Source organism: Pleurodeles waltl, chromosome 5, assembly GCF_031143425.1.
Source record: "Pleurodeles waltl isolate 20211129_DDA chromosome 5, aPleWal1.hap1.20221129, whole genome shotgun sequence".
Classification (NCBI taxonomy): Eukaryota; Metazoa; Chordata; class Amphibia; order Caudata; family Salamandridae; genus Pleurodeles; species Pleurodeles waltl.
Window position 1 is genome coordinate 1,874,370,398 of NC_090444.1, and position 72,089 is coordinate 1,874,442,486.

Sequence of the window (72,089 nt, forward strand, 5' to 3'; positions counted from 1 at the left end):
TCCCCTTTCCTTTGTCCAGTTTCGCGCCAGAGCAGGGGCTAAGGGGTCCCTGAACCGGTGTAGACTGGCTTATGCAGAATTGGGCACATCTGTGCCCAACAAAGCATTTCCAGAGGCTGGGGGAGGCTACTCCTCCCCTGCCTTCACACCATTTTCCAAAGGGAGAGGGTGTCACACCCTCTCTCAGAGGAAGTTCTTTGTTCTGCCATCCTGGGCCAGGCCTGGCTGGACCCCAGGAGGGCAGCTGCCTGTCTGAGGGGTTGGCAGCAGCAGCAGCTGCAGAGAAACCCCAGGAAGGGCAGTATGGCAGTACCAGGGTCTGTGCTACAGACCACTGGGATCATGGAATTGTACCAACAATGCCAGGATGGCATAGAGGGGGCAATTCCATGATCATAGACATGTTACATGGCCATATTCGGAGTTACCATGGTGAAGCTACATATAGGTAGTGACCTATATGTAGTGCACGCGTGTAATGGTGTCCCCGCACTCACAAAGTTCAGTGAATTGGCTCTGAACAATGTGGGGGCACCTTGGCTAGTGCCAGGGTGCCCTCACACTAAGTAACTTTGCACCCAACCTTTACCAGGTAAGGGTTAGACATATAGGTGACTTATAAGTTACTTAAGTGCAGTGTAAAATGGCTGTGAAATAACGTGGACGTTATTTCACTCAGGCTGCAGTGGCAGGCCTGTGTAAGAATTGTCAGAGCTCCCTATGGGTGGCAAAAGAAATGCTGCAGCCCATAGGGATCTCCTGGAACCCCAATACCCTGGGTACCTCAGTACCATATACTAGGGAATTATAAGGGTGTTCCAGTAAGCCAATGTAAATTGGTAAAAATGGTCACTAGCCTGTTAGTGACAATTTAAAAGTAATGAGAGAGCATAACCACTGAGGTTCTGGTTAGCAGAGCCTCAGTGAGACAGTTAGGCACCACACAGGGAACATATACATGCACACCTATGAGCACTGGGGCCCTGTGTGACAGGGTCCCAGTGACACATACATATAGGCCACAACCCTATGAGCACTGGGGTCCTGACTAGCAGGATCCCAGTGACACATAACAACCATACTGAAAACATGGTGTTTTCACTATGAGCACTGAGGCCTGGCTATCAGGATCCCAGTGAGACAGTGAAAACAGTGACAAACACCCTGACATACACTCACAAACAGGCCAAAAGTGGGGGTAACAAGGCTAGAAAGAGGCTACCTTCTCACAGTCGCCATCCGACCTTTCGCTTGCGGGGCCCTCCTGTGCTGGAGTCCTGGGCCCGTGGGTGTCCTCCTTCACACCCGAAATGGGGCTGGTGGGGCCCTCCTGGGCAGCTCGCCTGCTGCCGGAAATGTCCGCCCTGCTGCCCTTGCCCTCCTTCGCCAATTCTCTGGGGCCCTTGCCTCCCTTTGTGGATGTGCCAGGTGACGGTGCCAGGGTATTGCCTTTGGGGGCTGCCGTCTCTGGCCTCTCGCGCCGGCCCTTCCCTTTTTTAGTTTTTTTCCCAGGGGGTGGGCTGGCTGTCCCCTTGCTGCTAGCCGATGTTGCTGCCGTAGAAGCTGGTGGACTCCAATAGCCCTGCACTATGGTCCTTGTAGGTGCAGGGCTTGTGGTGGCTGAGGTGCTGTTTGGACTCTTACGAGATGGAGGGGGTGGGTCAGGTGATGGAAAGAGGTTAATTTTGGAGAGGAAAAACTTTTTAGGAGCAGTGGGAAGGGTAGGTGCAGTGGGTATGGGAGTGGAGGAAGAGGATGTGGTTGTAGGAGAGTCAAGTGTGCTGTCTTTGGGTGCAGGTGCTTGTGCTGGAGGCTGTCGTGAGGTGGATGGCTGTTGGTTGGGTGGCTGCCTGCGTTTGTGTGGTTTGGAAGAGGGGGTGACAGACACACTGGGAGAGGACACAGGGGACGTGTAAATGGCAGTGGGGGTGGTGACTGCACGTGTGCGGAGTGTTCTGGTGGGTGTGCTGGTGATGGACGTAGTGGCTGATGAAGTGGTGCATGCAAGTGTGAGTGGAGACGTCACAGGGAGGGAGGAGGGAGACGAGGAGGAGGGGGACACAGAGGAGGCAGTGGCTGTTGGCATGTCTGCATGTGGATGTTGCTTGTGTGAATGCTTCTGTGATGTGTGGTGCTTATGTTTGGATGAGCTGACCTTGGGTGTTGAGGTGTGTGCAAGCTGGTCTGTAGGTGTGTCTGGGATAGGCAGAGGAACAGGGGAGTGGGACTGGGTGGAGGGAGTTGGAGGAGGGAGGCTGGAGACAGGGACAATGGCTGCCGTCAGTGCTGAGGCCAGAGCGTTGAACGATCGCTGATGGGCAGCCTGACCCGAATGAATGCCCTCCAGGTATGCATTGCTCCGATGCACCTCCCTTTCTACACCCCGGATGGCATTCAAAAGGGTAGACTGCCCAACAATGAGCATCTGGAGGAGGTCAATGATCTCTGCACTGAGGGCAGCAGGGGTAACTGGGGCAGGGCCTGAGGTGCCTGGGGCGAAGGAGATGCCCGGCTTCCTGGCCGAGCGGGCATGGGGCGAACGCTGAGGGGCTGCTTGGAGGGCAGAGCTGGTGCGCGGGGTGGCGGCTGTACCTGTTGTAGCGGTGGGCACGGATGTTGCCGCCACCACAAGGGAGCTCCCTTCCGAGGACGTGTCTGTGTCGCTGACGTCTCCACGGGTCCCCGTTGTGGAGCTCCCCTCGCCCTCCGTCTCACTGGTGAACTCGGAGTCGGTTGCATGGCCCTCCGGGGCCATATGAGATGCAGCTCCCTCGTGCTCCGATGCCACTTCTCCTCCACCTGATGATGCTAATGCACACATGAACAGGAAGACCACAAAAAAGGGGGGAGGGGAGAAAAAATGACATGTTGAGTGCATGCATTGGCGACACCGTTGGCGGAGAGGACAGACACAGAAGCCCCCTGCACTACGCCGCGCACTCGGTGTACACTACTCAATTATTGTGACTTGGCCTACAAGCCTATGGACAACAACTGCACACATAGGTGACCCAGGGCCATGGATAGCTGTACTTAGCACCCTACAGAGGTGGGGGGCGGGGGCACAGGGCCATGCCTTACGGAGGGGACCAGCCTACAGAAGTCGCCCTGGCCTAGAGATACCCACAGCCCTCCTCCCCCACCCAGACACCTCCACTGTGTGCTAACATAGCAGAATGTGCTGGTACTCACCCCCTTGTGTCTGCTGTGATGTCCTCACGCGCCCATCCAAATCGTGGTGGGCCACCGCCAGGATCCGGGACATCAGGGGGGTCAATTGACGGGAGCCACCCCTCCTACGTTGGGAGGCCATCCCCAGCAGAGCCTCCGCGGTCTTCCTGCTTCCGCGGCGGATGTCCTCCCACCTCTTGCGGCAGTGGGTGCCCCGTCTGTTGTGGACCCCCAGGGTCCGGACGTCCTTGGCGATGGCACGCCAAATGTCGATCTTCTGATGGGCGCTGACCTATGTGACATGGACAGGGTGGGAAAAAAAAAATCATAATTTTCTGCATGGTCGATGTGAGTCGCCCCCCCTCCCCAACCTTGCCATATGGCACATGCTCTCATCTGTCGTGCGATGCATGCCTCATTCGCTCCCCTCCCCACCATCTTTCATCCACCCCACTTAACACAGGCATTGCCCACAAAGCATGGTCCCAGTGTACTTACCTGTTGGTCTGGAGGACCGTAGAGTAGCGCATACTGGGGGAGGACCCCATCCACAAGTTTCTCCAATTCCTCAGATGTGAAGGCAGGGGCCCTTTCCCCAGTCGCAGCAGCCATTGTATCTTCCAGACCGAGGTCACAGCAGCACTTGCAGTATAGGTCCTCTCCTGTGGATGATCAGGTCTCGAGTGATTAAGCAGATAGAAGATGGCAGTCACGCCCGCGGCGGTGCGTAACGCGGCGGTGCGTACCGCGACCGCCGGCGCACATCGTCATTGGCTCCTGAGACCCATAGGGTTCAATGTTAACCAATGCTGCTTTGCGCCGCGGTCTTCGACCGCCTACCGCCACGGTGTGCCACGCCAGCGCATTGACCTCACATCCCATTGCCACACCTCACAGGTCAGGCAGCCGCCATTTCAAGGGCCCACATGGCTTAATTTGTACTGCGTCACACAGGCCTAGGCCTTGCATTGCCACTCATACAAGCCATTCAATGCATAGCGATTCGTGTTCTGTGCAAGCTGTGGTTACGTACCTGTGGGTTGCTTGACTCTGTGCTCCATGTTGTCCTTCCTAGGCACCGTCCGCTGGGACTTGCGAGGAGATGGAGGAATGTTCCCGTGTACAGACCGCTGGTGGACCTGTCGACAATGGAAGAAAGACATGTCATACTGACATACAGACTTGACCGAGCCACTATACAGGAACTGTGTGCCCAGCTGGAGCCAGACCTGATGTCCCCCATCCGCCAACCCACAGGGATTCCCCCTCTGGTGCAGGTGCTGTCAGTACTCCATTTTTTGGCAAGTGGATCATTCCAAACAACAGTGGCCATTTCATCAGGGATGTCTCAGCCTATGTTTTCTAAGGTTTTGTCCAGAGTGTTGTCTGCCCTGATGAAATACATGCGGAGCTACATTATTTTCCCTGAGGTGGGAGATTTGGCTACAGTGAAGGGTGATTTCTATGCCCTTGGACATATTCCCAACATCATTGGTGCCATTGATGGGACCCATGTGGCTTTGGTTCCCCCCAGTGGAAGTGAGCAGGTGTACAGGAACAGAAAAAGTTATCATTCGATGAATGTCCAGGTGGTCTGTTTGGCTGACCAGTACATCTCCCATGTAAATGCCAAGTTCCCTGGGTCTGTGCATGACGCGTACATCATGCGAAATAGCAGCATCCCTTATGTGATGGAACAGCTACAGAGACACCGTGTGTGGCTAATAGGTGACTCTGGTTACCCCAACCTCTCGTGGCTACTGACCCCAGTGAGGAATCCCCGGACCAGGGCTGAGGAACGGTACAATGAGGCCCATGGGTGAACTAGGAGGGTTATAGAAAGAACCTTCGGCCTCCTGAAGGCCAGGTTTAGGTGCCTGCATATGACAGGTGGATCCCTAATGTACTCACCAAAGAAGGTGTGCCAGATCATCGTGGCCTGCTGTATGCTTCACAACCTGGCTTTGGGACACCAGGTGCCTTTCCTGCAGGAGGATGGTCCAGATGGTGGTGTTGTAGCAGCTATGGAGCCTGTGGAGAGTGAAGAGGAGGAAGACAACGGGGACGACACAGACAACAGGGACACAGTGATACAACAGTATTTTCAGTAGCACACAGGTACGAATCAACCCCGCCATTTTACATTTACTTAAAGTCTCCTGCCTCTCTACTGTCTGTGTTTCCCCCCAGTTCCTGTTAACTGAGTTGTGACTTTCCCTTCCGTTTTCAGAGCTGTGGGCCCCACTGCGTGACCTCTGCGTTGTTTGCCCATGGACTACAGCTGTGTGACAGTGGTATGTTGTCATCACAATGTAACTGAACATTTTGGCACCGTTATGTCTAATACATTTGTTCAAAATACAAGCAGACTCCAGATTTTTTAAGTGCAATACGTGATTTTATTTAAGTGCTAAATTTAGGGACATGATTGTAAAACGGTGATGGGTGATGGTGGAGTAATGTCCATGGCAGAGTCCAGTTTTCAGTCTCACAGGTGCATTGTCCATATGCCTGTGGAAGGATGGAGCAGGGGCAGTTTGAGTTTGGACAGGGTGACAATGTGGGACAGTGGGATGACATCAGGGGGTATCGTTTGCTGGCGGGGGTCTTGGCATCCTACTCTGTCTTCTTGTGAGATCTCAGGTACCGCTTGCGGGGTGGTACTTCTTCTGCAGGAGGTGGGGTTCTGGTGGCCTGTCGTTGTGTGGGGGCCTCCTGTCCACTAGCGCCGGCGGAGGTGGTAGGCTGTTCCTGGTCCAGGCTAGTGACAGGGGCCCTTTGTGGTGCCACATGGTCCCGCAATGTGGTGACTATCTGGTTAAGGGCCACGACGATGGTCCCCATTGCGGAACTAATGTTTCTCAGTTCCTCTCTGAACCCCATGTACTGTTCCTCCTGCAGTACCTGGATCTCCTGGAACCTGGCCAGTACCGTAGCCATCGTCTCCTGGGAGCGGTGATATGCTCCCATGATGGAGGAGAGGGCCTCTTGGAGAGTCGGTTCCCTGGGCCTGTCCCCCCCCTGTCGCACAGCAGCCCTCCCAGTTCCCCTGTTTCCCTGGGCCTCTGTCCCCTGGACCGTGTGCCCACTACCACTGCCCCCAGGTCCCTGTTGTTGTTGGGGTGGTGGGTCAACCTGGGTGCCCTGTAGTGGTGGACACAGCGCTGATTGATGTGTCCTGGAGACAGAGGCATGGGCCCGCTGGGTGGGAGTGTAGGAGGCTGGACTGGCTTGTAGTGAGTACCAAGGGGTACTTGCACCTTGCACCAGGCCCAGTTATCCCTTCTTAGTGTATAGGGTGTCTAGCAGCTTAGGCTGATAGATAATGGTAGCTTAGCAGAGCAGCTTAGGCTGAACTAGGAGACGTGTGAAGCTACTACAGTACCACTTAGTGTCATATGCACAATATCATAAGAAAACACAATACACAGTTATACTAAAAATAAAGGTACTTTATTTTTATGACAATATGCCAAAGTATCTTAGAGTGTACCCTCAGTGAGAGGATAGGAAATATACACAAGATATATATACACAATAGCAAAAATATGCAGTATAGTCTTAGAAAACAGTGCAAACAATGTATAGTTACAATAGGATGCAATGGGGAAACATAGGGACAGGGGCAACACAAACCATATACTCCAGAAGTGGAATGCGAACCACGAATGGACCCCAAACCTATGTGACCTTGTAGAGGGTCGCTGGGACTATTAGAAAATAGTGAGAGTTAGAAAAATAACCCTCCCCAAGACCCTTAAAAGTGAGTGCAAAGTGCACCAAAGTTCCCCTAAGGACAAAATAGTCGTGTTAGAGGGAAAATGCAAGGAAAACACAAATCAGCAATGCAACAACGATGGATTCCTGACTGAGGGTACCTGTGGAACAAGGGGACCAAGTCCAAAAGTCACAAGCAACTCGGAGATGGGCAGATGCCCAAGAAATGCCAGCGGTTGGTGCAAAGAAGCTCTTACTAGGCTGAAGAACTGTGAATACTGCAGGAACGACAAGGGCTAGAGACTTCCCCTTTGGAGGATGGATCCCCCACGCCTTGGAGAGTCGTGCAGAAGTGTTTTCCCGCCGGATGGACGCCAACAAGTCTTGCTACACGCAAATCGTGCGTTTGGCGTTTTTGGACGCTGCTGGGGCCCAGGAGGGACCAGGAGGTCGCAAATTGGACCTGCAGAGAGAGGGGACGTCGAGCAAGACAAAGAGCCCTCACTGAAGCAGGTAGCACCCGGAGAAGTGCCAGAAACAGGCACTACGAGGATGCGTGAAACGGTGCTCGCCGAAGTTGCACAAAGGAGTCCCACGTCGCCGGAGACCAACTTAGAAAGTCGTGCAATGCAGGTTAGAGTGCCGCGGACCCAGGCTTGGCTGTGCACAAAGGATTTATGCCGGAAGTGCACAGGGGCCGGAGTAGCTTGCAAAATCGCGGTTCCCAGCAATGCAGCCCAGCGAGGTGAGGCAAGGACTTACCTCCACCAAACTTGGGCTGAAGAGTCACTGGACTGTGGGGGTCACTTGGACGGTGTCGCTGGATTCGAGGGACCTCGCTCGTCGTGCTGAGAGGAGACCCAAGGGACCGGTAATGCAGCTTTTTGGTGCCTGCGGTTGCAGGGGGAAGATTCCGTCGACCCACGGGAGATTTCTTCGGAGCTTCTGGTGCAGAGAGGAGGCAGACTACCCCCACAGCATGCACAAGCAGGAAAACAGTCGAGAAGGCGGCAGGATCAGCGTTACAGAGTTGCAGTAGTCGTCTTTGCTACTATGTTGCAGGTTTGCAGGCTTCCAGCGCGGTCAGCGGTCGATTCCTTATCAGAAGGTGAAGAGGGAGATGCAGAGGAACTCGGCTGAGCTCATGCATTCGTTATCTAAAGTTTCCCCAGAGACCCTAAATAGCCAGAAAAGAGGGTTTGGCTACCTAGGAGAGAGGAAAGGCTACTAACACCTGAAGGAGCCTATCAGCAGGAGTCTCTGACGTCACCTGGTGGCACTGGCCACTCAGAGCAGTCCAGTGTGCCAGCAGCACCTCTGTTTCCAAGATGGCAGAGGTCTGGAGCACACTGGAGGAGCTCTGGACACCTCCCAGGGGAGGTGCAGGTCAGGGGAGTGGTCACTCCCCTTTCCTTTGTCCAGTTTCGCGCCAGAGCAGGGGCTAAGGGGTCCCTGAACCGGTGTAGACTGGCTTATGCAGAATTGGGCAACTCTGTGCCCAACAAAGCATTTCCAGAGGCTCGGGGAGGCTACTCCTCCCCTGCCTTCACACCATTTTCCAAAGGGAGAGGGTGTCACACCCTCTCTCAGAGGAAGTTCTTTGTTCTGCCATCCTGGGCCAGGCCTGGCTGGACCCCAGGAGGGCAGATGCCTGTCTGAGGGGTTGGCAGCAGCAGCAGCTGCAATGAAACCCCAGGAAGGGCAGTTTGGCAGTACCAGGGTCTGTGCTACAGACCACTGGGATCATGGGATTGTGCCAACTATGCCAGGATGGCATAGAGGGGGCAATTCCATGATCATAGACATGTTACATGGCCATATTCGGAGTTACCATTGTGAAGCTACATATAGGTAGTGACCTATATGTAGTGCACGCGTGTAATGGTGTCCCCGCACTCACAAAGTTCAGGGAATTGGCTCTGAACAATGTGGGGGCACCTTGGCTAGTGCCAGGGTGCCCTCACACTAAGTAACTTTGCACCTAACCTTTACCAGGTAAAGGTTAGGCATATAGGTGACTTATAAGTTACTTAAGTGCAGTGTAAAATGGCTGTGAAATAACGTGGACGTTATTTCACTCAGGCTGCAGTGGCAGGCCTGTGTAAGAATTGTCAGAGCTCCCTATGGGTGGCAAAAGAAATGCTGCAGCCCATAGGGATCTCCTGGAACCCCAATACCCTGGGTACCTCAGTACCATATACTAGGGAATTATAAGGGTGTTCCAGTAAGCCAATGTAAATTGGTAAAAATGGTCACTAGCCTGTTAGTGACAATTTGAAAGTAATGAGAGAGCATAACCACTGAGGTTCTGGTTAGCAGAGCCTCAGTGAGACAGTTAGGCACCACACAGGGAACATATACATGCACACCTATGAGCACTGGGGCCCTGTGTGACAGGGTCCCAGTGACACGTACATATAGGCCACAAACCTATGAGCACTGGGGTCCTGACCAGCAGGATCCCAGTGACCCATAACAAACATACTGAAAACATAGTGTTTTCACTATGAGCACTGAGGCCTGGCTATCAGGATCCCAGTGAGACAGTGAAAACAGTGACAAACACCCTGACATACACTCACAAACAGGCCAAAAGTGGGGGTAACAAGGCTAGAAAGAGGCTACCTTCTCACACAACCCCCCCCCCCAAACGAAGGACAATAAGGCTAACCTTGGCCAGTTGAGACTTTATTGTCTAAGTGGTGATAAGTAGAGAGTAGCTCTGCAATAGACTGGTTACTCCCTTTATCATCCACTATATGGTTACTTCCCTGTGGGGATGTAAACCACCCTGTTTGAAGTTTTTTAGCTAAGCAACAATGTGAAGATGTATTTTCAGAGTTTCTATCAGTAAGTTTTAGTTTAGAGCAGTGGGAATTGTCCACTGAACCTATTTGTAGTGATGGAAATGCCAGACAGGGATGCTGTCTCAGAAAAGCCATAGCTGGGCAAAAATCTGGCTGGAAGAGAGAACAGGGATGCTGTTTCTCTTGAGTTGGAGCAGGGCAGGGATGCTGTCCTATGAGCTCCACACTAGGGCAGGGATGCTGTCCTAAGTGTTGTGAGGTAGTGCAGGGTTTCTGCACTAAAGTTTCTCTGGGAGGGTTGGAGGGATGCTCCATGTTAACTAAAATGGTGCTCTTTTTCTCACCAATGTTAGTTATCCCACAGAGAGGTACTTCCACCTCAGGGAGTCCAGCTTTGCCAGCTGATGATTCCCTTGGAACAGGTGCCACCCCAGGAGAGGTTTCTCCCACCACAGGAATAGTATCCTGAATGGTAGGGTGGTTAGGGGATACTGTGATACCCTTTTTGTAGGAAAGTACCATCTTGCCTGGCATGTTACCCCCATTTTTCACTGTATATATGTTGTTTTAGTTGTATGTGTCACTGGGACCCTGGTAACCCAGGGCCCCAGTGCTCATAAGTGTGCCTGAATGTGTTACCTGTGTAGTGACTAACTGTCTCACTGAGGCTCTGCTAATCAGAACCTCAGTGGTTATGCTCTCTCATTTCTTTCTAAATTGTCACTAACAGGCTAGTGACCATTTTTACCAATTTCATTGGCTTACTGGAACACCCTTATAATTCCCTAGTATATGGTACTGAGGTACCCAGGGTATTGGGGTTCCAGGAGATCCCTATGGGCTGCAGCATTTCTTTTGCCACCCATAGGGAGCTCTGACAATTCTTACACAGGCCTGCCACTGCAGCCTGAGTGAAATAACGTCCACGTTATTTCACAGCCATTTTACACTGCACTTAAGTAACTTATAAGTCACCTATATGTCTAACCTTTACCTGGTAAAGGTTAGGTGCAAAGTTACTTAGTGTGAGGGCACCCTGGCACTAGCCAAGGTGCCCCCACATTGTTCAGAGCCAATTCACTGAACTTTGTGAGTGCGGGGACACCATTACAAGCGTGCACTACATATAGGTCACTACCTATATGTAGCTACACCATGGTAACTCCGAATATGGCCATGTAACATGTCTATGATCATGGAATTGCCCCCTCTATGCCATCCTGGCATTGTTGGTACAATTCCATGATCCCAGTGGTCTGTAGCACAGACCCTGGTACTGCCAGACTGCCCTTCCTGGGGTTTCTCTGCAGCTGCTGCTGCTGCCAACCCCTCAGACAGGCAGCTGCCCTCCTGGGGTCCAGCCAGGCCTGGCCCAGGATGGCAGAACAAAGAACTTCCTCTGAGAGAGGGTGTGACACCCTCTCCCTTTGGAAAATGGTGTGAAGGCAGGGGAGGAGTAGCCTCCCCCAGCCTCTGGAAATGCTTTGTTGGGCACAGATGTGCCCAATTCTGCATAAGCCAGTCTACACCGGTTCAGGGACCCCTTAGCCCCTGCTCTGGCGCGAAACTGGACAAAGGAAAGGGGAGTGACCACTCCCCTGACCTGCACCTCCCCTGGGAGGTGTCCAGAGCTCCTCCAGTGTGCTCCAGACCTCTGCCATCTTGGAAACAGAGGTGCTGCTGGCACACTGGACTGCTCTGAGTGGCCAGTGCCACCAGGTGACGTCAGAGACTCCTTGTGATAGGCTCCTTCAGGTGTTAGTAGCCTTTCCTCTCTCCTAGGTAGCCAAACCCTCTTTTCTGGCTATTTAGGGTCTCTGTCTCTGGGGAAACTTTAGATAACGAATGCATGAGCTCAGCCGAGTTCCTCTGCATCTCCCTCTTCACCTTCTGATAAGGAATCGACCGCTGACCGCGCTGGAAGCCTGCAAACCTGCAACATAGTAGCAAAGACGACTACTGCAACTCTGTAACGCTGATCCTGCCGCCTTCTCGACTGTTTTCCTGCTTGTGCATGCTGTGGGGGTAGCCTGCCTCCTCTCTGCACCAGAAGCTCCGAAGAAATCTCCCGTGGGTCGACGGAATCTTCCCCCTGCAACCGCAGGCACCAAAAAGCTGCATTACCGGTCCCTTGGGTCTTCTCTCAGCACGACGAGCGAGGTCCCTCGAATCCAGCGACACCGTCCAAGTGACCCCCACAGTCCAGTGACTCTTCAGCCCAAGTTTGGTGGAGGTAAGTCCTTGCCTCACCTCGCTGGGCTGCATTGCTGGGAACCGCGACTTTGCAAGCTTCTCCGGCCCCTGTGCACTTCCGGCGGAAATCCTTCGTGCACAGCCAAGCCTGGGTCCACGGCACTCTAACCTGCATTGCACGACTTTCTAAGTTGGTCTCCGGCGACGTGGGACTCCTTTGTGCAACTTCGGCGAGCACCGTTTCACGCATCCTCGTAGGGCCTGTTTCTGGCACTTCTCCGGGCGCTACCTGCTTCAGTGAGGGCTCTTTGTCTTGCTCGACGTCCCCTCTCTCTGCAGGTCCAATTTGCGACCTTCTGGTCCCTCCTGGGCCCCAGCAGCGTCCAAAAACGCCAAACGCACGATTTGCGTGTAGCAAAGCTTGTTGGCGTCCATCCGGCGGGAAAACACTTCTGCACGACTCTCCAAGGCGTGTGGGATCCATCCTCCAAAGGGGAAGTCTCTAGCCCTTGTTGTTCCTGCAGTATTCACAGTTCTTCAGCCTAGTAAGAGCTTCTTTGCACCAACCGCTGGCATTTCTTGGGCATCTGCCCATCTCCGAGCTGCTTGTGACTTTTGGACTTGGTCCCCTTGTTCCACAGGTACCTTCAGACAGGAATCCATCGTTGTTGCATTGCTGATTTGTGTTTTCCTTGCATTCTCTCTCTAACACGACTATTTCGTCCTTAGGGGAACTTTGGTGCACTTTGCACTCACTTTTCAGGGTCTTGGGGAGGGTTATTTTTCTAACTCTCACTATTTTCTAATAGTCCCAGCGACCCTCTACAAGGTCACATAGGTTTGGGGTCCATTCGTGGTTCGCATTCCACTTTTGGAGTATATGGTTTGTGTTGCCCCTATCCCTATGTTTCCCCATTGCATCCTATTGTAACTATACATTGTTTGCACTGTTTTCTAAGACTATACTGCATATTTTTGCTATTGTGTATATATATCTTGTGTATATTTCCTATCCTCTCACTGAGGGTACACTCTAAGATACTTTGGCATATTGTCATAAAAATAAAGTACCTTTATTTTTAGTATAACTGTGTATTGTGTTTTCTTATGATATTGTGCATATGACACTAAGTGGTACTGTAGTAGCTTCACACGTCTCCTAGTTCAGCCTAAGCTGCTCTGCTAAGCTACCATTATCTATCAGCCTAAGCTGCTAGACACCCTATACACTAATAAGGGATAACTGGGCCTGGTGCAAGGTGCAAGTACCCCTTGGTACTCACTACAAGCCAGTCCAGCCTCCTACATTGGTTGTGCAGCGGTGGGATAAGTGCTTTGAGACTACTTACCACTCTTGTCATTGTACTTTTCATAAGAGAAAAATATACAAAACAAGGTCAGTGTATATACACATAGCCAAAAAGTTTTGCATTTCCTCTTTTCACTCTTTTCTAAGTGCTGAAAAGTACTTCTAAACTTTCAAAAAGTTCTTAAAAGTTTAAAACGTTTTTTTTCTGTCTTTCCAAAAAGTTCTGAAAACTTTTTTCTCTTTTGCTATCACTTTAACTCTCTCTAAAAAATGTCTGGCACAGGCCAAAAAGTTGAACTGTCCAAACTTGCATATGATCACCTTAGCTGGAAAGGAGCAAGGAGTCTCTGCATAGAGAGAGGTTTGAGTGTAGGGAAGAATCCTTCCTTAGAACTGTTAATTAATATGCTTAGAGTACAGGATAAGGCCATAAGTGCCCAATCTGTAGAAAAAGTAGCTAATGGTTCTCAATCTGATCCAGGGACTCCCCCAGGAAAAGGTTCAGGAAAGAAACTTCTCAGCCTGCCCATTAATAGACAGTCTAGCATAGTTGGTACAGAAATTGAATCACATCATACTGATGATGTGCTCTCACATTATGCTGGTAGACAAGCTGTTAGGGTGCCCTTGGTAAGGGACAGGTCTCCTTCTGTTCATTCCCATCATACCTCTGTATCTAGAAATGTCCCTCCCACCCACCCTGATGACAGATTGTTAGAAAGGGAGCTCAATAGATTGAGAGTGGAGCAAACCAGACTGAAGCTCAAGAAGCAACAGCTGGATTTGGATAGACAGTCTTTAGAAATAGAGAGGGAAAGACAGAAAATGGGTTTAGATACCCATGGTGGCAGCAGCAGTATTCCCCATAGTCATCCTGCAAAAGAGCATGATTCCAGGAATCTGCACAAGATAGTTCCCCCTTATAAGGAGGGGGATGACATTAACAAGTGGTTTGCTGCACTTGAGAGGGCCTGTGCTGTACAGGATGTCCCTCAAAAGCAGTGGGCTGCTATCCTATGGCTATCATTTACTGGAAAAGGTAGGGATAGGCTCCTTACTGTAAAAAAAAGATGATGCTAACAATTTCCAAGTTCTTAAGAATGCACTCCTGGATGGTTATGGCTTAACCACTGAACAGTACAGGATAAAGTTCAGAGATACCAAAAAGGAGTCTTCACAAGACTGGGTTGATTTCATTGACCAGGCAGTGAAGGCCTTGGAGGGATGGTTACATGGCAGTAAAGTTACTGATTATGACAGCCTGTATAACTTGATCCTGAGAGAGCATATTCTTAATAATTGTGTGTCTGATTTGTTGCACCAGTACTTGGTGGACTCTGATCTGACCTCTCCCCAAGAGTTGGGAAAGAAGGCAGACAAATGGGTCAGAACAAGAGTGAACAGAAAAGTTCATACAGGGGGTGACAAAGATGGCAACAAAAAGAAGGATGGTAAGTCTTCTGACAAGGGTGGGGACAAATCTAAAAATGAGTCTTCATCAGGCCCACAAAAACACTCTGGTGGGGGTGGTGGGCCCAAATCCTCCTTTAATCAGAACAAGGAAAAGAAACCATGGTGCTATTTATGTAAAATAAAAGGCCATTGGACAACAGATCCCAGTTGTCCAAAGAAAGGCACCACAGCTCCTACCACTACAACCCCTACTGCTACACCTAGTGTCCCTACTAATAGCAGTGGTGGTGGGAGCAAACCTACTAATAGCCAATCCAAGGGAGTAGCTGGGCTCACTTTTGGTAATTTAGTTGGGGTTGGTCTGATTAGGGAGACCACAGAGGCTACTTTAGTCTCTGAAGGGGCTATTGACTTAGCCACTTTGGTTGCTTGCCCCCATAACTTGGAGAAGTACAAGCAACTAACCCTAATAAATGGTGTTGAGGTCCAGGCCTACAGGGACACAGGTGCCAGTGTCACAATGGTGATTGAGAAACTGGTGCACCCTGAACAACACATACTTGGACACCAGTACCAAGTAACCGATGCTCACAACATAACACAAAGCCACCCCATGGCTGTTGTAAATCTCAACTGGGGGGGGTATCTGGTCCAAAGAAAGTTGTGGTAGCTTCAGATTTACCTGTAGACTGTCTATTAGGGAACGATTTGGAGACATCAGCTTGGTCAGATGTGGAGTTGGAGGCCCATGCAGCAATGCTGGGCATCCCAGGGCATATTTTTGCTTTGACAAGGGCTCAGGCCAAAAAGCAAAAAGGACAGGGAAGCTTGGATCCTGGAACAATGGACCAAGTGCTCCCTAAAGCTAGGGCTAGTAGAAGCAAACCACTTCCTACTATCCCTCCCTCTACAGTGGATTCTACTTCTGAGGAAGAAGAATTCCCTCCCTGTGCAGAACCTACACCAGAGGAGCTGGAAGCAGACACTGCTGAGCTTTTGGGTGAAGGGGGGCCTGCCAGAGAGGAGCTGAGTGTGGCACAGCAAACCTGTCCCACATTAGAGGGTCTCAGACAGCAAGCTGTCAAACAGGCTAATGGGGATGTCAGTGACTCACACAGAGTTTACTGGGAGGACAACCTCTTGTACACTGAGCATAGGGATCCTAAACCTGGAGCTGCCAGGAGATTAGTGATCCCTCAGGAGTACAGAAAGTTCCTCCTAACACTGGCACATGACATTCCCTTAGCTGGGCACCTGGGTCAAATGAAAACTTGGGACAGATTGGTACCACTGTTTCATTGGCCTAGGATGTCTGAGGACACAAAAGAATTTTGTAAGTCCTGTGAAACCTGTCAAGCCAGTGGCAAGACAGGTGGCACTCCAAAGGCACCCCTTATCCCACTGCCTGTGGTTGGGGTTCCCTTTGAAAGGGTAGGGGTTGACATAGTTGGCCCCCTTGACCCTCCTACTGCTTCAGGCAATAGGTTTATCTTGGTGGTAGTGGACCATGCCACAAGATATCCTGAAGCTATTCCTTTAAGGACCACTACAGCTCCTGCAGTGGCAAAGGCCCTCCTGGGAATATTTTCCAGGGTGGGCTTCCCAAAGGAAGTAGTATCAGACAGGGGAAGCAATTTCATGTCTGCATACTTAAAGGCCATGTGGAAGGAGTGTGGTGTAACTTACAAGTTCACAACACCCTATCATCCACAAACAAATGGACTGGTGGAGAGATTTAATAAAACTCTCAAAGGCATGATTATGGGACTCCCTGAAAAACTCCGCAGGAGATGGGATATCCTTCTACCATGCCTCCTTTTTGCCTACAGGGAGGTACCCCAGAAAGGAGTGGGCTTCAGCCCCTTTGAACTTCTTTTTGGACACCCTGTTAGGGGTCCACTCACACTTGTAAAGGAGGGTTGGGAACAACCTTTAAAAGCTCCTAAGCAGGATATTGTGGATTATGTACTTGGCCTCAGATCAAGGATGGCTGAGTACATGAAAAAGGCCAGTAAAAACCTTCAGGCCAGCCAAGAGCTCCAGAAGCAATGGCATGATCAGAAGGCTGTTTTGGTTCAGTACCAACCAGGGCAGAAAGTGTGGGTCTTGGAGCCTGTGGCCCCAAGAGCACTCCAAGATAAATGGAGTGGACCCCACACAATTGTTGAAAAGAAGGGTGAAGTCACCTACTTGGTTGACTTAGGCACTGCCAGGAGTCCCCTTAGGGTGCTCCATGTCAACCGCCTGAAACCCTACTATGACAGGGCTGATCTCACCCTGCTCATGGCAACAGATGAGGGACAGGAAGAAGACAGTGATCCTCTACCTGATCTCTTCTCTTCCACAGAACAAGATGCTCTTGTGGAAGGTGTAGTTTTGGCTGATTGTCTTACTGCTGAGCAGAAAGATAATTGCATAAATCTCCTAGGACAATTTTCAGAACTCTTCTCCATTGTGCCAGGCACCACTTCTTGGTGTGAGCACACTATAGATACTGGAGACAGTTTACCTGTCAAAAGTAAGATCTATAGGCAGCCTGACCATGTCAGGGACTGCATAAAGCAAGAAGTTCAGAAGATGTTGGAACTAGGAGTGGTTGAGCACTCTGACAGTCCATGGGCTTCTCCTGTGGTACTGGTACCAAAACCCAATTCTAAAGATGGAAAGAAGGAAATGAGGTTTTGTGTAGACTATAGAGGTCTCAACTTGGTAACCAAAACTGATGCTCACCCTATACCCAGGGCAGATGAGCTAATAGATACACTGGCATCTGCCAAGTATCTAAGCACTTTTGATTTGACTGCAGGGTATTGGCAGATCAAAATGTCAGAAGATGCTAAACCTAAGACTGCATTTTCTACCATTGGAGGACATTACCAGTTTACTGTAATGCCTTTTGGTTTGAAAAATGCACCTGCCACTTTTCAGAGGTTGGTGAACACAGTCCTGCAAGGGCTGGAAGCTTTCAGTGCAGCATATTTGGATGATATAGCTGTCTTTAGCTCCAGCTGGGATGATCACCTGGTCCACCTTTGGAAAGTTTTGGAGGCCCTGCAAAAGGCAGGCCTCACTATCAAGGCTTCAAAGTGCCAGATAGGGCAGGGTAAGGTGGTTTATCTGGGACACCTTGTTGGTGGGGAACAGATTGCACCACTTCAGGGGAAAATCCAAACTATTATTGATTGGGTTCCCCCTACCACTCAGACTCAGGTGAGAGCCTTCCTAGGCCTCACTGGGTATTACAGGAGGTTCATTAAGAACTATGGCTCCATTGCAGCCCCTCTTAATGACCTCACATCCAAGAAAATGCCTAAAAAGGTATTATGGACAGCAAACTGTCAGAAAGCTTTTGAGGAGCTGAAGCAGGCCATGTGCTCTGCACCTGTCCTGAAAAGCCCTTGTTACTCTAAAAAATTCTATGTCCAAACTGATGCATCTGAATTAGGAGTAGGGGCAGTCCTATCACAACTTAATTCTGAGGGCCAGGATCAACCTGTTGCTTTTATTAGTAGAAGGTTGACCCCTAGAGAAAAGCGTTGGTCTGCCATTGAGAGGGAGGCCTTTGCTGTGGTCTGGGCTCTGAAGAAGTTGAGGCCATACCTGTTTGGCACTCACTTCATTGTTCAGACAGACCACAAACCTCTACTTTGGCTAAAACAAATGAAAGGTGAAAATCCTAAATTGTTGAGGTGGTCCATATCCCTACAGGGAATGGACTATACAGTGGAACATAGACCTGGGAGTAGCCACTCCAATGCAGATGGACTCTCCAGATATTTCCACTTAGACAATGAAGACTCATCAGGTAATGGCTAGTCTTATTGTCCTTCGTTTGGGGGGGGGTTGTGTAGGAAAGTACCATCTTGCCTGGCATGTTACCCCCATTTTTCACTGTATATATGTTGTTTTAGTTGTATGTGTCACTGGGACCCTGGTAACCCAGGGCCCCAGTGCTCATAAGTGTGCCTGAATGTGTTACCTGTGTAGTGACTAACTGTCTCACTGAGGCTCTGCTAATCAGAACCTCAGTGGTTATGCTCTCTCATTTCTTTCTAAATTGTCACTAACAGGCTAGTGACCATTTTTACCAATTTCATTGGCTTACTGGAACACCCTTATAATTCCCTAGTATATGGTACTGAGGTACCCAGGGTATTGGGGTTCCAGGAGATCCCTATGGGCTGCAGCATTTCTTTTGCCACCCATAGGGAGCTCTGACAATTCTTACACAGGCCTGCCACTGCAGCCTGAGTGAAATAACGTCCACGTTATTTCACAGCCATTTTACACTGCACTTAAGTAACTTATAAGTCACCTATATGTCTAACCTTTACCTGGTAAAGGTTAGGTGCAAAGTTACTTAGTGTGAGGGCACCCTGGCACTAGCCAAGGTGCCCCCACATTGTTCAGAGCCAATTCACTGAACTTTGTGAGTGCGGGGACACCATTACAAGCGTGCACTACATATAGGTCACTACCTATATGTAGCTTCACCATGGTAACTCCGAATATGGCCATGTAACATGTCTATGATCATGGAATTGCCCCCTCTATGCCATCCTGGCATTGTTGGTACAATTCCATGATCCCAGTGGTCTGTAGCACAGACCCTGGTACTGCCAGACTGCCCTTCCTGGGGTTTCTCTGCAGCTGCTGCTGCTGCCAACCCCTCAGACAGGCAGCTGCCCTCCTGGGGTCCAGCCAGGCCTGGCCCAGGATGGCAGAACAAAGAACTTCCTCTGAGAGAGGGTGTGACACCCTCTCCCTTTGGAAAATGGTGTGAAGGCAGGGGAGGAGTAGCCTCCCCCAGCCTCTGGAAATGCTTTGTTGGGCACAGATGTGCCCAATTCTGCATAAGCCAGTCTACACCGGTTCAGGGACCCCTTAGCCCCTGCTCTGGCGCGAAACTGGACAAAGGAAAGGGGAGTGACCACTCCCCTGACCTGCACCTCCCCTGGGAGGTGTCCAGAGCTCCTCCAGTGTGCTCCAGACCTCTGCCATCTTGGAAACAGAGGTGCTGCTGGCACACTGGACTGCTCTGAGTGGCCAGTGCCACCAGGTGACGTCAGAGACTCCTTGTGATAGGCTCCTTCAGGTGTTAGTAGCCTTTCCTCTCTCCTAGGTAGCCAAACCCTCTTTTCTGGCTATTTAGGGTCTCTGTCTCTGGGGAAACTTTAGATAACGAATGCAAGAGCTCAGCCAAGTTCCTCTGCATCTCCCTCTTCACCTTCTGATAAGGAATCGACCGCTGACCGCGCTGGAAGCCTGCAAACCTGCAACATAGTAGCAAGGACGACTACTGCAACTCTGTAACGCTGATCCTGCCGCCTTCTCGACTGTTTTCCTGCTTGTGCATGCTGTGGGGGTAGCCTGCCTCCTCTCTGCACCAGAAGCTCCGAAGAAATCTCCCGTGGGTCGACGGAATCTTCCCCCTGCAACCGCAGGCACCAAAAAGCTGCATTACTGGTCCCTTGGGTCTCCTCTCAGCACGACGAGCGAGGTCCCTCGAATCCAGCGACACCGTCCAAGTGACCCCCACAGTCCAGTGACTCTTCAGCCCAAGTTTGGTGGAGGTAAGTCCTTGCCTCACCTCGCTGGGCTGCATTGCTGGGAACCGCGACTTTGCAAGCTTCTCCGGCCCCTGTGCACTTCCGGCGGAAATCCTTCGTGCACAGCCAAGCCTGGGTCCACGGCACTCTAACCTGCATTGCACGACTTTCTAAGTTGGTCTCCGGCGACGTGGGACTCCTTTGTGCAACTTCGGCGAGCACCGTTTCACGCATCCTCGTAGGGCCTGTTTCTGGCACTTCTCCGGGTGCTACCTGCTTCAGTGAGGGCTCTTTGTCTTGCTCGACGTCCCCTCTCTCTGCAGGTCCAATTTGCGACCTTCTGGTCCCTCCTGGGCCCCAGCAGCGTCCAAAAACGCCAAACGCACGATTTGCGTGTATCAAGGCTTGTTGGCGTCCATCCGGCGGGAAAATACTTCTGCACGACTCTCCAAGGCGTGGGGGATCCATCCTCCAAAGGGGAAGTCTCTAGCCCTTGTCGTTCCTGCAGTATTCACAGTTCTTCAGCCTAGTAAGAGCTTCTTTGCACCAACCGCTGGCATTTCTTGGGCATCTGCCCATCTCCGAGCTGCTTGTGACTTTTGGACTTGGTCCCCTTGTTCCACAGGTACCTTCAGACAGGAATCCATCGTTGTTGCATTGCTGATTTGTGTTTTCCTTGCATTCTCCCTCTAACACGACTATTTCGTCCTTATGGGAACTTTGGTGCATTTTGCACTCACTTTTCAGGGTCTTGGGGAGGGTTATTTTTCTAACTCTCACTATTTTCTAATAGTCCCAGCGACCCTCTACAAGGTCACATAGGTTTGGGGTCCATTCGTGGTTCGCATTCCACTTCTGGAGTATATGGTTTGTGTTGCCCCTATCCCTATGTTTCCCCATTGCATCCTATTGTAACTATACATTGTTTGCACTGTTTTCTAAGACTATACTGCATATTTTTGCTATTGTGTATATATATCTTGTGTATATTTCCTATCCTCTCACTGAGGGTACACTCTAAGATACTTTGGCATATTGTCATAAAAATAAAGTACCTTTATTTTTAGTATAACTGTGTATTGTGTTTTCTTATGATATTGTGCATATGACACTAAGTGGTACTGTAGTAGCTTCACACGTCTCCTAGTTCAGCCTAAGCTGCTCTGCTAAGCTACCATTATCTATCAGCCTAAGCTGCTAGACACCCTATACACTAATAAGGGATAACTGGGCCTGGTGCAAGGTGCAAGTACCCCTTGGTACTCACTACAAGCCAGTCCAGCCTCCTACATTGGTTGTGCAGCGGTGGGATAAGTGCTTTGAGACTACTTACCACTCTTGTCATTGTACTTTTCATAAGAGAAAAATATACAAAACAAGGTCAGTGTATATACACATAGCCAAAAAGTTTTGCATTTCCTCTTTTCACTCTTTTCTAAGTGCTGAAAAGTACTTCTAAACTTTCAAAAAGTTCTTAAAAGTTTAAAAAGTTTTTTTTCTGTCTTTCCAAAAAGTTCTGAAAACTTTTTTCTCTTTGTCTATCACTTTAACTCTCTCTAAAAATGTCTGGCACAGGCCAAAAAGTTGAACTGTCCAAACTTGCATATGATCACCTTAGCTGGAAAGGAGCAAGGAGTCTCTGCATAGAGAGAGGTTTGAGTGTAGGGAAGAATCCTTCCTTAGAACTGTTAATTAACATGCTTAGAGTACAGGATAAGGCCATAAGTGCCCAATCTGTAGAAAAAGTAGCTAATGGTTCTCAATCTGATCCAGGGACTCCCCCAGGAAAAGGTTCAGGAAAGAAACTTCTCAGCCTGCCCATTACTAGACAGTCTAGCATAGTTGGTACAGAAATTGAATCACATCATACTGATGATGTGCTCTCACATTATGCTGGTAGACAAGCTGTTAGGGTGCCCTTGGTAAGGGACAGGTCTCCTTCTGTTCATTCCCATCATACCTCTGTATCTAGAAATGTCCCTCCCACCCACCCTGATGACAGATTGTTAGAAAGGGAGCTCAATAGATTGAGAGTGGAGCAAACCAGACTGAAGCTCAAGAAGCAACAGCTGGATTTGGATAGACAGTCTTTAGAAATAGAGAGGGAAAGACAGAAAATGGGTTTAGATACCCATGGTGGCAGCAGCAGTATTCCCCATAGTCATCCTGCAAAAGAGCATGATTCCAGGAATCTGCACAAGATAGTTCCCCCTTATAAGGAGGGGGATGACATTAACAAGTGGTTTGCTGCACTTGAGAGGGCCTGTGCTGTACAGGATGTCCCTCAAAAGCAGTGGGCTGCTATCCTATGGCTATCATTTACTGGAAAAGGTAGGGATAGGCTCCTTACTGTAAAAAAAAGATGATGCTAATAATTTCCAAGTTCTTAAGAATGCACTCCTGGATGGTTATGGCTTAACCACTGAACAGTACAGGATAAAGTTCAGAGATACCAAAAAGGAGTCTTCACAAGACTGGGTTGATTTCATTGACCAGGCAGTGAAGGCCTTGGAGGGATGGTTACATGGCAGTAAAGTTACTGATTATGACAGCCTGTATAACTTGATCCTGAGAGAGCATATTCTTAATAATTGTGTGTCTGATTTGTTGCACCAGTACTTGGTGGACTCTGATCTGACCTCTCCCCAAGAATTGGGAAAGAAGGCAGACAAATGGGTCAGAACAAGAGTGAACAGAAAAGTTCATACAGGGGGTGACAAAGATGGCAACAAAAAGAAGGATGGTAAGTCTTCTGACAAGGGTGGGGACAAATCTAAAAATGAGTCTTCATCAGGCCCACAAAAACACTCTGGTGGGGGTGGTGGGCTCAAATCCTCCTTTAATCAGAACAAGGAAAAGAAACCATGGTGCTATTTATGTAAAATAAAAGGCCATTGGACAACAGATCCCAGTTGTCCAAAGAAAGGCACCACAGCTCCTACCACTACAACCCCTACTGCTACACCTAGTGTCCCTACTAATAGCAGTGGTGGTGGGAGCAAACCTACTAATAGCCAATCCAAGGGAGTAGCTGGGCTCACTTTTGGTAATTTAGTTGGGGTTGGTCTGATTAGGGAGACCACAGAGGCTACTTTAGTCTCTGAAGGGGCTATTGACTTAGCCACTTTGGTTGCTTGCCCCCATAACTTGGAGAAGTACAAGCAACTAACCCTAATAAATGGTGTTGAGGTCCAGGCCTACAGGGACACAGGTGCCAGTGTCACAATGGTGATTGAGAAACTGGTGCACCCTGAACAACACATACTTGGACACCAGTACCAAGTAACCGATGCTCACAACATAACACAAAGCCACCCCATGGCTGTTGTAAATCTCAACTGGGGGGGGTATCTGGTCCAAAGAAAGTTGTGGTAGCTTCAGATTTACCTGTAGACTGTCTATTAGGGAACGATTTGGAGACATCAGCTTGGTCAGATGTGGAGTTGGAGGCCCATGCAGCAATGCTGGGCATCCCAGGGCATATTTTTGCTTTGACAAGGGCTCAGGCCAAAAAGCAAAAAGGACAGGGAAGCTTGGATCCTGGAACAATGGACCAAGTGCTCCCTAAAGCTAGGGCTAGTAGAAGCAAACCACTTCCTACTATCCCTCCCTCTACAGTGGATTCTACTTCTGAGGAAGAAGAATTCCCTCCCTGTGCAGAACCTACACCAGAGGAGCTGGAAGCAGACACTGCTGAGCTTTTGGGTGAAGGGGGGCCTGCCAGAGAGGAGCTGAGTGTGGCACAGCAAACCTGTCCCACATTAGAGGGTCTCAGACAGCAAGCTGTCAAACAGGCTAATGGGGATGTCAGTGACTCACACAGAGTTTACTGGGAGGACAACCTCTTGTACACTGAGCATAGGGATCCTAAACCTGGAGCTGCCAGGAGATTAGTGATCCCTCAGGAGTACAGAAAGTTCCTACTAACACTGGCACATGACATTCCCTTAGCTGGGCACCTGGGTCAAATGAAAACTTGGGACAGATTGGTACCACTGTTTCATTGGCCTAGGATGTCTGAGGACACAAAAGAATTTTGTAAGTCCTGTGAAACCTGTCAAGCCAGTGGCAAGACAGGTGGCACTCCAAAGGCACCCCTTATCCCACTGCCTGTGGTTGGGGTTCCCTTTGAAAGGGTAGGGGTTGACATAGTTGGCCCCCTTGACCCTCCTACTGCTTCAGGCAATAGGTTTATCTTGGTGGTAGTGGACCATGCCACAAGATATCCTGAAGCTATTCCTTTAAGGACCACTACAGCTCCTGCAGTGGCAAAGGCCCTCCTGGGAATATTTTCCAGGGTGGGCTTCCCAAAGGAAGTAGTATCAGACAGGGGAAGCAATTTCATGTCTGCATACTTAAAGGCCATGTGGAAGGAGTGTGGTGTAACTTACAAGTTCACAACACCCTATCATCCACAAACAAATGGACTGGTGGAGAGATTTAATAAAACTCTCAAAGGCATGATTATGGGACTCCCTGAAAAACTCCGCAGGAGATGGGATATCCTTCTACCATGCCTCCTTTTTGCCTACAGGGAGGTACCCCAGAAAGGAGTGGGCTTCAGCCCCTTTGAACTTCTTTTTGGACACCCTGTTAGGGGTCCACTCACACTTGTAAAGGAGGGTTGGGAACAACCTTTAAAAGCTCCTAAGCAGGATATTGTGGATTATGTACTTGGCCTCAGATCAAGGATGGCTGAGTACATGAAAAAGGCCAGTAAAAACCTTCAGGCCAGCCAAGAGCTCCAGAAGCAATGACATGATCAGAAGGCTGTTTTGGTTCAGTACCAACCAGGGCAGAAAGTGTGGGTCTTGGAGCCTGTGGCCCCAAGAGCACTCCAAGATAAATGGAGTGGACCCCACACAATTGTTGAAAAGAAGGGTGAAGTCACCTACTTGGTTGACTTAGGCACTGCCAGGAGTCCCCTTAGGGTGCTCCATGTCAACCGCCTGAAACCCTACTATGACAGGGCTGATCTCACCCTGCTCATGGCAACAGATGAGGGACAGGAAGAAGACAGTGATCCTCTACCTGATCTCTTCTCTTCCACAGAACAAGATGCTCTTGTGGAAGGTGTAGTTTTGGCTGATTGTCTTACTGCTGAGCAGAAAGATAATTGCATAAATCTCCTAGGACAATTTTCAGAACTCTTCTCCATTGTGCCAGGCACCACTTCTTGGTGTGAGCACACTATAGATACTGGAGACAGTTTACCTGTCAAAAGTAAGATCTATAGGCAGCCTGACCATGTCAGGGACTGCATAAAGCAAGAAGTTCAGAAGATGTTGGAACTAGGAGTGGTTGAGCACTCTGACAGTCCATGGGCTTCTCCTGTGGTACTGGTACCAAAACCCAATTCTAAAGATGGAAAGAAGGAAATGAGGTTTTGTGTAGACTATAGAGGTCTCAACTTGGTAACCAAAACTGATGCTCACCCTATACCCAGGGCAGATGAGCTAATAGATACACTGGCATCTGCCAAGTATCTAAGCACTTTTGATTTGACTGCAGGGTATTGGCAGATCAAAATGTCAGAAGATGCTAAACCTAAGACTGCATTTTCTACCATTGGAGGACATTACCAGTTTACTGTAATGCCTTTTGGTTTGAAAAATGCACCTGCCACTTGTAGGAGGCTGGACTGGCTTGTAGTGAGTACCAAGGGGTACTTGCACCTTGCACCAGGCCCAGTTATCCCTTATTAGTGTATAGGGTGTCTAGCAGCTTAGGCTGATAGATAATGGTAGCTTAGCAGAGCAGCTTAGGCTGAACTAGGAGACGTGTGAAGCTACTACAGTACCACTTAGTGTCATATGCACAATATCATAAGAAAACACAATACACAGTTATACTAAAAATAAAGGTACTTTATTTTTATGACAATATGCCAAAGTATCTTAGAGTGTACCCTCAGTGAGAGGATAGGAAATATACACAAGATATATATACACAATAGCAAAAATATGCAGTATAGTCTTAGAAAACAGTGCAAACAATGTATAGTTACAATAGGATGCAATGGGGAAACATAGGGATAGGGGCAACACAAACCATATACTCCAGAAGTGGAATGCGAACCACGAATGGACCCCAAACCTATGTGACCTTGTAGAGGGTCGCTGGGACTATTAGAAAATAGTGAGAGTTAGCAAAATAACCCACCCCAAGACCCTGAAAAGTGAGTGCAAAGTGCACCAAAGTTCCCCTAAGGACAAAATAGTCGTGTTAGAGGGAGAATGCAAGGAAAACACAAATCAGCAATGCAACAACGATGGATTCCTGTCTGAAGGCACCTGTGGAACAAGGGGACCAAGTCCAAAAGTCACAAGCAGCTCGGAGATGGGCAGATGCCCAAGAAATGCCAGCGGTTGGTGCAAAGAAGCTCTTACTAGGCTTAAGAACTGTGAATACTGTAGGAACGACAAGGGCTAGAGACTTCCCCTTTGGAGGATGGATCCCACACGCCTTGGAGAGTCGTGCAGAAGTGTTTTCCCGCCGGATGGACGCCAACAAGCCTTGCTACACGCAAATCATGCGTTTGGCGTTTTTGGACGCTGCTGGGGCCCAGGAGGGACCAGGAGGTCGCAAATTGGACCTGCAGACAGAGGGGACGTCGAGCAAGACAAGGAGCCCTCACTGAAGCAGGTAGCACCCGGAGAAGTGCCAGAAACAGGCACTACGAGGATGCGTGAAACGGTGCTCGCCGAAGTTGCACAAAGGAGTCCCACGTCGCCGGAGACCAACTTAGAAAGTCGTGCAATGCAGGTTAGAGTGCCGTGGACCCAGGCTTGGCTGTGCACGAAGGATTTCCGCCGGAAGTGCACAGGGGCCGGAGAAGCTTGCAAAGTCGCGGTTCCCAGCAATGCAGCCCAGCGAGGTGAGGCAAGGACTTACCTCCACCAAACTTGGGCTGAAGAGTCACTGGACTGTGGGGGTCACTTGGACGGTGTCGCTGGATTCGAGGGACCTCGCTCGTCGTGCTGAGAGGAGACCCAAGGGACCGGAAATGCAGCTTTTTGGTGCCTGCGGTTGCAGGGGGAAGATTCCGTCGACCCACGGGAGATTTCTTCGGAGCTTCTGGTGCAGAGAGGAGGCAGACTACCCCCACAGCATGCACAAGCAGGAAAACAGTAGAGAAGGCGGCAGGATCAGCGTTACAGAGTTGCAGTAGTCATCTTTGCTACTATGTTGCAGGTTTGCAGGCTTCCAGCGCGGTCAGCGGTCGATTCCTTATCAGAAGGTGAAGAGGGAGATGCAGAGGAACTCGGCTGAGCTCATGCATTCGTTATCTAGAGTTTCCCCAGAGACAGAGACCCTAAATAGCCAGAAAAGAGGGTTTGGCTACCTAGGAGAGAGGATAGGCTACTAACACCTGAAGGAGCCTATCAGCAGGAGTCTCTGACGTCACCTGGTGGCACTGGCCACTCAGAGCAGTCCAGTGTGCCAGCAGCACCTCTGTTTCCAAGATGGCAGAGGTCTGGAGCACACTGGAGGAGCTCTGGACACCTCCCAGGGGAGGTGCAGGTCAGGGGAGTGGTCACTCCCCTTTCCTTTGTCCAGTTTCGCGCCAGAGCAGGGGCTAAGGGGTCCCTGAACCGGTGTAGACTGGCTTATGCAGAATTGGGCACCTCTGTGCCCAACAAAGCATTTCCAGAGGCTGGGGGAGGCTACTCCTCCCCTGCCTTCACACCATTTTCCAAAGGGAGAGGGTGTCACACCCTCTCTCAGAGGAAGTTCTTTGTTCTGCCATCCTGGGCCAGGCCTGGCTGGACCCCAGGAGGGCAGATGCCTGTCTGAGGGGTTGGCAGCAGCAGCAGCTGCAGTGAAACCCCAGGAAGGGCAGTTTGGCAGTACCAGGGTCTGTGCTACAGACCACTGGGATCATGGGATTGTGCCAACTATGCCAGGATGGCATAGAGGGGGCAATTCCATGATCATAGACATGTTACATGGCCATATTCGGAGTTACCATTGTGAAGCTACATATAGGTAGTGACCTATATGTAGTGCACGCGTGTAATGGTGTCCCCGCACTCACAAAGTTCAGGGAATTGGCTCTGAACAATGTGGGGGCACCTTGGCTAGTGCCAGGGTGCCCTCACACTAAGTAACTTTGCACCTAACATTTACCAGGTAAAGGTTAGACATATAGGTGACTTATAAGTTACTTAAGTGCAGTGTAAAATGGCTGTGAAATAACGTGGACGTTATTTCACTCAGGCTGCAGTGGCAGGCCTGTGTAAGAATTGTCAGAGCTCCCTATGGGTGGCAAAAGAAATGCTGCAGCCCATAGGGATCTCCTGGAACCCCAATACCCTGGGTACCTCAGTACCATATACTAGGGAATTATAAGGGTGTTCCAGTAAGCCAATGTAAATTGGTAAAAAATGGTCACTAGCCTGTTAGTGACAATTTGAAAGTAATGAGAGAGCATAACCACTGAGGTTCTGGTTAGCAGAGCCTCAGTGAGACAGTTAGGCACCACACAGGGAACATATACATGCACACCTATGAGCACTGGGGCCCTGTGTGACAGGGTCCCAGAGACACATACATATAGGCCACAAACCTATGAGCACTGGGGTCCTGACCAGCAGGATCCCAGTGACACATAACAACCATTCTGAAAACATAGTGTTTTCACTATGAGCACTGAGGCCTGGCTATCAGGATCCCAGTGAGACAGTGAAAACAGTGACAAACACCCTGACATACACTCACAAACAGGCCAAAAGTGGGGGTAACAAGGCTAGAAAGAGGCTACCTTCTCACACAACCCCCCCCCAAACGAAGGACAATAAGGCTAACCTTGGCCAGTTGAGACTTTATTGTCTAAGTGGTGATAAGTAGAGAGTAGCTCTGCAATAGACTGGTTACTCCCTTTATCATCCACTATATGGTTACTTCCCTGTGGGGATGTAAACCACCCTGTTTTAAGTTTTTTAGCTAAGCAACAATGTGAAGATGTATTTTCAGAGTTTCTATCAGTAAGTTTTAGTTTAGAGCAGTGGGAATTATCCACTGAACCTATTTGTAATGATGGAAATGCCAGACAGGGATGCTGTCTCAGTAAAGCCATAGCTGGGCAAAAACTTTGTCCATTTGGCTGGAAGAGAGAACAGGGATGCTGTTTCTCTTGAGTTGGAGCAGGGCAGGGATGCTGTCCTATGAGCTCCACACTAGGGCAGGGATGCTGTCCTAAGTGTTGTGAGGTAGTGCAGGGTTTCTGCACTAAAGTTTCTCTGGGAGGGTTGGAGGGATGCTCCATGTTAACTAAAATGGTGCTGTTTTTCTCACCAATGTTAGTTATCCCACAGAGAGGTACTTCCACCTCAGGGAGTCCAGCTTTGCCAGCTGATGATTCCCTTGGAACAGGTGCCACCCCAGGAGAGGTTTCTCCCACCACAGGAATGGTATCCTGAATGGTAGGGTGGTTAGGGGATACTGTGATACCCTTTTTACCTGTTGATGGAGAGGGATCCTGAGTTTTCAGGCCTTCTCTCCTTTGCTTTTTCATTTCACTTGAAATGAGAGGGAACAATTCCTCAGGGATGCCCAGCATGGCTGCATGGGCATAAAACTCTACATCAGCCCAACCTGAGGCCTCTAGGTCATTACCTAAGAGACAGTCTACAGGTAAGCTAGGTGATACCACCACCTGCTTAGGGCCAGTAACTCCACCCCAACTAAACTGAATTATAGCTAAGGGAAGAAACTTAGTGGAGTTATGGACATCAATAATCTTATACTGTTGTCCAATGATGTGTTGATCAGGGTGCACTAGGTTGTCAGTCACCAAAGTGAAACTGGCACCTGTGTCCCTGTAGGCCAAGGCCTCAACACCATTTATTGAAACTGTCTGCCTGTACTTATCCATTGTAAGGGGACAAGCAGCCAGTGTGGCAAGGCCAATGCCACTAGGTGTGACAGAAACTGTCTTGGGACTGATGACATCAGTTTCCACTATGGACCCATAAGTGAACCCAACTACACCCTTTGCTTGACTGTTGCCAGCAGTCCCACCACTAGTACCACTACTGCTAGGGGCACTAGAGCTTGATGTATTAGTGGTGGTAGGCTCAGGGGGTTTACCTGGACAGGACTTATCCCCTGGCCTATGGCCTCTGTTTTTACACACAAAGCACCAAGGCTTTTTAATGTGTGCAGGTTGGGAAGAAGAGGAAGAATTTGTTTTATCCCCACCCTCTGAAGAGTGTTTAAGATTTGAAGTGGGATCTTTGGTTTTACCCTTATCCCCATGCTTATCTTGAGATTTTTCACCATCTTTCTTCTTATTGCCATCTTTGTCACTCCCTGTATGAACTTTTCTGTTCACCCTTGTTCTGACCCATTTGTCTGCCTTCTTTCCCAATTCTTGGGGAGAGGTCAGATCAGAGTCTACCAGGTACTGGTGCAACAAATCAGACACACAATTATTAAGTATATGCTCTCTCAGGATTGTGTTATACAGGCTTTCATAATCAGTAACTTTACTGCCATGTAACCACCCCTCCAAGGCCTTCACTGCCTGGTCAATGAAATCAACCCAGTCTTGTGAAGACTCCTTTTTGGTCTCTCTGAACTTTATCCTGTACTGTTCAGTGGTTAAGCCATAACCATCCAGGAGTGCATTCTTAAGAACTGTAAAATTATTGGCATCATTTTCTTTCACAGTAAGGAGCCTATCCCTACCTTTTCCACTAAATGATAGCCATAGGATAGCAGCCCACTGCTTTTGAGGGACATCCTGTACAGCACAGGCCCTCTCAAGTGCAGCAAACCACTTGTTAATGTCATCCCCCTCCTTATAAGGGGGAACTATCTTGTGCAGATTCCTGGAATCATGCTCTTTTGCAGGATGACTATGGGGAATACTGCTGCTGCCACCATGGGTATCTAAACCCAACTTCTGTCTTTCCTTCTCTAATTCTAAAGACTGTCTATCCAAATCCAGCTGTTGCTTCTTGAGCTTCAGTCTGGTTTGTTCCACTCTCAATCTATTGAGCTCCCTTTCTAACAATCTGTCATCAGGGTGGGTGGGAGGGACATTTCTAGATACAGAGGTATGATGGGAATGAACAGAAGGAGACCTGTCCCTTACCAAGGGCACCCTAACAGCTTGGCTACCAGCATAATGTGAGAGCACATCATCAGTATGATGTGATTCAACCTCTGTACCAACTATGCTAGACTGTCTAGTAATGGGCAGGCTGAGAAGTTTCTTTCCTGAACCTTTTCCTGGGGGAGTCCCTGGATCAGATTGAGAACCATTAGCTACTTTTTCTACAGATTGGGCACTTATGGCCTTATCCTGTACTCTAAGCATATTAATTAACAGTTCTAAGGAAGGATTCTTCCCTACACTCAAACCTCTCTCTATGCAGAGACTCCTTGCTCCTTTCCAGCTAAGGTGATCATATGCAAGTTTGGACAGTTCAACTTTTTGGCCTGTGCCAGACATTTTTTAGAGAGAGTTAAAGTGATAGCAAAAGAGAAAAAAGTTTTCAGAACTTTTTGGAAAGACAGAAAAAAAACGTTTTAAACTTTTAAGAACTTTTTGAAAGTTTAGAAGTACTTTTCAGCACTTAGAAAAGAGTGAAAAGAGGAAATGCAAAACTTTTTGGCTATGTGTATATACACTGACCTTGTTTTGTATATTTTTCTCTTATGAAAAGTACAATGACAAGAGTGGTAAGTAGTCTCAAAGCACTTATCCCACCGCTGCACAACCAATGTAGGAGGCTGGACTGGCTTGTAGTGAGTACCAAGGGGTACTTGCACCTTGCACCAGGCCCAGTTATCCCTTATTAGTGTATAGGGTGTCTAGCAGCTTAGGCTGATAGATAATGGTAGCTTAGCAGAGCAGCTTAGGCTGAACTAGGAGACGTGTGAAGCTACTACAGTACCACTTAGTGTCATATGCACAATATCATAAGAAAACACAATACACAGTTATACTAAAAATAAAGGTACTTTATTTTTATGACAATATGCCAAAGTTTCTTAGAGTGTACCCTCAGTGAGAGGATAGGAAATATACACAAGATATATATACACAATAGCAAAAATATGCAGTATAGTCTTAGAAAACAGTGCAAACAATGTATAGTTACAATAGGATGCAATGGGGAAACATAGGGATAGGGGCAACACAAACCATATACTCCAGAAGTGGAATGCGAACCACGAATGGACCCCAAACCTATGTGACCTTGTAGAGGGTCGCTGGGACTATTAGAAAATAGTGAGAGTTAGCAAAATAACCCACCCCAAGACCCTGAAAAGTGAGTGCAAAGTGCACCAAAGTTCCCCTAAGGACAAAATAGTCGTGTTAGAGGGAGAATGCAAGGAAAACACAAATCAGCAATGCAACAACGATGGATTCCTGTCTGAAGGCACCTGTGGAACAAGGGGACCAAGTCCAAAAGTCACAAGCAGCTCGGAGATGGGCAGATGCCCAAGAAATGCCAGCGGTTGGTGCAAAGAAGCTCTTACTAGGCTGAAGAACTGTGAATACTGCAGGAACGACAAGGGCTAGAGACTTCCCCTTTGGAGGATGGATCCCCCACGCCTTGGAGAGTCGTGCAGAAGTGTTTTCCCGCCGGATGGACGCCAACAAGCCTTGCTACACGCAAATCGTGCGTTTGGCGTTTTTGGACGCTGCTGGGGCCCAGGAGGGACCAGGAGGTCGCAAATTGGACCGGCAGAGAGAGGGGACGTCGAGCAAGACAAGGAGCCCTCACTGAAGCAGGTAGCACCCGGAGAAGTGCCAGAAACAGGCACTACGAGGATGCGTGAAACGGTGCTCGCCGAAGTTGCACAAAGGAGTCCCACGTCGCCGGAGACCAACTTAGAAAGTCGTGCAATGCAGGTTAGAGTGCCGTGGACCCAGGCTTGGCTGTGCACGAAGGATTTCCGCCGGAAGTGCACAGGGGCCGGAGAAGCTTGCAAAGTCGCGGTTCCCAGCAATGCAGCCCAGCGAGGTGAGGCAAGGACTTACCTCCACCAAACTTGGGCTGAAGAGTCACTGGACTGTGGGGGTCACTTGGACGGTGTCGCTGGATTCGAGGGACCTCGCTCGTCGTGCTGAGAGGAGACCCAAGGGACCGGAAATGCAGCTTTTTGGTGCCTGCGGTTGCAGGGGGAAGATTCCGTCGACCCACGGGAGATTTCTTCGGAGCTTCTGGTGCAGAGAGGAGGCAGACTACCCCCACAGCATGCACAAGCAGGAAAACAGTCGAGAAGGCGGCAGGATCAGCGTTACAGAGTTGCAGTAGTCATCTTTGCTACTATGTTGCAGGTTTGCAGGCTTCCAGCGCGGTCAGCGGTCGATTCCTTATCAGAAGGTGAAGAGGGAGATGCAGAGGAACTCGGCTGAGCTCATGCATTCGTTATCTAGAGTTTCCCCAGAGACAGAGACCCTAAATAGCCAGAAAAGAGGGTTTGGCTACCTAGGAGAGAGAATAGGCTACTAACACCTGAAGGAGCCTATCAGCAGGAGTCTCTGACGTCACCTGGTGGCACTGGCCACTCAGAGCAGTCCAGTGTGCCAGCAGCACCTCTGTTTCCAAGATGGCAGAGGTCTGGAGCACACTGGAGGAGCTCTGGACACCTCCCAGGGGAGGTGCAGGTCAGGGGAGTGGTCACTCCCCTTTCCTTTGTCCAGTTTCGCGCCAGAGCAGGGGCTAAGGGGTCCCTGAACCGGTGTAGACTGGCTTATGCAGAATTGGGCACCTCTGTGCCCAACAAAGCATTTCCAGAGGCTGGGGGAGGCTACTCCTCCCCTGCCTTCACACCATTTTCCAAAGCGAGAGGGTGTCACACCCTCTCTCAGAGGAAGTTCTTTGTTCTGCCATCCTGGGCCAGGCCTGGCTGGACCCCAGGAGGGCAGATGCCTGTCTGAGGGGTTGGCAGCAGCAGCAGCTGCAGTGAAACCCCAGGAAGGGCAGTTTGGCAGTACCAGGGTCTGTGCTACAGACCACTGGGATCATGGGATTGTGCCAACTATGCCAGGATGGCATAGAGGGGGCAATTCCATGATCATAGACATGTTACATGGCCATATTCGGAGTTACCATTGTGAAGCTACATATAGGTAGTGACCTATATGTAGTGCACGCGTGTAATGGTGTCCCCGCACTCACAAAGTTCAGGGAATTGGCTCTGAACAATGTGGGGGCACCTTGGCTAGTGCCAGGGTGCCCTCACACTAAGTAACTTTGCACCTAACATTTACCAGGTAAAGGTTAGACATATAGGTGACTTATAAGTTACTTAAGTGCAGTGTAAAATGGCTGTGAAATAACGTGGACGTTATTTCACTCAGGCTGCAGTGGCAGGCCTGTGTAAGAATTGTCAGAGCTCCCTATGGGTGGCAAAAGAAATGCTGCAGCCCATAGGGATCTCCTGGAACCCCAATACCCTGGGTACCTCAGTACCATATACTAGGGAATTATAAGGGTGTTCCAGTAAGCCAATGTAAATTGGTAAAAAATGGTCACTAGCCTGTTAGTGACAATTTGAAAGTAATGAGAGAGCATAACCACTGAGGTTCTGGTTAGCAGAGCCTCAGTGAGACAGTTAGGCACCACACAGGGAACATATACATGCACACCTATGAGCACTGGGGCCCTGTGTGACAGGGTCCCAGTGACACATACATATAGGCCACAAACCTATGAGCACTGGGGTCCTGACCAGCAGGATCCCAGTGACACATAACAACCATTCTGAAAACATAGTGTTTTCACTATGAGCACTGAGGCCTGGCTATCAGGATCCCAGTGAGACAGTGAAAACAGTGACAAACACCCTGACATACACTCACAAACAGGCCAAAAGTGGGGGTAACAAGGCTAGAAAGAGGCTACCTTCTCACACCACTTTTCAGAGGTTGGTGAACACAGTCCTGCAAGGGCTGGAAGCTTTCAGTGCAGCATATTTGGATGATATAGCTGTCTTTAGCTCCAGCTGGGATGATCACCTGGTCCACCTTTGGAAAGTTTTGGAGGCCCTGCAAAAGGCAGGCCTCACTATCAAGGCTTCAAAGTGCCAGATAGGGCAGGGTAAGGTGGTTTATCTGGGACACCTTGTTGGTGGGGAACAGATTGCACCACTTCAGGGGAAAATCCTAACTATTATTGATTGGGTTCCCCCTACCACTCAGACTCAGGTGAGAGCCTTCCTAGGCCTCACTGGGTATTACAGGAGGTTCATTAAGAACTATGGCTCCATTGCAGCCCCTCTTAATGACCTCACATCCAAGAAAATGCCTAAAAAGGTATTATGGACAGCAAACTGTCAGAAAGCTTTTGAGGAGCTGAAGCAGGCCATGTGCTCTGCACCTGTCCTGAAAAGCCCTTGTTACTCTAAAAAATTCTATGTCCAAACTGATGCATCTGAATTAGGAGTAGGGGCAGTCCTATCACAACTTAATTCTGAGGGCCAGGATCAACCTGTTGCTTTTATTAGTAGAAGGTTGACCCCTAGAGAAAAGCGTTGGTCTGCCATTGAGAGGGAGGCCTTTGCTGTGGTCTGGGCTCTGAAGAAGTTGAGGCCATACCTGTTTGGCACTCACTTCATTGTTCAGACAGACCACAAACCTCTACTTTGGCTAAAACAAATGAAAGGTGAAAATCCTAAATTGTTGAGGTGGTCCATATCCCTACAGGGAATGGACTATACAGTGGAACATAGACCTGGGAGTAGCCACTCCAATGCAGATGGACTCTCCAGATATTTCCACTTAGACAATGAAGACTCATCAGGTAATGGCTAGTCTTATTGTCCTTCGTTTGGGGGGGGGTTGTGTAGGAAAGTACCATCTTGCCTGGCATGTTACCCCCATTTTTCACTGTATATATGTTGTTTTAGTTGTATGTGTCACTGGGACCCTGGTAACCCAGGGCCCCAGTGCTCATAAGTGTGCCTGAATGTGTTACCTGTGTAGTGACTAACTGTCTCACTGAGGCTCTGCTAATCAGAACCTCAGTGGTTATGCTCTCTCATTTCTTTCTAAATTGTCACTAACAGGCTAGTGACCATTTTTACCAATTTCATTGGCTTACTGGAACACCCTTATAATTCCCTAGTATATGGTACTGAGGTACCCAGGGTATTGGGGTTCCAGGAGATCCCTATGGGCTGCAGCATTTCTTTTGCCACCCATAGGGAGCTCTGACAATTCTTACACAGGCCTGCCACTGCAGCCTGAGTGAAATAACGTCCACGTTATTTCACAGCCATTTTACACTGCACTTAAGTAACTTATAAGTCACCTATATGTCTAACCTTTACCTGGTAAAGGTTAGGTGCAAAGTTACTTAGTGTGAGGGCACCCTGGCACTAGCCAAGGTGCCCCCACATTGTTCAGAGCCAATTCACTGAACTTTGTGAGTGCGGGGACACCATTACAAGCGTGCACTACATATAGGTCACTACCTATATGTAGCTTCACCATGGTAACTCCGAATATGGCCATGTAACATGTCTATGATCATGGAATTGCCCCCTCTATGCCATCCTGGCATTGTTGGTACAATTCCATGATCCCAGTGGTCTGTAGCACAGACCCTGGTACTGCCAGACTGCCCTTCCTGGGGTTTCTCTGCAGCTGCTGCTGCTGCCAACCCCTCAGACAGGCAGCTGCCCTCCTGGGGTCCAGCCAGGCCTGGCCCAGGATGGCAGAACAAAGAACTTCCTCTGAGAGAGGGTGTGACACCCTCTCCCTTTGGAAAATGGTGTGAAGGCAGGGGAGGAGTAGCCTCCCCCAGCCTCTGGAAATGCTTTGTTGGGCACAGATGTGCCCAATTCTGCATAAGCCAGTCTACACCGGTTCAGGGACCCCTTAGCCCCTGCTCTGGCGCGAAACTGGACAAAGGAAAGGGGAGTGACCACTCCCCTGACCTGCACCTCCCCTGGGAGGTGTCCAGAGCTCCTCCAGTGTGCTCCAGACCTCTGCCATCTTGGAAACAGAGGTGCTGCTGGCACACTGGACTGCTCTGAGTGGCCAGTGCCACCAGGTGATGTCAGAGACTCCTGCTGATAGGCTCCTTCAGGTGTTAGTAGCCTTTCCTCTCTCCTAGGTAGCCAAACCCTCTTTTCTGGCTATTTAGGGTCTCTGTCTCTGGGGAAACTTTAGATAACGAATGCATGAGCTCAGCCGAGTTCCTCTGCATCTCCCTCTTCACCTTCTGATAAGGAATCGACCGCTGACCGCGCTGGAAGCCTGCAAACCTGCAACATAGTAGCAAAGACGACTACTGCAACTCTGTAACGCTGATCCTGCCGCCTTCTCGACTGTTTTCCTGCTTGTGCATGCTGTGGGGGTAGCCTGCCTCCTCTCTGCACCAGAAGCTCCGAAGAAATCTCCCGTGGGTCGACGGAATCTTCCCCCTGCAACCGCAGGCACCAAAAAGCTGCATTACCGGTCCCTTGGGTCTCCTCTCAGCACGACGAGCGAGGTCCCTCGAATCCAGCGACACCGTCCAAGTGACCCCCACAGTCCAGTGACTCTTCAGCCCAAGTTTGGTGGAGGTAAGTCCTTGCCTCACCTCGCTGGGCTGCATTGCTGGGAACCGCGACTTTGCAAGCTTCTCCGGCCCCTGTGCACTTCCGGCGGAAATCCTTCGTGCACAGCCAAGCCTGGGTCCACGGCACTCTAACCTGCATTGCACGACTTTCTAAGTTGGTCTCCGGCGACGTGGGACTCCTTTGTGCAACTTCGGCGAGCACCGTTTCACGCATCCTCGTAGTGCCTGTTTCTGGCACTTCTCCGGGTGCTACCTGCTTCAGTGAGGGCTCTTTGTCTTGCTCGACGTCCCCTCTCTCTGCAGGTCCAATTTGCGACCTTCTGGTCCCTCCTGGGCCCCAGCAGCGTCCAAAAACGCCAAACGCACGATTTGCGTGTAGCAAGGCTTGTTGGCGTCCATCCGGCGGTAAAACACTTCTGCACGACTCTCCAAGGCGAGGGGGATCCATCCTCCAAAGGGGAAGTCTCTAGCCCTTGTCGTTCCTGCAGTATTCACAGTTCTTCAGCCTAGTAAGAGCTTCTTTGCACCAACCGCTGGCATTTCTTGGGCATCAGCCCATCTCCGAGCTGCTTGTGACTTTTGGACTTGGTCCCCTTGTTCCACAGGTACCTTCAGACAGGAATCCATCGTTGTTGCATTGCTGATTTGTGTTTTCCTTGCATTCTCCCTCTAACACGACTATTTCGTCCTTAGGGGAACTTTGGTGCACTTTGCACTCACTTTTCAGGGTCTTGGGGAGGGTTATTTTTCTAACTCTCACTATTTTCTAATAGTCCCAGCGACCCTCTACAAGGTCACATAGGTTTGGGGTCCATTCGTGGTTCGCATTCCACTTCTGGAGTATATGGTTTGTGTTGCCCCTGTCCCTATGTTTCCCCATTGCATCCTATTGTAACTATACATTGTTTGCACTGTTTTCTAAGACTATACTGCATATTTTTGCTATTGTGTATATATATCTTGTGTATATTTCCTATCCTCTCACTGAGGGTACACTCTAAGATACTTTGGCATATTGTCATAAAAATAAAGTACCTTTATTTTTAGTATAACTGTGTATTGTGTTTTCTTATGATATTGTGCATATGACACTAAGTGGTACTGTAGTAGCTTCACTCGTCTCCTAGTTCAGCCTAAGCTGCTCTGCTAAGCTACCATTATCTATCAGCCTAAGCTGCTAGACACCCTATACACTAATAAGGGATAACTGGGCCTGGTGCAAGGTGCAAGTACCCCTTGGTACTCACTACAAGCCAGTCCAGCCTCCTACACTTTTTACCTGTTGATGGAGAGGGTTCCTGAGTTTTCAGGCCTTCTCTCCTTTGCTTTTTCATTTCAGTAGAAATGAGAGGGAACAATTCCTCAGGGATGCCCAGCATGGCTGCATGGGCATAAAACTCTACATCAGCCCAACCTGAGGCCTCTAGGTCATTACCTAAGAGACAGTCTACAGGCAAGCTAGGTGATACCACCACCTGCTTAGGGCCAGTAACTCCACCCCAACTAAACTGAATTATAGCTAAGGGAAGAAACTTAGTGGAGTTATGGACATCAATAATCTTATACTGTTGTCCAATGATGTGTTGATCAGGGTGCACTAGGTTTTCAGTCACCAAAGTGAAACTGGCACCTGTGTCCCTGTAGGCCAAGGCCTCAACACCATTTATTGAAACTGTCTGCCTGTACTTATCCATTGTAAGGGGACAAGCAGCCAGTGTGGCAAGGCCAATGCCACTAGGTGTGACAGAAACTGTCTTGGGACTGATTACATCAGTTTCCACTATGGACCCATAAGTGAACCCAACTACACCCTTTGCTTGACAGTTGCCAGCAGTCCCACCACTAGTACCACTACTGCTAGGGGCACTAGAGCTTGATGTATTAGTGGTGGTAGGCTCAGGGGGTTTACCTGGACAGGACTTATCCCCTGGCCTATGGACTCTGTTTTTACACACAAAGCACCAGGGCTTTTTAATGTGTGTGGGTTGAGCAGAAGAGGAAGAATTAGTTTTATCCCCACCCTCTGAAGAGTGTTTAAGATTTGAAGTGGGATCTTTGGTTTTACCCTTATCCCCATGCTTATCTTGAGATTTTTCACCATCTTTCTTCTTATTGCCATCTTTGTCACCCCCTGTATGAACTTTTCTGTTCACCCTTGTTCTGACCCATTTGTCTGCCTTCTTTCCCAATTCTTGGGGAGAGGTCAGATCAGAGTCTACCAGGTACTGGTGGAACAAATCAGACACACAATTATTAAGTATATGCTCTCTCAGGATTGTGTTATACAGGCTTTCATAATCAGTAACTTTACTGCCATGTAACCACCCCTCCAAGGCCTTCACTGAATGGTCAATGAAATCAACCCAGTCTTGAGAAGACTCCTTTTTGGTCTCTCTGAACTTTATCCTGTACTGTTCAGTGGTTAAGCCATAACCATCCAGGAGTGCATTCTTAAGAACTGTAAAATTATTGGCATCATTTTCTTTCACAGTAAGGAGTCTATCCCTACCCTTTCCACTAAATGATAGCCATAGGATAGCAGCCCACTGCCTTTGAGGGACATCCTGTACAACACAGGCCCTCTCAAGTGCAGCAAACCACTTGTTAATGTCATCCCCCTCCTTATAAGGGGGAACTATCTTGTGCAGATTCCTGGAATCATGCTCTTTTGCAGGATGACTATGGGGAATACTGCTGCTGCCACCATGGGTATCTAAACCCAACTTCTGTCTTTCCTTCTCTAATTCTAAAGACTGTCTATCCAAATCCAGCTGTTGCTTCTTGAGCTTCAGTCTGGTTTGTTCCACTCTCAATCTATTGAGCTCCCTTTCTAACAATCTGTCATCAGGGTGGGTGGGAGGGACATTTCTAGATACAGAGGTATGATGGGAATGAACAGAAGGAGACCTGTCCCTTACAGAGGGCACCCTAACAGCTTGGCTACCAGCATAATGTGAGAGCACACCATCAGTATGGTGTGATTCAACCTCTGTACCAACTATGCTAGACTGTCTAGTAATGGGCAGGCTGAGAAGTTTCTTTCCTGAACCTTTTCCTGGGGGAGTCCCTGGATCAGATTGAGAACCATTAGCTACTTTTTCACCAGATTGGGCACTTATGGCCTTATCCTGTACTCTAAGCATATTAATTAACAGTTCTAAGGAAGGATTCTTCCCTACACTCAAACCTCTCTCTATGCAGAGACTCCTTGCTCCTTTCCAGCTAAGGTGATCATATGCAATTTTGGACAGTTCAACATTTTGGCCTGTACCAGACATTTTTTAGAGAGAGTTAAAGTGATAGAAAAAGAGAAAAAAGTTTTCAGAACTTTTTGGAAAGACAGAAAAAACTTTTTAAACTTTTAAGAACTTTTTGAAAGTTTAGGAGTACTTTTCAGCACTTAGAAAAGAGTGAAAAGAGGAAATGCAAAACTTTTTTGGCTATGTGTATATACACTGACCTTGTTTTGTATATTTTTCTCTTATGAAAAGTACAATGACAAGAGTGGTAAGTAGTCTCAAAGCACTTATCCCACCACTGCACAACCAATGTAGGAGGCTGGACTGGCTTGTAGTGAGTACCAAGGGGTACTTGCACCTTGCACCAGGCCCAGTTATCCCTTCTTAGTGTATAGGGTGTCTAGCAGCTTAGGCTGATAGATAATGGTAGCTTAGCAGAGCAGCTTAGGCTGAACTAGGAGACGTGTGAAGCTACTACAGTACCACTTAGTGTCATATGCACAATATCATAAGAAAACACAATACACAGTTATACTAAAAATAAAGGTACTTTATTTTTATGACAATATGCCAAAGTATCTTAGAGTGTACCCTCAGTGAGAGGATAGGAAATATACACAAGATATATATACACAATAGCAAAAATATGCAGTATAGTCTTAGAAAACAGTGCAAACAATGTATAGTTACAATAGGATGCAATGGGGAAACATAGGGACAGGGGCAACACAAACCATATACTCCAGAAGTGGAATGCGAACCACGAATGGACCCCAAACCTATGTGACCTTGTAGAGGGTCGCTGGGACTATTAGAAAATAGTGAGAGTTAGAAAAATAGCCCACCCCAAGACCCTGAAAAGTGAGTGCAAAGTGCACTAAAGTTCCCCTAAGGACAAAATAGTCGTGTTAGAGGGAAAATGCAAGGAAAACACAAATCAGCAATGCAACAACGATGGATTCCTGCCTGAGGGTACCTGTGGAACAAGGGGACCAAGTCCAAAAGTCACAAGCAACTCGGAGATGGGCAGATGCCCAAGAAATGCCAGCGGTTGGTGCAAAGAAGCTCTTACTAGGCTGAAGAACTATGAATACTGCAGGAACGACAAGGGCTAGAGACTTCCCCTTTGGAGGATAGATCCCCCACGCCTTGGAGAGTCGTGCAGAAGTGTTTTCCCGCCGGATGGACGCCAACAAGCCTTGCTACACGCAAATCGTGCGTTTGGCGTTTTTGGACGCTGCTGGGGCCCAGGAGGGACCAGGAGGTCGCAAATTGGACCTGCAGAGAGAGGGGACGTCGAGCAAGACAAAGAGCCCTCACTGAAGCAGGTAGCCCCCGGAGAAGTGCCAGAAACAGGCACTACGAGGATGCGTGAAACAGTGCTCGCCGAAGTTGCACAAAGGAGTCCCACGTCGCCGGAGACCAACTTAGAAAGTCGTGCAATGCAGGTTAGAGTGCCGTGGACCCAGGCTTGGCTGTGCACGAAGGATTTCCGCCGGAAGTGCACAGGGGCCGGAGTAGCTTGTAAAATCGCGGTTCCCAGCAATGCAGCCCAGCGAGGTGAGGCAAGGACTTACCTCCACCAAACTTGGGCTGAAGAGTCACTGGACTGTGGGGGTCACTTGGACGGTGTCGCTGGATTCGAGGGACCTCGCTCGTCGTGCTGAGAGGAGACCCAAGGGACCGGTAATGCAGCTTTTTGGTGCCTGCGGTTGCAGGGGGAAGATTCCGTCGACCCACGGGAGATTTCTTCGGAGCTTCTGGTGCAGAGAGGAGGCAGACTACCCCCACAGCATGCACAAGCAGGAAAACAGTCGAGAAGGCGGCAGGATCAGCGTTACAGAGTTGCAGTAGTCGTCTTTGCTACTATGTTGCAGGTTTGCAGGCTTCCAGCGCGGTCAGCGGTCGATTCCTTATCAGAAGGTGAAGAGGGAGATGCAGAGGAACTCGGCTGAGCTCATGCATTCGTTATCTAAAGTTTCCCCAGAGACAGAGACCCTAAATAGCCAGAAAAGAGGGTTTGGCTACCTAGGAGAGAGGAAAGGCTACTAACACCTGAAGGAGCCTATCAGCAGGAGTCTCTGACGTCACCTGGTGGCACTGGCCACTCAGAGCAGTCCAGTGTGCCAGCAGTACCTCTGTTTCCAAGATGGCAGAGGTCTGGAGCACACTGGAGGAGCTCTGGACACCTCCCAGGGGAGGTGCAGGTCAGGGGAGTGGTCACTCCCCTTTCCTTTGTCCAGTTTCGCGCCAGAGCAGGGGCTAAGGGGTCCCTGAACCGGTGTAGACTGGCTTATGCAGAATTGGGCACCTCTGTGCCCAACAAAGCATTTCCAGAGGCTGGGGGAGGCTACTCCTCCCCTGCCTTCACACCATTTTCCAAAGGGAGAGGGTGTCACACCCTCTCTCAGAGGAAGTTCTTTGTTCTGCCATCCTGGGCCAGGCCTGGCTGGACCCCAGGAGGGCAGATGCCTGTCTGAGGGGTTGGCAGCAGCAGCAGCTGCAATGAAACCCCAGGAAGGGCAGTTTGGCAGTACCAGGGTCTGTGCTACAGACCACTGGGATCATGGGATTGTGCCAACTATGCCAGGATGGCATAGAGGGGGCAATTCCATGATCATAGACATGTTACATGGCCATATTCGGAGTTACCATTGTGAAGCTACATATAGGTAGTGACCTATATGTAGTGCACGCGTGTAATGGTGTCCCCGCACTCACAAAGTTCAGGGAATTGGCTCTGAACAATGTGGGGGCACCTTGGCTAGTGCCAGGGTGCCCTCACACTAAGTAACTTTGCACCTAACCTTTACCAGGTAAAGGTTAGACATATAGGTGACTTATAAGTTACTTAAGTGCAGTGTAAAATGGCTGTGAAATAACGTGGACGTTATTTCACTCAGGCTGCAGTGGCAGGCCTGTGTAAGAATTGTCAGAGCTCCCTATGGGTGGCAAAAGAAATGCTGCAGCCCATAGGGATCTCCTGGAACCCCAATACCCTGGGTACCTCAGTACCATATACTAGGGAATTATAAGGGTGTTCCAGTAAGCCAATGTAAATTGGTAAAAATGGTCACTAGCCTGTTAGTGACAATTTGAAAGTAATGAGAGAGCATAACCACTGAGGTTCTGGTTAGCAGAGCCTCAGTGAGACAGTTAGGCACCACACAGGGAACATATACATGCACACCTATGAGCACTGGGGCCCTGTGTGACAGGGTCCCAGTGACACGTACATATAGGCCACAAACCTATGAGCACTGGGGTCCTGACCAGCAGGATCCCAGTGACCCATAACAAACATACTGAAAACATAGTGTTTTCACTATGAGCACTGAGGCCTGGCTATCAGGATCCCAGTGAGACAGTGAAAACAGTGACAAACACCCTGACATACACTCACAAACAGGCCAAAAGTGGGGGTAACAAGGCTAGAAAGAGGCTACCTTCTCACAGGGAGCTGTGCTGGTGTTCCCAGAGGGGGTTAGGTCTGCTGGAGCCTGTGGCTGTCTGTGGGGAACCGACTGTCCCGAGGTCCCCGATGGGCCGGGCTGGTCATCTGGGTCCAGGGAGACAGAGCTGCTGTCATCACTGGGGGCCTCTTCTGGGGGTGGGATGGACATCTCTAGACCCTCCTGGGCGGTGTGGTGGCGTTCGGGTCCTGCAGGGGTATGAGAGTATGGTTATTGCTTCTGTGTGTGCCATTTCGTGTAATGGGTGGGTGGCCGTGTACCCCAGTGCAGGCATTCCCTTGTGGGGGCTTTTGTGACGGTGGCTTGTGGGGGAGATGGGTATGTGCAGTGGGCATGCTTTGGTGATGGGTGTCCATGCTTTGGGGAGGCATGCAGGGCTCGGTTTTGGGATGGGTGGGTTGTGATGTTGAGCCATTTGCAAGGAGTTGGTGTGATGGGGGTGGGGGTGAGGGTGGGCCTTATGATTTGGCATGCAGGTGGGGTGGGGGGAATGAAGTAGTGAAGTTTTGACTTACCAGAGTCCATTCCTCCGCCTACTCCTGCGAGGCCCTCAGGATGCAGGATGTGCAAGACTTCCTCCTCCCATGCTGTGAATTCTGGGGGAGTAGGTGAGGGTCCGCCGCCAGTCCGCTGTACCGAGATGTTGTGCCTTGATACCATGGAACGCACCTTCCCCCGTAGGTCGTTCCACCGCTTCCTGATGTCGTCCCGATTGCGTGGATGCTGTCCCACAGCGTTGACCCTGTCCACTATTCTGCTCCATAGCTCCATCTTCCTGGCAATGGTGGTGTGCTGCACCTGTGCCCCGAAGAGCTGGGGCTCTACACAAACTATTTCCTCCACCATGACCCTGAGTTCGGCGTCAGAGAACCTGGGGTGTCTTTGGGGTGCCATGGGGTGGTGTGGATGAGGTGAGGGGTGGTGTATGTGTTGTAGAGTGTGGTGAGTGTGGTGGTGTATGGTGTTTTGTGCATGGAAATTGTGTGGGTGATGTTGTGATTTGCCTCTGTGTGATGATCTACTCTATGCTGTGCTGTCTCTCTCTGTCCTTCAGTCGCAATTGTGGTCATAAGGGTTTGTGGGTGATGTGGGTGTGTGTTTTATATTTAATTGGGTGTGTGGGAGTGGTGTGTGTATGTGTCTCAGGTGTGTGTATTTTGAATTGTCCAATGTGGTAGTGTTTTGTAAAGGTGTGTGTATTTTGACCGCGGCGGTGTGTACCGCCAATGGAATACCGCTGTTGAAAGACCGCTGCGGGGATTTGTGGGTCGGAATGGCATGGGCGTATTTCTGTTGGCGTGACGGTGGAGGTTTGGTCATCGCCAGTTTTGCGCTGGCCGTTGCTGTGGCGGACTTTTGTGGATGTCGGGTTTTTGGCGGTTTGCCAGTTGCGGGTCAGAATGACCGTGGCGGTTTACCACGGCAGTGTTATGGCGGTCTTCTGACCGGCGGTAAGCGCCTTTTACCGCCGAGGTCAGAATGACCACCTATGTGTCATACCAGTGTTAACACCAGGGGGTGTATATACTGGGTGTAATACCAGTGTAAGCACCGGGGTGTATATACTGTGTGTAACACCAGTGTAAGCACCAAGGGTGTATATACTGTGTGTAATACCAGTGCAAGCACCAGGGAATGAGCACAAGTTATCTTTGGTGTGTAACTTACTCGCCCTCACTAGAGTGGTGGGTTCTGCGCAGCTGAGGTGCAAACCCTACCCAACCAGAAACCCACTACTGACAAAACCTTTGAAAATCTGAATCAAGAAATGTTACACCGGAGAGAAGGCGCGGTCCCTGCTCCTGCTGCAGGTCTGACATGAATGGAAACTGAAAGTGGGGTGTAAGTGAGGTAGGGATTGTGACCACAGCATCCACTGACAGGCTCCTCCATGGAGACTGTGACAAAGAGGTGCAGGTCTGGGCATGTGCTGAGGGGTGCTACGAATCTGGTCGCGGGGGCAGCCACTGTAAACACCAGATCACAAGAAGTGCACGCCTGAGCCAGGAATGGGAACTGAGGTTTACCTGAGTTCTCGTCACAGGGCGTCTTTCAAGAAGTTAGCAGAGAGGAGACTCATCAGAGCAGGGGCTCCTGCAGGGAACGTGTGTAAGAGGCCGGTCCTCTAAGTAGTGTGCAAAGCTAGGCACTGTGGGAAGAGGCCTCCTTTTGACATGGTTACCGCCCCACTATTGCCTGATGTACGATGTGTCCTATAGTTGTAGTGCCCATGGCCCCTGCTGACCAGGTTCCCTGGGCCAGAGCTTTTTTCCTAAACCGTTGTGATGCACTGGCTCAATTGGAGACACCCTTGGCTGCCACCATAAGCCCCTAGTAAATGGTGCTTAGCTGCCCAGGGATGGAGTTACGAAGGGTAGGCCCTTGAAGGCAGCAGCACTGGTTGTGCCACCCTCTAAGACCCTGCATCATGGTGCACCCAGCACCGTCATTACAGGCTGAGTGCCCTGATGCAAACCTAAAGTGAAAACTCAACATGGCACGCTGCCTGTGTGCCCTGTCTACCCTACACTACATGTACTGTGGGTAAGACACCCCTCTGGGAGGCCTTCAGCCCTAAGGCAGGGTGCACCCATTGTCTGTCAGGACATAGCTGCATCAGCAATCTGCCCCCACTGTGTCCTTGCCAAACCTGGGACATGGTGAGTGAACAGAGCAGCCATTTTAATGCTTGTGCTGGACACTGGTCAACACGAGTTTCACGAGCAACATTATGGACACTCTGAACCCTGGGTTATTTGGTACCAAACAACTCAGAATGATAAATCCAAACTGGTGCCAGTGTTGGATTTATTACTAAATGTATCCAAGGGTCACCTTAGACTTCCCCCTGCAAAAGCTAGCTACACTGGCACGGATTCTGACTGGTTTTAACCAGCCTGCTACCCCCAGACACCCAGTTTACAAATCTTTGGGGCGTGATCCGTCTTTCTGGTTTGTAAAACAAAGCCCTTCCTGGGTGGAGGTGCTAACACCCCTCCAAAAGGAATGTGCACTGCCCTGGAGGCGAGCTTCAAAGGGCTTACTGCCTTTGACACTCAACCCCCAGGCCTGTTGCTAGCAACATTAGGTAACCCCCGTTTGTGAGAAAGTAGCCTCTTTCTAGCATGGTTACCCCCAATTTTGGCCTGTTTGTGAGTGTATGTCAGTGTGTTTTTTCTGTGTCACTGGGATCCTGTGGCCTAATGTATGTGTTGTCAGTAGTGCTTGACTGTATCACTGAGGCTCTGCTAACAAGAACCTCAGTGCTTATGCTCTCTCTGCTTTTAAATGTGTCACTATATGCTAGTGACTTCATTTACCAATTTCAATTGGCACACTGGACCCCCCCTTATAAGCACCTAGTACATGGTACCTAGGTACCCAGGTCATTGGGGTTCCAGGAGATCCATATGGGCTGCAGCATTTCTTTTGCCACCCATAGGGAGCTCTGACAATTCTTACATTGGGGAGACAATTCCATGATCCCCCGAGTCTCTAGCACAGACCCAGGTACTGCCGAACTACCTTTCCCGGGGTTTCACTGCAGCTGCTGCTGCTGCCAACCCCTCAGACAGGTTTCTGCCCTCCTGGGGTCCAGCCAGGCTTGGCCCAGGAAGGCAGAACAAAGGACTTCCTCAGAGAGAGGGTGTTACACCCTCTCCCTTTGGAAAAAGGTGTCAGGGCTGGGGAGGAGTAGCCTCCCACAGCCTCTGGAAATGCTTTGATGGGCACAGATGGTGCCCATCTCTGCATAAGCCAGTCTACACCGGTTCAGGGATCCCCCAGCCCTGCTCTGGCGCGAAACTGGACAAAGGAAAGGGGAGTGACCACTCCCCTGACCTGCACCTCCCCTGGGAGGTGCCCAGAGCTCCTCCAGTGTGCTCCAGACCTCTGCCATCTTGGAAACAGAGGTGCTGCTGGCACACTGGACTGCTCTGAGTGGCCAGTGCCAGCAGGTGACGTCAGAGACTCCTTCTGATAGGCTCTTACCTGTGTTGCTAGCCTATCCTCCTTCCTAGGTAGCCAAACCACCTTTTCTGGCTATTTAGGGTCTCTGCTTTGGGGAATTCTTTAGATAACGAATGCAAGAGCTCATCAGAGTTCCTCTGCATCTCTCTCTTCACCTTCTGCCAAGGAATCGACCGCTGACTGCTCTGGACGCCTGCAAAACCGCAACAAAGTAGCAAAGACGACTACTACAACCTTGTATCGCTGATCCGGCCGCCTTCTCTACTGTTTTCCTGGTGGTGCATGCTGTGGGGGTATTCTGCCTCCTCTCTGCACTAGAAGCTCCAAAGAAATCTCCTGTGGGTCGACGGAATCTTCCCCCTGCAACCGCAGGCAACAAAAGACTGCATCACCGGTCCTCTGGGTCCCCTCTCAGCACGACGAGCGTGGTCCCTGGAACTCAGCAACTCTGTCCAAGTGACTCCCACAGTCCAGTGACTCTTCAGTCCAAGTTTGGTGGAGGTAAGTCCTTGCCTCCCCACGCTAGACTGCATTGCTGGGCACCGCGTGATTTGCAGCTGCTCCGGCTCCTGTGCACTGTTCCAGGATTTCCTTTGTGCACAGCCAAGCCTGGGTCCCCGACACTCTAACCTGCAGTGCACAACCTCCTGAGTTCTCCTCCGGCGTCGTGGGATCTTCTTTTGTGACTTCGGGTGAGCTCTGGTTCACTCTTCTTCGTAGTGCCTGTTCTGGCACTTCTGCGGGTGCTGCCTGCTTCTGAGAGGGCTCTTTGTCTTTCTGGGCTCCCCCCTCAGTCTCCTCACGCAATTGGCGACATCCTGGTCCCTCCTGGGCCACAGCAGCATCCAAAAACCCTAACCGCGACCCTTGCAGCTAGCAAGGCTTGTTTGCGGTCTTTCTGCGTGGGAACACCTCTGCAAGCTTCTTCACGACGTGGGACATCCATCCTTCAAAGGGGAAGTTCCTAGTCCTCTTCGTTCTTGCAGAATCCACAGCTTCTACCATCCAATGGCAGCTTCTTTGCACCCTCAGCTGGCATTTCCTGGGCATCTGCCCAATCTCGACTTTGTCGCGACACTTGGACTTGGTCCCGTTGTTCCACAGGTACTCTCGTCCGGAAATCCACCTTTGTTGCATTGCTGGTGTTGGTCTTCCTTGCAGAATTCCCCTATCACGACTTCTGTGCTCTCTGGGGGTTATAGGTGCACTTTACACCTACTTTTCAGGGTCTTGGGGTGGGCTATTTTTCTTACCCTCACTGTTTTCTTACAGTCCCAGCAACCCTCTACAAGCTCACATAGGTTTGGGGTCCATTCGTGGTTCGCATTCCACTTTTGGAGTATATGGTTTGTGTTGTCCCTATACCTATGTGCTCTCATTGCAACCTATTGTGACTGTACATTGCTTGCATTACTTCCTTTTGCTATTACTGCATATTGTTGGTATTGTGTACATATATCTTGTGTATATTTGCTATCCTCATACTGAGGGTACTCACTGAGATACTTTTGGCATATTGTCATAAAAATAAAGTACCTTTATTTTTAGTATATCTGTGTATTGTGTTTTCTTATGATATTGTGCATATGACACCAGTGGTATAGTAGGAGCTTTGCATGTCTCCTAGTTCAGCCTAAGCTGCTCTGCTATAGCTACCTTCTATCAGCCTAAGCTGCTAGAAACACCTCTTCTACACTAATAAGGGATAACTGGACCTGGTACAGAGTGTAAGTACCCCTTGGTACCCACTACAAACCAGGCCAGCCTCCTAGAGTGCGCATCTGTCTTTGTCACAGAGTTGAGGCCCATGCAGTCCACAAAAAAACTCATTTCCCTTTTCTCTACTTTTGAGTGAGGTTTGGGGACTAAAACTACTGAGCTAGCCCAGGGATTCTCAGAGTGTTCAATGACACCCACATCCAGCATCTTTTTAAGTTCTGTAGGAGGCTGGACTGGCTTGTAGTGAGTACCAAGGGGTACTTGCACCTTGCACCAGGCCCAGTTATCCCTTATTAGTGTATAGGGTGTCTAGCAGCTTAGGCTGATAGATAATGGTAGCTTAGCAGAGCAGCTCAGGCTGAACTAGGAGACGTGTGAAGCTACTACAGTACCACTTAGTGTCATATGCACAATATCATAAGAAAACACAATACACAGTTATACAAAAAATAAAGGTACTTTATTTTTATGACAATATGCCAAAGTATCTTAGAGTGTACCCTCAGTGAGAGGATAGTAAATATACACAAGATATATATACACAATAGCAAAAATATGCAGTATAGTCTTAGAAAACAGTGCAAACAATGTATAGTTACAATAGGATGCAATGGGGAAACATAGGGATAGGGGCAACACAAACCATATACTCCAAAAGTGGAATGCGAACCACGAATGGACCCCAAACCTATGTGACCTTGTAGAGGGTCGCTGGGACTATTAGAAAATTGTGAGAGTTAGAAAAATAACCCTCCCCAAGACCCTGAAAAGTGAGTGCAAAGTGCACTAAAGTTCCCCTAAGGACAAAAGAGTCGTGTTAGAGGAATAATGCAGGAAAGACACAAACCAGCAATGCAACAACTGTGTATTTCCAATCTGGGGTACCTGTGGAACAAGGGGACCAAGTCCAAAAGTCACAAGCAAGTCGGAGATGGGCAGATGCCCAGGAAATGCCAGCTGCGGGTGCAAAGAAGCTTCGACTGAACAGAAGAAGCTGAGGTTTCTGCAGGAACGAAAAGGGCTAGAGACTTCCCCTTTGGTGGACGGATCCCTCTCGCCTTGGAGAGTTGTGCAGAAGTATTTTCCCGCCGGAAGGACGCCAACAAGCCTTGCTACACGCAAATCGTGCGTTTGGCGTTTTTGGACGCTGCTGGGGCCCAGGAGGGACCAGGAGGTCGCAAATTGGACCTGAAGAGAGAGGGGACGTCGAGCAAGACAAAGAGCCCTCACTGAAGCAGGTAGCACCCGGAGAAGTGCCAGAAACAGGCACTACGAGGATGCGTGAAACGGTGCTCGCCGAAGTTTCACAAAGGAGTCCCACGTCGCCGTAGACCAACTTAGAAAGTCGTGCAATGCAGGTTAGAGTGCCGTGGACCCAGGCTTGGCTGTGCACGAAGGATTTCCGCCGGAAGTGCACAGGGGCCGGAGTAGCTGCAAAGTCGCGGTTCCCAGCAATGCAGCCCAGCGAGGTGAGGCAAGGACTTACCTCCACCAAACTTGGGCTGAAGAGTCACTGGACTGTGGGGGTCACTTGGACAGCGTCGCTGGATTCGAGGGACCTCGCTCGTCATGCTGAGAGGAGACCCAAGGGACCGGTAATGCAGCTTTTTGGTGCCTGCGGTTGCAGGGGGAAGATTCCGTCGACCCACGGGAGATTTCTTCGGAGCTTCTGGTGCAGAGAGGAGGCAGGCTACCCCCACAGCATGCACAAGCAGGAAAACAGTTGAGAAGGCGGCAGGATCAGCGTTACAGAGTTGCAGTAGTCGTCTTTGCTACTATGTTGCAGGTTTGCAGGCTTCCAGCGCGGTCAGCGGTCGTTTCCTTATCAGAAGGTGAAGAGGGAGATGCAGAGGAACTCGGATGAGCTCTTGCATTCGTTATCTAAAGTTTCCCCAGAGACAGAGACCCTAAATAGCCAGAAAAGAGGGTTTGGCTACCTAGGAGAGAGGAAAGGCTACTAACACCTGAAGGAGCCTATCAGCAGGAGTCTCTGACGTCACCTGGTGGCACTGGCCACTCACAGCAGTCCAGTGTGCCAGCAGCACCTCTGTTTCCAAGATGGCAGAGGTCTGGAGCACACTGGAGGAGCTCTGGACACCTCCCAGGGGAGGTGCAGGTCAGGGGAGTGGTCACTCCCCTTTCCTTTGTCCAGTTTCGCGCCAGAGCAGGGGCTAAGGGGTCCCTGAACCGGTGTAGACTGGCTTATGCAGAATTGGGCACATCTGTGCCCAACAAAGCATTTCCAGAGGCTGGGGGAGGCTACTCCTCCCCTGCCTTCACACCATTTTCCAAAGGGAGAGGGTGTCACACCTTCTCTCAGAGGAAGTTCTTTGTTCTGCCATCCTGGGCCAGGCCTGGCTGGACCCCAGGAGGGCAGCTGCCTGTCTGAGGGGTTGGCAGCAGCAGCAGCTGCAGTGAAACCCCAGGAAGGGCAGTCTGGCAGTACCAGGGTCTGTGCTACAGACCACTGGGATCATGGAATTGTACCAACAATGCCAGGATGGCATAGAGGGGGCCATTCCATGATCATAGACATGTTACATGGCCATATTCGGAGTTACCATGGTGAAGCTACATATAGGTAGTGACCTATATGTAGTGCACGCGTGTAATGGTGTCCCCGCACTCACAAAGTTCAGTGAATTGGCTCTGAACAATGTGGGGGCACCTTGGCTAGTGCCAGGGTGCCCTCACACTAAGTAACTTTGCACCTAACCTTTACCAGGTAAAGGTTAGACATATAGGTGACTTATAAGTTACTTAAGTGCAGTGTAAAATGGCTGTGAAATAACGTGGACGTTATTTCACTCAGGCTGCAGTGGCAGGCCTGTGTAAGAATTGTCAGAGCTCCCTATGGGTGGCAAAAGAAATGCTGCAGCCCATAGGGATCTCCTGGAACCCCAATACCCTGGGTACCTCAGTACCATATACTAGGGAATTATAAGGGTGTTCCCTGGGTTACCAGGGTCCCAGTGACACATACAACTAAAACAACATATATACAGTGAAAAATGGGGGTAACATGCCAGGCAAGATGGTACTTTCCTACACAACCCCCCCCCAAACGATTGACAATAAGACTAGCCATTACCTGATGAGTCTTCATTGTCTAAACAAGTTCTCCTTGGATACTCTCTCTAAAGTGGTCAGACTATCTATAAATCTTGCTCTTGACAGGCAGGTTGTCACCAGTGTCCACACTATGGGTACACCAGTTTGTCTTCCCAGGGGTCAGAGAAAAAGCCCAGCCTACTGGTTTAGTACTTTCCTGCAATCAGTCTGCTGTTGTCATGAGAGGATGTCTGATAAGACCACTCCATCCACAGAACCATCTTGTGGGTTGCTGTAGAGGAGATCAGGGAGAGGATCACTCTCATCCTCCTGTCCCTCATCTGTAACCATGAGCATGGCCACATCAGCTGTATCATAGTAGGGTTTTAGGTGGTTGACCTGTATAATTCTCTTTGGGCTTTTGCAACTGCCTAGGTCAACTAGATAAGTGACCTCCCTTTTCTTTCAAGAATGGGATGGAGGCCCAGACCATTTGGCCTGGAGGGACCTCGGAGCAACAGGCTCCAACACCCAACCTTTCTGCCCTGGTTGGAACTTGACCATAGCAGCTTTCTGGTCATACCAGAGCTTTTGCTGCTCCTGGCTGATCTGAAGATTTTTGCTGGCTTTTCCCTTGTACTCAGCCATTCTGGAATGTAGACCAAGCCCATAGTCCACAATATCTTGCTTGGGCTCTTTCAGAGGCTTCTCCCAGCCTTCCCTAACAAGACTTAGGCCCTCATTATGACTTTGGCAGTAAATGCCAATTCCCGCCGTGGTGAATGTCACCAACATACTGCCACGGAGGCGAACATCGGTCCGCCAGATTATGACACGCTCACACTCAACTGACAGAAAACAGACACAGCCACAAATCCCCCAGACCCACTGAACGTGATAAACGGACAGAACTACCATCCATACCATTACGCCACCAATATCACACCCTCCAAATAATGAACCACAAATCACCACAGCGGTATACGAGGCTGGCCTGGTTTGTAGCGGGTACCTTGGGTACTTTCACCTTATACCAAGTCGAGTTATCCCTTATTAGTGAAATGTAGTAGTGTTCTAGCAGCTTTGGCTGATAGAGGTAGCTATAGCAGAGCAGCTTAGGCTGAACTATGAGACAATCACAGCTCCTGCAATACCACTTATAGTTACACAGTACTTATACACAAGTAAAGACAATACTCAGTGTTACCAAAAATAAAAGTAGTTTATTTGGGTGACAGAAGGCCAGAAATATCGTAGAGGCAATACTCCTTCTGGAGGTAAGTATTACACACAATATATACACTAGACACCAAAATAAGGTAAGTAAGTAGACATAGGATAGTGCAAACAATAGGAAATGTATAGAATGCAATGGGAGAAAATTGGTCTAGGGGCAACACAAACCATATACTAACAAAGTGGAATGTGAATCACGAATTCCCCCCTAGATAAGTGTAGTGTGTAGAGAATCATTAGGAGAGTAAGAAAACCACAAAGGTGAGTAAAACTCCCCACCCCGAGCCCTGGAAAGTAGGAGTAAAGTACTGCAAGTTTCCTTAGGACACACTACAAGTCGTGATTAGAGTTATTGCAAGAACCAAGCAAGACTGCAAACAACAAATGGTGGATTCTTCGACCTGAAGACCTGCACAGAGAGGAGACCAAGTCCAGAAGTCGGAAGAAGTTCCAGGAAGGACAGGAGCCCCTGCCAACCTAGAAGAGGGTGCAAAAGAAGAGTCCCCGGTTGGACAAAGACTGCAGAAATGCACCAAAGGAAGATGGCTGCGGGTTCCTGCGTGATGCAATGGATATCCCACGTGGAGATGTTAGATGGAGGCGAGTTTCTGCTCTGGATTCACCCAACAAGCCTTGATTCAAGCAAAGTCGCAGATTGCATCAAAGTGGCACTGCCTGGACCCAGGAGGGACCTGGGGGCCTCAACTCGGACTGAGGAGGCACAGGGGGCTCCCAACACTGGAGGGAACCCACAGATGACCAGGCAGCACCCACAGAGTTCCCAGGACACGGGACACAAAGAAGGTGCAAATTGCAGTGTTTACAGCACTACAAAAGAAGGTCCCACACCGCCGGAGGACAACTCAGAGAGTTGAGCATCGCAGGATAGAGTGCTGGGGATCTGGCCAGCCTTTGCATGAAGGATTCTTGCAAATAGTGCACAGAGGCCTCAGGAGGTGAAAATGACGCTGTGCACAGGGGTACTGTCGCGAACGTGGAAGGCAAGCTCTTACCTACTCCACAAGTGGACAGCAGGACCTTAGGACAGTCTGTGTCGAAGGGGTCCACCCTCTGTGTTCCAAGGAGCACACTTGTCGCCAGGAGAGGAGTCCAAGAGAAACCAATTGTCGACTTAGAAGGTGCCTGCAAGAGCAGGGAAGTGACTCTGTCACTCCAAGGGAGATTTCTTCGGTCCTTCTGGTGCAGAGTGAAGACAGGGAGTCCCCAGAGCGTACACACCGTGGAAACTGTTGCAGTTGCTGGCTGGAGCTGAAGTTGCAGAGGAAAAGTAGCCCTTCTGGATATTTTGTTGCTGTTACAGCGGTTCCTGGAGCAGTCTGGGGTTGGACTACAGCAATGCCCTCTACGCAGGAACTCCAGCCAAACTCGAGAAGAGGCTCCAACGCCTCCGCACGCCTCATCCTGGACATCCCCGCCACTGCCACATCACAGACCTCCAGGGAAACCCGCGATCTCCACTCCGCCGACCTCGCCCTCGCAACCGTCCCACAGATCCGCAGAACTATAACTGGAGGTAGATCATTCTTGCACCTCGCCGCCAAAACGTGGAATACTCTCCCCACCCACCTGCGCCAGACCAAAGACCTCCTTACCTTCAGGAAACTTCTCAAGACCTGGCTGTTCAAGCAGTAGCAGCACCCCCCTCACTCCCCCCCCCTCATTGCGCTTACGAATTCCTGATTGATTGATCCGAGGTCAGAGGATCTAGTAGTAGTTGCAGAGGATTCCTGCTGGAAACTTGCAAGTAGAATCTGAAGAGAACCCACAGGAGAGACCCTAAATAGTCCTGAGAGGGGGATTGGCTACCTAATCAGGTATGAAGCTATCAGGAGGGGTCTCTGACGTCACCTGCTGGCACTGGCCACTCAGATGCCTCCAGAGTGCTCCCACACCTTGGAAAACAAGATGGCTGAAGTCTGGGACACACTGGAGGAGCTCTGGGCACCACCCCAGGGGTGGTGATGGACAGGGGATCAGGTCACTCCCTTTTCCTTTCTCCGGTTTCACAACAGAGCAGGGACTGGGGTCCCTGAACCGGTGTAGACTGGCTTATGCAAGGAGGACATCATCTGTGCCCTTCAAAGCATTTCCAGAGGCTGAGGGAGGCTACCCCTCCCTATCCTGTAAAACCTATTTCCAAAGGGAGAGGGTGTAACACCCTCCTCCCAAAGGAAATGCTTTGTTCTTCCTTCCTGGGACTGAGATGCTCAGACCCCAGAAGGGCAGAACCCTGTCTGTGAGGTGGCAGCAGCTGTAGCTGCAGTGCAAGCCTCAGCGAGCTGGTGGAGACCCCAGGATGCATGGATTTGGCTCCCCAATACCACATTTGGAATGGGGGGACAATTCCATGATCTTAGACACCTTACATGGCCATATTCAGGGTTACCATTGTGAAGCCACATATAGGTATAGACCTATATATAGTGCACACGTGCAATGGCGTCCCTGTACTCACAAAGTCCAAGAAATTAGCCCTGGACTGCATGGGGGCACCTTTGCTAGTGCAAGGTTGCCCTCACACCTAGTAACTTTGCACTCTACCTTCAGTAAATGAAGGTAGACATATAGGTGAATTATAAATTAATTTACGTGCGTGAAAAATGGCTGTGAAATAGTGTGTTCACTATTTCACTCAGGCTGCAGTGGCAGTCCTGTGAAAGGGTTTGTCTGAGCTCCTTATGGGTGGCAACAAGGTGGGGTCAGTGTGCTAATTGAAATTGGTAAATGAAGTCACTAGCCTATAGTGACAAATTTAAAAGCAGAGAGAGCATAAGCACTGAGGTTCTGGTTAGCAGAGCCTCGGTGACACAGTTAAGCACTACTGACAACACACACATTAGGCCACAAACTATGAGTTCTGGAGTCCTGGCTAGCAGGATCCCAGTGACACAGGAAAAACACACTGACATACACTCACAAACAGGCCAAAAGTGGGGGTAACCATGCTAGAAAGAGGCTACTTTCTCACAAGCAGACATTCAACAACGGTAAACCAGTGGTGGTGAACACTGCTGCTGAGGATATGGCCACACAAATACAAAACAAGACAGCATTGGCCAGAGCAAGAAACCCACACCTGACACAAATACACACACCCCACACACCCACCAACAGCACTATAAAACACATACCCACATCACCCACAATCCTAAGCAAACACGACAAGACGGATACCCTCTGCGAGGACAATCCAAATGAGAACTGCACACACATCACAAATGCCAATACAGCCGACAGGCACCACGCCCCACACACACCACCACATCACCCCTGCACAACCTACACACACCACACAATACCCATGTACCCACAAAGGCGCCCTCGTTTCACCGATGAGGAGATGTAGGTCATGGTTGAGGAAATAGTCAGGGTAGAGCCATAGCTTTTTGGAGCACAGGTCCAGCAGGTATCCAATGCCAGGAAGATGGAGCTATGACGGAGGATCGTGGACATGGTGAACGTCATGGGACAGCATCCACAAACAAGGGATGACATAAGGAACATGTGGAACGACTCACGGGGGAAGGTGCGTTCCATAACAGCAAGGCACCAGCTCGCCATCCAGAGGACTGGCTGTGGACCCTCACCTCCTCCCCCACAGCTGAAAGCATGGGAGGAGCAAGTCTTGGCAATCCTGCATCCCGAGGGACTCACTAGAGTTGCCGGAGGACTGGACACTGGTGAGTCAACATTTACTACCTATCACCCCCTATGTCTGCGTGCCGCCACCACCCCTCATCCTGACTCCCATCACTTGACTCCACCCCACAGAGTGCACCAACACAAACAACAATCCTAAATGCCAAGTGTAGGAAGGTAGCCTCTTTCTAGCCTTGTTACCCCCACTTTTGGCCTGTTTGTGAGTACATGTCAGGTTGTTTTTACTGTCTCACTGGGATCCTGCTAGCCAGGGCCCAGTGCTCATAGTGAAAACCCCATGCTGTCAGTATGTTTGATATGCGTCACTGGGATCCTGCTAGCCAGGACCCCAGTGCTCATACGTTTGTGGCCCATATGTGTTCCCCGTGTGGTGCCTAACTGTATCACTGAGGCTCTGCTAACCAGAACCTCAGTGTTTATGCTCCCTCTGCTTTTAAAATTGTCACTGCAGGCTAGTGACTATGTTCACCAATTCTGATTGGCACACTGGAACACCCTTATAATTCCCTGGTATATGGTACCTAGGTACCCAGGGTATTGGGGTTCCAGGAGATCCCTATGGGCTGCAGCATTTCTTTTTCACCCATAGGGAGCTCAGACAATTCATACAAAGGACTGCCACTGCAACCTGAGTGAAATAACGTCCACGTTATTTCACAGCCATTTTACACTGCACTTAAGTAACTTATAAGTCACCTATATGTCTAACCCTCACTTAGTGAAGGTTAGGTGCAACGTTACTTAGTGTGAGGGCACCCTGGCACTAGCGAAGGTGCCCCCACATTGTTCAGGGCAATTTCCCCGGATTTTGTGAGTGCGGGGACACCATTACACGTGTGAACTACATATAGGTCAATACCTATATGTAGCTTCACAATGGTAACTCCGAACATGGCCATGTAACATGTCTAAGATCATGGAATTGTCCCCCAAGCCAAATATGGTATTGGGGTGCCAATCCCATGCCTCCCCGGGCCTCAAGCATGGACCAAGGGTACTGCAAAACCAGCTCTCTGGGGTTTTCTCTGCAGCTACCGCTGCTGCCAACCCTCAGACAGGTTTCTGCCCTCCTGGGGTCTGGGCAGGCCAGTCCCACAAAGGCAGAACAAAGGATTTCCTCTGAGAGAGGGTGTTACACCCTCTCCGTTTGGAAATAGGTGTGAAGGGCTGGGGAGGAGTAGCCTCCCCCAGCCTCTGGAAATGCCTTGAAGGGCACAGATGGTGGCCTCCTTGCGTAAGCCAGTCTACACCGGTTCAGGGAGCCCCCAGCCCCTGCTCTGGGGTGAAACTGGATAAAGGAAAGGGGAGTGACCATTCCCCTATCCATCACCACCTCACGGGTGGTGCCCAGAGCTCCTCCAGTGTGTCCCAGACCTCTGCCATCTTGGATGAAGAGGTGTGAGGGCAGAATCGACAGCTCTGAGTGGCCAGTGCCGGCAAATGACGTCAGAGACCCCTCCTGATAGGCTCTTACCTGGTTAGGTAGCCAATCCTCCTCTGATGGCTATTTAGGGTCTCTCCTCTGGGCTATTCCTCAGATAACGAATGCAAGAGCTCACCAGAGTTCCTCTGCACTTCTCTCTTCAACTTCTGCCAAGGATAAACCACTGACTGCTCCAGGACGCCTGCAAAACCGCAACAAAGTAGCAAAAAGACTACCAGCAACATTGTAGCACCGAATCCTGCCGGCTTTCGTGACTGTTTCCTGGTGGTGCATGCTCTGAGGGCTGTCTGCCTTCACCCTGCACTGGAAGCCAAGAAGAAATCTCCTGTGGGTCGACGGAATCTTCCCCCTGCTACCGCAGGCACCAAACTTCTGCATCACTGGTCCTCTGGGTCCCCTCTCATCTTGACGAGCGTGGTCCCTGGAACACAGGAGCTGGATCCAAGTGACCCCGACAGTCCAGTGGTCCTTCTGTCCAAATTTGGTGGAGGTAAGTCCTTGCCTCCCCACGCCAGACAGTAATCCTGTGTACTGCGTGATCTGCAGCTGCTAGGGCTTCTGTGCACTTTTGCAAGACTTCCTTTGTGCACAGCACAGCGCAGGTCCCCAGCACTCCGTCCTGCATTGCCCAACTCACTGAGTTGACCTCCGGCTTCGTGGGACCCTCTTTTGTGGTGTTGAGATGACCGCCGTGCTCAGATTTCTTGAACACCTGTTCAAGTGCTTCTGCAGGTGGTGCCTGCTTCTGCATGGGCTCTCTCTGTTGCTGAGTGCCCCCTCTGTCCCCTCCTCCAAGGGGCGACCTCCTGATCCTTCCTGGGCCCTGGCAGCACCCATTATCTTCAACCGCAACTCTTGCAACTAGCAAGGCTTGTTTGCGATCTTTCTGTGTGGAAACAACTCTGCATCCTCCAGCACGCTGCGGGACATCTTCTGACAAAGGAGAAGTTCCTGGCACCTTCCGTTGTTGCAGAATCTTTGGCTTCTTCCACCCGGAGGCAGCCCTTTTGCGCCTTCATCCGGGTTTAGTGGGCTCCCAGCAACCCTCTACACACTACACTAGGCCTGGGGTCCATTTGTGGTTCGCATTCCACTTTTGGAGTATATGGTTTGTGTTGCCCCTAGGCCTATTGTCTCCTATTGCATTCTATTGTGTTCTACAGTGTTTACACTACTTTTCTAACTGTTTACTTACCTGATTTTGGTTTGTGTTTATATTTTGTGTATTTTACTTACCTCCTAATGGAGTATATCCTCTGAGATACTTTTGGCATATTGTCACTAAAATAAAGGGGCATATTTATACTCTGTTTGCGCCGGAATTGCGTCGTTTTTTTTTACGCAATTCCGACGCAAAACTAACTCCATATTTATACTTTGGCGTTAGACGCGTCTAGCGCCAAAGTCCATGGAGTTTGCGTCATTTTTTAGCGTGGACCCCTACCTTGTGTTAATTATATGCAAGGTAGGCGTTCCCGTCTAAAAAAGTGACTCCGAGGCATGTGCGCCGTATTTACACTCCCGGGCAAAATTCACGCCCGGGAGTGGGCGGGTCAAAAAAAATGACGTACGGCCGCTTTTGCGCAGTTTTTTAGCGCCTGGTCAGGGCAGGCGTTAAGGGACCTGTGGGCTCGGAAGGAGCCCAGAGGTGCCCTCCCATGCCCCCAGGGACCCCCCCTGTCACCCTTGCTCACCCCAGGAGGACACCCAAGGCTGGAGGGACCCATCCCAGGGACATTAAGGTAAGTTCAGGTAAGTGTTTTTTGGGGTTTTTTTTTGTGGCATAGGGGGGCCTGATTTGTGCCCCCCTACATGCCACTATGCCCAATGACCATGCCCAGGGGACAAAAGTCCCCTGGGCATGGCCATTGGGCAAGGGGGCATGACTCCTGTCTTTGCTAAGACAGGAGTCATTTCTATGGGGGTTGGGAGTCGAAAAAAATGGCGCAAATCGGGTTGAGGCGAAAAATTTGCCTCAGCCTGACTTGCCCCATTTTTTGGCGCCCAAGCTCCATATCCCCCTACGCCGGCGCTGCCTGGTGTACGTCGTTTTTTTTCACACACATCAGGCAGAGCCGGCGGCTAACGCCGGCTAACGTCATTGAATAAATACGGCGCCCGCATGGCGCTTCAGAATGGCGTTAGCCGGCGCTAATTTGTTTTACGCAAAACTGCGTTAGCGCAGTTTTGCGTCAAAAAGTATAAATATGGCCCAAAGTACCTTTATTTTTAGTAACTCTGAGTATTGTGTTTCTTATGATATAGTGCTATATGATTTAAGTGGTATAGTAGGAGCTTTGCTTGTCTCCTAGTTCAGCCTAAGCTGCTCTGCTATAGCTACCTCTATCAGCTTAAGCGGGAGAGCTCAGAACGGGGGGGGCAGAAAAGCACACTGCAGAGGATAACAGAGGAAAACAGGAGGATTAAAGAAGCCAGAAGAAAAAGCTGCATAAACAGAATACAAAGTACATAAACAGCAAATACGGCATAGAAAAATTACATAAACACAAAAGGAACACTTACCCGTTAACCGGAGAAGCCTACCACTCGGCACCAGGGATGAGGCGCAGGCGGGTGCCTGCCAGTGGAGGAGGGCCTCGAACTGCTGCCAGGCAGCAGTCGGGAGGTACGGGGGCAGGCTGGTGGAGCCAAGTGGACTCCTGGCCAGAACCAGCCTGTGAAAAGTGGCAGGTGCATTCTTCACACCAAAGGGCATCACAGTGAACTGATAGTGCCCTCCAATGGTTGAGAATGCAGTTTTAGGTTTTGCATGTTCTGATAAATTAATCTGCCAATACCCTGCAGTTAAGTCAAAAGAGCTCAGATACTTGGCAGAAGCCAGTGTATCAATCAACTCATCTGCCCTGGGTATAGGGTGAGCATCTGTCTTGGTTACTTGGTTGAGCCCTCTATAGTCAACACAAAACCTCATCTCTCTTTTAACATCCTGTAGGAGGCTGGACTGGCTTGTAGTGAGTACCAAGGGGTACTTACACCTTGCACCAGGCCCAGTTATCCCTTATTAGTGTATAGGGTGTCTAGCAGCATAGGCTGATAGATAATGGTAGCTTAGCAGAGCAGCTTAGGCTGAACTAGGAGACGAGTGAAGCTCCTACAGTACCACTAGTGTCATATGCACAATATCATAAGAAAACACAATACACAGATATACTAAAAATAAAGGTACTTTATTTTTATGACAATATGCCAAAAGTATCTCAGTGAGTACCCTCAGTATGAGGATAGCAAATATACACAAGATATATGTACACAATACCAAAATATGCAGTAATAGTATTAGAAAACAGTGCAAACAATGTATAGTTACAATAGGATGCAATGGGGACACATACGGATAGGGGCAACACAAACCATATACTCCAAAAGTGGAATGCGAACCACGAATGGACCCCAAACCTATGTGACCTTGTAGAGGGTCGCTGGGACTATTAGAAAATAGTAAGGGTTAGAAAAATAGCCCACCCCAAGACCCTGAAAAGTGAGTGCAAAGTGCACTAAAGTTCCCCAAAGGACATAGAGGTCATGATAGGGGAATTCTGCAGGAAAGACACAAATCAGCAATGCAACAATGATGGAGTTCCAGTCGAGGGTACCTGTGGACCAAGTCCAAAAGTCACAAGCAAGTCGGAGATGGGCAGATGCCCAGGAAATGCCAGCTGTGAGTGCAAAGAAGCTGCTACTGGACAGTAGAAGCTGGAGATTCTGCAGGAACGACAAGGGCTAGGAACTTCCCCTTTGGAGGACGGATCCCCCACGCCGTGGAGAGTCGTGCAGAAGTGTTTTCCTAAAGAAAGACCGCAAACAAGCCTTGCTAGCTGCAAATCGTGCGGTTAGGGTTTTTGGATGCTGCTGTGGCCCAGGAAGGACCAGGATGTCGCCAATTGTGTCTGGGGACAGAGGGGGCGTCAAGCAAGACAAGGAGCCCTCTTAGAAGCAGGCAGCACCTGCAGAAGTGCTGGAACAGGCACTACGAAGTGGAGAGAAATGGTGCTCACCCGAAGTCGCACAAAGGAGTCCCACGTCGCCGGAGGACAACTTAGGAGGTCGTGCAATGCAGGTTAGAGTGCCGTGGACCCAGGCTGGACTGTGCACAAAGGATTTCCACCGGAAGTGCACGGAGGCCGGAGTAGCTGCAAAAGTCGCGGTTCCCAGCAATGCAGTCTGGCGTGGGGAGGCAAGGACTTACCTCCACCAAACTTGGACTGAAGAGTCACTGGACTGTGGGAGTCACATGGACAGAGTTGCTGGATTCAAGGGACCTCGCTCGTCGTGCTGAGAGGAGACTCAGGGTACCGGTGATGCAGTTCTTTGGTGCCTGCGGTTGCAGGGGGACGATTCCGTCGAACCACGGGAGATTTCTTCGGAGCTTCTAGTGCAGAGAGGAGGCAGACTACCCCCACAGCATGCACCACCAGGAAAACAGTCGAGAAGGCAGCAGGATCAGCGCTACAGAGTTGCAGTAGTCGTCTTCGCTACTTTGTTGCAGTTTTGCAGGCTTCCAGCGTGGTCAGCAGTCGATTCCTTGGCAGAAGGTGAAGAGAGAGATGCAGAGGAACTCGGATGAGCTCTTGCATTCGTTATCTAAGGAATCCCAAGATACAGAGACCCTAAATAGCCAGAAAAGAGGGTTTGGCTACCTAGGAGAGAGGATAGGCTAGCAACACCTGAAGGAGCCTATCAGAAGGAGTCTCTGACGTCACCTGATGACACTGGCCACTCAGAGCAGTCCAGTGTGCCAGCAGCACCTCTGTTTCCAAGATGGCAGAGGTCTGGAGCACACTGGAGGAGCTCTGGGCACCTCCCAGGGGAGGTACAGGTCAGGGGAGTGGTCACTCCCCTTCCCTTTGTCCAGTTTCGCAGCAGAGCAGGGCTAAGGGGTCTCTGAACCGGTGTAGACTGGCTTATGCAGAAATGGGCACCATGTGTGCCCATGAAAGCATTTCCAGAGGCTGGGGGAGGCTACTCCTCCCCTGCCTTCACACCATTTTCCAAAGGGAGAGGGTGTAACACCCTCTCTCAGAGGAAGTCCTTTGTTCTGCCATCCTGGGCCAGGCCTGGCTGAACCCCAGGAGGGCAGAAGCCTGTCTGAGGGGCTGGCAGCAGCTGCAGTGAAACCCCGGGAAAGGCAGTTTGGCAGTACCAGGGTCTGTGCTACAGACCACTGGGATCATGGGATTGTGCCAACTATGCCAGGATGGCATAGAGGGGGCAATTCCATGATCATAGACATGTTACATGGCCATATTCGGAGTTACCATTGTGAAGCTACATATAGGTAGGGACCTATATGTAGTGCACACGTGTAATGGTGTCCCCACACTCACAAAGTCCTGGGGAATTGGCCCTGAACAATGTGGGGGCACCTTGGCTAGTGCCAGGGTGCCCTCACACTAAGTAACTTTGCACCTAACCTTTACCAGGTAAAGGTTAGACATATATAGGTGACTTATAAGTTACTTAAGTGCAGTGAAAAATGGCTGTGAAATAACGTGGACGTTATTTCACTCAGGCTGAAGTGGCAGGCCTGTGTAAGAATTGTCAGAGCTCCCTATGGGTGGCAAAAGAAATGCTGCAGCCCATAGGGCTCTCCTGGAACCCCAATACCCTGGGTACCTCAGTACCATATACTAGGGAATTATAAGGGTGTTCCAGTAAGCCAATGTAAATTGGTAAAATTGGTCACTAGCCTGTTAGTGACAGTTTGAAAGAAATGAGAGCATAACCACTGAGGTTCTGATTAGCAGAGCCTCAGTGAGACAGTTAGTCATAACACAGGTAACACATTCATGCACACTTATGAGCACTGGGGCCCTGACTAGCAGGGTCCCAGTGACACATACAACTAAAACAACATATATACATTGAAAAATGGGGGTAACATGCCAGGCAAGATGGTACTTTCCTACACAACCCCCCCCCCCAAACGAAGGACAATAAGACTAGCCATGACCTGATGAGTCTCCATTGTCTAAGTGGAAATATCTGGAGAGTCCATCTGCATTGGAGTGGCTACTCCCAGGTCTATGTTCCACTGTATAGTCCATTCCCTGTAGGGATATGGACCACCTCAACAATTTAGGATTTTCACCTTTCATTTGTTTTAGCCAAAGTAGAGGTTTGTGGTCTGTCTGAACAATGAAGTGAGTGCCAAACAGGTATGGCCTCAACTTCTTCAGAGCCCAGACCACAGCAAAGGCCTCCCTCTCAATGGCAGACCAACGCTTTTCTCTAGGGGTCAACCTCCTACTAATAAAAGCAACAGGTTGATCCTGGCCCTCAGAATTAAGTTGTGATAGGACTGCCCCTACTCCTAATTCAGATGCATCAGTTTGGACATAGAATTTTTTAGAGTAACAAGGGCTTTTCAGGACAGGTGCAGAGCACATGGCCTGCTTCAGCTCCTCAAAAGCTTTCTGACAGTTTGCTGTCCATAATACCTTTTTAGGCATTTTCTTGGATGTGAGGTCATTAAGAGGGGCTGCAATGGAGCCATAGTTCTTAATGAACCTCCTGTAATACCCAGTGAGGCCTAGGAAGGCTCTCACCTGAGTCTGAGTGGTAGGGGGAACCCAATCAATAATAGTTTGGATTTTCCCCTGGAGTGGTGCAATCTGTTCCCCACCAACAAGGTGTCCCAGATAAACCACCTTACCCTGCCCTATCTGGCACTTTGAAGCCTTGATAGTGAGGCCTGCCTTTTGCAGGGCCTCCAAAACTTTCCATAGGTGGACCAGGTGATCATCCCAGCTGGAGCTAAAGACAGCTATATCGTCCAAATATGCTGCACTGAAAGCTTCCAGCCCTTGCAGGACTGTGTTCACCAACCTCTGAAAAGTGGCAGGTGCATTTTTCAAACCAAAAGGCATTACAGTAAACTGGTAATGTCCTCCAATGGTAGAAAATGCAGTCTTAGGTTTAGCATCTTCTGACAATTTGATCTGCCAATACCCTGCAGTCAAATCAAAAGTGCTTAGATACTTGGCAGATGCCAGTGTATCTATAAGCTCATCTGCCCTGGGTATAGGGTGAGCATCAGTTTTGGTTACCAAGTTGAGACCTCTATAGTCTACACAAAACCTCATTTCCTTCTTTCCATCTTTAGAATTGGGTTTTGGTACCAGTACCACAGGAGAAGCCCATGGACTGTCAGAGTGCTCAACCACTCCTAGTTCCAAAATTTTCTGAACTTCTTGCTTTATGCAGTCCCTGACATGGTCAGGCTGCCTATAGATCTTACTTTTGACAGGTAAACTGTCTCCAGTATCTATAGTGTGCTCACACCAAGAAGTGGTGCCTGGCACAGTAGAGAAGAGTTCTGAAAATTGTCCTAGGAGATTTATGCAATTATCTTTCTGCTCAGCAGTAAGACAATCAGCCAAAACTACACCTTCCACAAGAGCATCTTGTTCTGTGGAAGAGAAGAGATCAGGTAGAGGATCACTGTCTTCTTCCTGTCCCTCATCTGTTGCCATGAGCAGGGTGAGATCAGCCCTGTCATAGTAGGGTTTCAGGCCGTTGACATGGAGCACCCTAAGGGGACTCCTGGCAGTGCCTAAGTCAACCAAGTAGGTGACTTCACCCTTCTTTTCAACAATTGTGTGGGGTCCACTCCATTTATCTTGGAGTGCTCTTGGGGCCACAGGCTCCAAAACCCACACCTTCTGCCCTGGTTGGTACTGAACCAAAACAGCCTTCTGATCATGCCATTGCTTCTGGAGCTCTTGGCTGGCCTGAAGGTTTTTACTGGCCTTTTTCATGTACTCAGCCATCCTTGATCTGAGGCCAAGTACATAATCCACAATATCCTGCTTAGGAGCTTTTAAAGGTTGTTCCCAACCCTCCTTTACAAGTGTGAGTGGACCCCTAACAGGGTGTCCAAAAAGAAGTTCAAAGGGGCTGAAGCCCACTCCTTTCTGGGGTACCTCCCTGTAGGCAAAAAGGAGGCATGGTAGAAGGATATCCCATCTCCTGCGGAGTTTTTCAGGGAGTCCCATAATCATGCCTTTGAGAGTTTTATTAAATCTCTCCACCAGTCCATTTGTTTGTGGATGATAGGGTGTTGTGAACTTGTAAGTTACACCACACTCCTTCCACATGGCTTTTAAGTATGCAGACATGAAATTGCTTCCTCTGTCTGATACTACTTCCTTTGGGAAGCCCACCCTGGAAAATATTCCCAGGAGGGCCTTTGCCACTGCAGGAGCTGTAGTGGTCCTTAAAGGAATAGCTTCAGGATATCTTGTGGCATGGTCCACTACCACCAAGATAAACCTATTGCCTGAAGCAGTAGGAGGGTCAAGGGGGCCAACTATGTCAACCCCTACCCTTTCAAAGGGAACCCCAACCACAGGTAGTGGGATAAGGGGTGCCTTTGGAGTGCCACCTGTCTTGCCACTGGCTTGACAGGTTTCACAGGACTTACAAAATTCCTTTGTGTCCTCAGACATCCTAGGCCAATGAAACAATGGTACCAATCTGTCCCAAGTTTTCATTTGACCCAGGTGCCCAGCTAAGGGAATGTCATGTGCCAGTGTTAGGAGGAACTTTCTGTACTCCTGAGGAATCACTAATCTCCTGGCAGCTCCAGGTTTAGGATCCCTATGCTCAGTGTACAAGAGGTTGTCCTCCCAGTAAACTCTGTGAGAGTCACTGACATCCCCATTAGCCTGTTTGACAGCTTGCTGTCTGAGACCCTCTAATGTGGGACAGGTTTGCTGTGCCACACTCAGCTCCTCTCTGGCAGGCCCCCCTTCACCCAAAAGCTCAGCAGTGTCTGCTTCCAGCTCCTCTGGTGTAGGTTCCGCACAGGGAGGGAATTCTTCTTCCTCAGAAGTAGAATCCACTGTAGAGGGAGGGATAGTAGGAAGTGGTTTGCTTCTACTAGCCCTAGCTTTAGGGAGCACTTGGTCCATTGTTCAAGGATCCAAGCTTCCCTGTCCTTTTTGCTTTTTGGCCTGAGCCCTTGTCAAAGCAAAAATATGCCCTGGGATGCCCAGCATTGCTGCATGGGCCTCCAACTCCACATCTGACCAAGCTGATGTCTCCAAATCATTCCCTAATAGACAGTCTACGGGTAAATCTGAAGCTACCACAACTTTCTTTGGACCAGTTACCCCCCCCCCAGTTGAGATTTACAACAGCCATTGGGTGGCTTTGTGTTATGTTGTGAGCATCGGTTACTTGGTACTGGTGTCCAAGTATGTGTTGTTCAGGGTGCACCAGTTTCTCAATCACCATTGTGACACTGGCACCTGTGTCCCTGTAGGCCTGGACCTCAACACCATTTATTAGGGTTAGTTGCTTGTACTTCTCCAAGTTATGGGGGCAAACAACCAAAGTGGCTAAATCAATAGCCCCTTCAGAGACTAAAGTAGCCTCTGTGGTCTCCCTAATCAGACCAACCCCAACTAAATTACCAAAAGTGAGCCCAGCTACTCCCTTGGATTGGCTATTAGTAGGTTTGCTCCCACCACCACTGCTATTAGTAGGGACACTAGGTGTAGCAGTAGGGGTTGTAGTGGTAGGAGCTGTGGTGCCTTTCTTTGGACAACTGGGATCTGTTGTCCAATGGCCTTTTATTTTACATAAATAGCACCATGGTTTCTTTTCCTTGTTCTGATTAAAGGAGGATTTGGGCCCACCACCCCCACCAGAGTGTTTTTGTGGGCCTGATGAAGACTCATTTTTAGATTTGTCCCCACCCTTGTCTGAAGACTTACCATCCTTCTTTTTGTTGCCATCTTTGTCACCCCCTGTATGAACTTTTCTGTTCACTCTTGTTCTGACCCATTTGTCTGCCTTCTTTCCCAATTCTTGGGGAGAGGTCAGATCAGAGTCCACCAAGTACTGGTGCAACAAATCAGACACACAATTATTAAGAATATGCTCTCTCAGGATTAAGTTATACAGGCTGTCATAATCAGTAACTTTACTGCCATGTAACCACCCCTCCAAGGCCTTCACTGCCTGGTCAATGAAATCAACCCAGTCTTGTGAAGACTCCTTTTTGGTCTCTCTGAACTTTATCCTGTACTGTTCAGTGGTTAAGCCATAACCATCCAGGAGTGCATTCTTAAGAACTTGGAAATTATTGGCATCATTTTCTTTCACTGTAAGGAGCCTATCCCTACCTTTTCCACTAAATGATAGCCATAGGATAGCAGCCCACTGCTTTTGAGGGACATCCTGTACAGCACAGGCCCTCTCAAGTGCAGCAAACCACTTGTTAATGTCATCCCCCTCCTTATAAGGGGGAACTATCTTGTGCAGATTCCTGGAATCATGCTCTTTTGCAGGATGACTATGGGGAATACTGCTGCTGCCACCATGGGTATCTAAACCCAACTTCTGTCTTTCCCTCTCTATTTCTAAAGACTGTCTATCCAAATCCAGCTGTTGCTTCTTGAGCTTCAGTCTGGTTTGTTCCACTCTCAATCTATTGAGCTCCCTTTCTAACAATCTGTTATCAGGGTGGGTGGGAGGGACATTTCTAGATACAGAGGTATGATGGGAATGAACAGAAGGAGACCTGTCCCTTACAGAGGGCACCCTAACAGCTTGGCTACCAGCATAATGTGAGAGCACATCATCAGTATGGTGTGATTCAACCTCTGTACCAACTATGCTAGACTGTCTAGTAATGGGCAGGCTGAGAAGTTTCTTTCCTCAACCTTTTCCTGGGGGAGTCCCTGGATCAGATTGAGAACCATTAGCTACTTTTTCTACAGATTGGGCACTTATGGCCTTATCCTGTACTCTAAGCATATTAATTAACAGTTCTAAGGAAGGATTCTTCCCTACACTCAAACCTCTCTCTATGCAGAGACTCCTTGCTCCTTTCCAGCTAAGGTGATCATATGCAAGTTTGGACAGTTCAACATTTTTTCCTGTGCCAGACATTTTTTAGAGAGAGTTAAAGTGATAGAAAAAGAGAAAAAAGTTTTCAGAACTTTTTGGAAAGACAGAAAAAAAACTTTTTAAACTTTTAAGAACTTTTTGAAAGTTTAGAAGTACTTTTCAGCACTTAGAAAAGAGTGAAAAGAGGAAATGCAAAACTTTTTGGCTATGTGTATATACACTGACCTTGTTTTGTATATTTTTCTCTTATGAAAAGTACAATGACAAGAGTGGTAAGTAGTCTCAAGCACTTATCCCACCACTGCACAACCAATGTAGGAGGCTGGACTGGCTTGTAGTGAGTACCAAGGGGTACTTGCACCTTGCACCAGGCCCAGTTATCCCTTATTAGTGTATAGGGTGTCTAGCAGCTTAGGCTGATAGATAATGGTAGCTTAGCAGAGCAGCTTATGCTGAACTAGGAGACGTGTGAAGCTACTACAGTACCACTTAGTGTCATATGCACAATATCATAAGAAAACACAATACACAGTTATACTAAAAATAAAGGTACTTTATTTTTATGACAATATGCCAAAGTATCTTAGAGTGTACCCTCAGTGAGAGGATAGGAAATATACACAAGATATATATACACAATAGCAAAAATATGCAGTATAGTCTTAGAAAACAGTGCAAACAATGTATAGTTACAATAGGATGCAATGGGGAAACATAGGGATAGGGGCAACACAAACCATATACTCCAGAAGTGGAATGCGAACCACGAATGGACCCCAAACCTATGTGACCTTGTAGAGGGTCGCTGGGACTATTAGAAAATAGTGAGAGTTAGCAAAATAACCCTCCCCAAGACCCTGAAAAGTGAGTGCAAAGTGCACTAAAGTTCCCCTAAGGACAAAATAGTCGTGTTAGAGGGAAAATGCAAGGAAAACACAAATCAGTAATGCAACAACGATGGATTCCTGACTGAGGGTACCTGTGGAACAAGGGGACCAAGTCCAAAAGTCACAAGCCACTCGGAGATGGGCAGATGCCCAAGAAATGCCAGCGGTTGGTGCAAAGAAGCTCTTACTAGGCTGAAGAACTGTGAATACTGCAGGAACGACAAGGGCTAGAGACTTCCCCTCTGGAGGATGGATCCCCCACGCCTTGGAGAGTCGTGCAGAAGTGTTTTCCCGCCGGATGGACGCCAACAAGCCTTGCTACACGCAAATCGTGCGTTTGGCGTTTTTGGACGCTGCTGGGGCCCAGGAGGGACCAGGAGGTCGCAAATTGGACCTGCAGAGAGAGGGGACGTCGCGCAAGACAAAGAGCCCTCACTGAAGCAGGTAGCACCCGGAGAAGTGCCAGAAACAGGCACTACGAGGATGCGTGAAACGGTGCTCGCCGAAGTTGCACAAAGGAGTCCCACGTCGCCGGAGACCAACTTAGAAAGTCGTGCAATGCAGGTTAGAGTGCCGTGGACCCAGGCTTGGCTGTGCACGAAGGATTTCCACCGGAAGTGCACAGGGGCCGGAGTAGCTGCAAAGTCGCGGTTCCCAGCAATGCAGCCCAGCGAGGTGAGGCAAGGACTTACCTCCACCAAACTTGGGCTGAAGAGTCACTGGACTGTGGGGGTCACTTGGACGGTGTCGCTGGATTCGAGGGACCTCGCTCGTCGTGCTGAGAGGAGACCCAAGGGACCGGTAATGCAGCTTTTTGGTGCC